The sequence below is a fragment of the Delphinapterus leucas genome, chromosome 9 (assembly GCF_059928025.1).
Source record: "Delphinapterus leucas isolate spDelLeu-1000000601 "Yukka" chromosome 9, BTC_Dleu_Yukka2, whole genome shotgun sequence".
Lineage (NCBI taxonomy): Eukaryota > Metazoa > Chordata > Mammalia > Artiodactyla > Monodontidae > Delphinapterus > Delphinapterus leucas.
In genome coordinates, this window is record NC_143137.1 from 65249188 (window position 1) to 65321276 (window position 72089).

General features: G+C 35.2%; 1 protein-coding gene across 1 annotated transcript; it reads right to left on the reverse strand.

Moving 5' to 3' along the window:
• Nucleotides 1–16001: 16001 nt before the first annotated feature.
• On the reverse strand, nucleotides 16002–51241 carry VWDE (von Willebrand factor D and EGF domains). The gene is given in 23 exon segments (XM_089917090.1): nucleotides 16002–16556; nucleotides 19140–19222; nucleotides 19865–19960; nucleotides 20065–20131; nucleotides 20133–20161; nucleotides 23308–23403; nucleotides 24666–24761; nucleotides 25340–25435; nucleotides 26454–26549; nucleotides 26619–26714; nucleotides 28097–28358; nucleotides 28360–28667; nucleotides 30967–31011; nucleotides 31227–31359; nucleotides 35389–35525; nucleotides 37798–38060; nucleotides 38062–38556; nucleotides 38558–38801; nucleotides 39533–39604; nucleotides 39755–39923; nucleotides 41209–41272; nucleotides 41548–41773; nucleotides 50715–51241. Coding segments are annotated over 23 exon segments (3522 nt in total). The 5' UTR covers nucleotides 50782–51241; the 3' UTR covers nucleotides 16002–16274.
• Between the last annotated feature and the right edge of the window lie 20848 nt (nucleotides 51242–72089).

Genomic DNA, 72089 nt, shown 5'->3' on the forward strand with positions numbered 1-72089 from the left:
CTATAGGTTCAGTAGAACTAAAATGATCTGTTGGATTCCTTCATGAATCCACCTGACATTTTCTGATCACCTCCTGTACACCAGCATGATGATTGGTGCTAGGAGCTTATAATAGAGTATGACATCAGAGACAGTTAAAATATGCACAAGGCTCTAGGAGTGCAGATACTCAAGCTGCCTGAAGGAGCCAGGAGAATACTATTAAGGAAATAAAGCTTGAGCCCAAACTAAAACTGTTAATAAAAGTTGGTCAGTGGTTTTTCAGTAATTCAACTGCAAGTAGTTCAGCCTGGGAGGATGGGGGAAAGGGAGATAAACCTGGAGAGGAAAGAGGACACCCTGGCTGTTTGGACAAGATCTGGAGGATGGCATACTGTGTCAGGGTGCCTGGGCTATTGGAGAGTCTTCATTATTCTCTTTTTCTTGTTGACATACCCTGTACAGTCCTTCCTGCTATGTCAGGAGTCTGGGCATTAGCCTTCCATCAGTTTCTAGGGCTTACTTGAAGATGTTTCCTTTCTCCTACATTTGGATATTGAGACATAGGTGAAATGGCTTCTGCAAATTCTTGACTTTGATAACAATGACGTTCCTATAATAACTGGCCTGAGAAATTCTTTCCTAACACTCTGTTTTTCAAGCTACTTGTTAATAAAACCTAACTTCTCTTCTACCCATGCCATGATTTTGCCAACATTTTTTTCCCTCAAATGAAAATAGGTGAGAAATACATCATGTGTGATAGACAAATTGTTCCTTTTGGTTTTATTTTCTTTTGAGTGTTTTAATAAATATATGCATTAACTCCATTGTTTTGATTTACCTTAGAATTATTATGTAATGAGCATTTTAATCAAAGTTGCTTTTAAAAATGATGTTGAAAGATTAGGTTTTATCTCTTCCCTTCCATGCATAATTATAAATGTGTACTCTTCATTTCCTCAGCTCACTGTGATATTTAATTTATATTTATATACAGTTTTCTATATTTACAAATTAAATGTAATTCCAAAGAAACTTATCCATCTGTAATAATAATCAGTGGTAACAGAAAGTGAAAATAAAGCTATTGATATATTTCAAAACTGAGTGATAGATTATGACTTTTACACGAAGATGCTGCTTTGAAATGTAAAACTTAGCTGATTGGCAAAACGTGAGAAAACTTTAAAAACAAATTAAAAAAAATTTAAAAAGTCAGTAAAAGCTCTTTTCAAATTAGAAAGCAAAATGCAGATTAAAACAAAAAAAGTCTTAAGTTTCTGAAAAATTTACTAGGACTTTGAAATCTAACTCATCAGATGGAACTTAAAAATACAGAACTTTGTATTAGAAGTAGAATTTTTTTTTCCTGTAAATGGAAGGAACATCTGGGCAGACTCAGACGAAAACAGAATGCCACAATCAGCTTATAATACAAGCCAATTCAAATGGAAAGAGACGATTCTCAAAAAAGAAAACCCATTTTGAGAATAAAGGAACATACTCAAAACCTACAATTTATTCTTAATGATGCTTCATTTTTCATTTGCTTTATAGCAGCCTTCCACCCAAGGGGCAAAGATTGACAGACTACTCCTTAGTCCCTTAATTTTAGCTGTCCCCTTAACTATGACTCTGGGGCTGGAATGCAGAAACAGGACAATAAATCAAAGGAACAAAGAACCTTTAAAACTATAAGGCAGAGGGGAGAAGGAAAGTATGCTGAAAAATTCCCATCACATGCATCCTTAATAATTGATAAAAACTATCTAGTTTGCTGAGTCCACTTATACATTTTTCGAGACAGGTACATTTGTTCATTGTTTTCCCTGTCTAACTTTCAGCAACACAGAGTGCTGTTTCACATTTCCTCTTTGATGTTTTACTCTATCAAGTTATATAAAATTAGAATAAATTGGGTTTGGTTTTAGAAATATTCATACTTGCCATGTCTTCAGCACTTTCAAGACATACAATGTACATCTTTGTTGGCTTGAAGGAAACCTTCATTTAAATGTTATCTTTTAAAAAGAAAAACACTGATGCTTTCCTCGAATTTAGGGTTTCTCTTTAGATAAATCTAACACTTCTGGGACAAGCTTAATTTGCCAACTCCAAAGCATGAACACCAGTGCTTTTTAGCCTCTTGAATTGTGAGAGACCAGATCTCATTAGATTTTTTTTCTGATTTACATGTTTTATACTTTAGTAGTTGAACTATGTTTTATATGCGCTGAAATATGATAGTTAATTTCCTTTACACAGGCAATAAAATATCCTTGACCTAATAACTAGATGCATGCATATCAAGGCAAACAGTTGTCATCCTAGTGTTCATTACTATTTTATTTCTGTCATTATAGCATGGTTAAAAGCATAGTTAGGTCAGGTGGAAAGCTCAAGAGTGAGCTCTGGATGGTTTTTGGTCTTGGGAAGCTCAAGAATGGTTAGCAGTGCCTTGGAGTGGCCAAACTGACCTAGTTATTTATCATCTCAAGAACCTTGGCAAGACTATGTCATATTACAGGTTAGGATTAGTAAAATGATCATTGGACGGAACTGAGGAGTTGGTTAAGATTTCCTGCTACTAACTCAAAATAGGGGTGTTGAGGATGAGGAAAGATGCTCTGGAAATGATGTACACATGCTTCATTGAACTTTGCAGGAAACTAAAAATGAGCCTGGACTATGGCAGTGCCCATTCTCAGGCTTATTAAATTTAGGTGGTCAGGGAATATTTGTAAAATATAGATGGGGGTGAAGAAAGTTTGTCTAATGCAGTAGTTTTTGTGTACAGTATGTAGTTAGTTTCCTTAATTTTAAAAATTCTGTTCTTCCTTCTTAAATTTAGAAGTTAACTCACAATCTTTCTACCTTATGTATGTCATTAATATTGTAGTAATTGTATGTAAATAAGTAATAAGATATATAGAAAAGTAGCAAAGCATTTTTATGATTATCATCCATCTTTTATGTCAGAAGAAAAAAAATGTTAGCTCATAAATTCACTTTTCGGCAGTCTTTATTTTTTCCTTTTCTGAAAGCTTTAGATCACATTATGCCAAATCTCTAAACTTCTTTTTTCTTTCTTGTAATCAGATTCTCCATCTTCTTTCAACAATTCCCATTCTGTTAGCAGATGTGCTACATCTAAAGAGGATTGGTCTGCCTCTCTTATTTACAGTGGAAAAGGATTTGCTTATTTATCTTTAACATTCTTGAAGCAATTTCACATAAAACACTCAGTGATGATGGGCATGGCAATATTCAGGTGAGGCAAAAATGATTTGTTTTTCCTGGTTCATTTGGGAATGGTCATGATTCTGAAGAATGCGATTCAGGCTTTCAGAAAAAAACACCCTTTGTGTTTTTGTGTCTTTCATATATCAAGAATAAATGCCACCTTCACAACGAAGTAAAATGTTAACTCTCTTAAAATGCAAGTGTTATGATAACACAGGGAGACAAGGGGGGACTAAATACCCTGACATCTCCCTCCTCTTGAACTTAGATCTGCTGCTGATGACTCCCCTTGTCCTGGCTCCATCAGAAACTATAGGGCAGGGAGCCTAGGTGGGACACTGTAAAGATCAAATGCAGGGCACAGAGTCAGGCAGAGATGGATTAAATAGCAGATTAGACAATACTTAAAAGATAATTAGTGATTTAGAGGTAGGTCTGAGGAAATTACTGAGTAGCATAGAGAAACAAGGATTTGGAAAATAGGAAAGATTAGTTAAGTGACATGAAGATTGGAATGGAAAAGTGTTTTCTATTCCTAATGGGTGTCCTAGAGGAAAGAATACAAATAATGGGGGGGTGGTGGAAATATTAAAGGAGAAGATAATAAAAGGGACCATTATTCAATAACAATAGAAAACACATACATAGTATCTACTATGTGCAGGTTATTGTTCACAGCACTTGACTTTCATTAAGTTAATCCTTGAAACAACCTTATGAGTGGGTATAGGATGAATCCATAGCTACAAGAAACACAATAATTATTGAACAGTATAAATTAAAAATAAACTGACAATCAGATACCTTGTAGTCAAACTACAGAACAAATAAAAAGAGAATTGCTCCCTGGAAAAGAACCAGAATAAAAGAGTAATAACAATTAGGTTGGTAACAAAAATTTTAAGAACAGTGAAATAATAGCTTAAATGTATAGAAAGAAAATAACTATAAAGCTAGAATTAAGTATCCAGCAAAACTGTTTTCATGTATGAGGGAATCATAATAATACTTTAAGATAAAAACAGAATATTTACCATCAATAGAAATTCACTATAGGAACTTCAGAATGAACATACTTTAGGAGGAAAAAATTGATTCCAAAAAGAAGGTTAAGCAGCAAGAAAGAATGGAAAGCGAATTGGTAAACATTTAACTAAATTTAATCAAATGTTGTCTTTATAAAGTAATAGTAATAACTTCTAAATTAGAGTATAAAAGAAGATAAAATTAAACAATAGCATGTAGCTTGGAAGGAGGTTGACAGGAATCAAACTGTTGAAAAAGTTATATGTTTTGAAATAAGAGTGAAGAGTGACATATTCTGTTCATCAGTTGAGAATCTCGAAGACAATAATCATAAAGATTAAAATATAATATATAATATTCTTAAGCCAGTTAAAGAGAAAAGTCGTACCAAGAACCAAACAAATATAGCATTTCAGTCAATCCAAGAGAAAGCATGAATGGAGAAAAAATAGCAAAAGTGGAACTAGCAAAACCCAAACTGCTAGAAATAAGTCAAAATATTTATAATTCACGATACACTTAATTCTTTACAGTTGAAAGGCAGAATGACTGGTTGTATTTAAAAAAAAAAAAAATCAGCCTTACATTGAATTCCAGAAGCACACATAAAACCTAAGGAGACAGAAACACTAAAGGTTACAGTAGAAAAAGATTAGTCAGGAAAATATATTTTTTTCAGGAAAAATTGTTAAAAAGATGGGGTAGTTTTCAAAATAATTTTTAAGTAGCCTTCAGTAACTGTTAACCAAAAAGCATTATTAGGGATAAAGAAGTCAGAACATATGGTGATTTACCAATAGCTGTATATCAACTACTGTTGTATGCATGTAAGTATTAACTTGTTTAAACCTCATTTAAATCCAACAGGTAGGCAGTATTTATGTTTCCATTTTTTTAGGTGAAGAAATGGAGGGATGGAGGTTAAATAATTTGCTTAAAATCAGACAGATAGTAAGGAATAAGATTAGGATTGAAATCCAGAAGGCAATTTGTCCCCAGAGTCTATCCACCTAATAAAAGGCTTAGTATACTAGAAACTTTTAATGGCCTCAGGTATATAAAGGGAAATTTGATAAAACTACAGGGAGAACTAGACAAATAAAAAAAATGATAAAAAGATTTCAATAGCTTTCTAAATTATTAGAAGATTAAGCAGGTGAAAAATTCACAAGATGAAGAATTGAACAACACAATTTAAAAGTTTGATTTAACAGAAATTAATACACTCTGTGCTCTTTATCAAAACTTTTTAAAGGCAAGGATAATACATTTGTTATCTGCTGCTGACTAACAAATTATTCTAAAACATAGTGGCTCAAAAAAACATGATTTTATATCACATTTCCTGCGGGTCAGGAATTCAGGTATGGTTTAACTGAGCGCTCTGGCTCATGGTGTCTTTTGAGGTTTCAGTCAGGATGATGGTCTCATCTCAAGGCTTGACTTGGGGATGATCCACTCCAAAATCACTCGTAGTTTTTATCCAGATTCAGTTCCTCCTGGGTTGTTGGACTAAGGGCCTCAGTTCTTCCTGGCTGTTGGCTGGCGGCCTCCCTCAGTTCTTTGCTGTATAAGCCTTCTCATGGGTAAACTGATAGGAAGGTAACTGGCCTTCCTCAAAGACTAAGAGAGGCAGAATGAGAAGGAGAGTGGGAGGAAAGAGAGAAGGGGGAGTAGGGAGAGAAGCTAGTTACTTTATAACCTAATTTTAGAAGAGACAGCCATTCCTTCTGTCATACTCTATTTGTTAGAAGTGAATCACTAAGTTCAGCCCACCCTCAAAAGAAGGGGATTTCATAAGGGTGTGAATATCAGGATGTGGTGGTTATTGGGGACCATCTTAGAGGTTGTCTAGCGCAGGTTATAAACACAAAATACAGGACAGTAGTTTGGAGTGGGGAGAAGCAGGATTATAAGAGGAGCATAGAAACTGGTGCAACTGTGTTGGCATTGGCATATTTCTGAATTGAATGATTGAATTGTATGTGTCCATTTTGGTACGCTTTATAACTTTAGAGATATAGTGCCATTTTCTTTTGTATGTATCAAATATCACATATTTTTTTCAAAAAGAAAGATAGTGGTCATTTTCTGAAACAAAACAAATCTGTACCTAGTCAAGACTGACCCTTGATAAGTTTAGATTCTACTGAAAATTAACCATTGCATTTTATCTGATTTATGAGTCTTTGGGGAAGTTTGCTTCATTCCTCCATACCTCAGATTATATATATATACATTGGATAGTGTATTTTAATTCTATCTTTAAAGTAAAATGTTCATTAATTCATTTTAAACTATAGTTAATTCACATAAGCCTCCAAAATTTTCACATAAAAGGCACTCTACAAACTTATAAATAGAAAAAGTATTTTGTGGTTTTTTGCTCCCATGAATTTAGGCAAATGTGAGCTTTTTGCTTGAATTATTCAGGTAGTAAACTCAAGTCTTTGCTGTAAATGTGACCTCTAAATGTTAGAACTAATGCAAACAGAAGAACTTGGTTCCATCATTTTTATATGTAGCATAGTTCTTTCCTGCCCACCCCCTTGCCTCGTATTATCAGAAATAGAGTTTGATCACATGAATCAAGCTAATAACATTAGCTTATGACTGATTACCTGTCCAGTTTGGCCTCAGATGAAAATTCTGAGCAATTAGTTTTAATCTTATGATAACTCTCATGGGACTGTAAACCATTCTCCTTAATTTAAATACAGCAGTTTCCAACTTAAATACATATGCAATAATCAGGAAAATCTTTTACTGTGAAAAGAGTATAAGTACCGCAACTAAAATTTTCTACAAATAACATATTATATTTTTAATTAATTTTTATTGCTCCTTTTCAGTTAAGATAAACTATGCAGTGGTTCTTTGATTTTCAATTCATATATATTACTCTGAATGTCTCTTACTTGGTATTTCAAGAGAGCTGCATTGTTTGAGGCTAATTGAAGATTCTGCAAAAGTATACATTACAAAAATAATTTAAGATCACTATAAAAATTTTAAGCAATACAAATATATATAAGAAGTAATAATTAAAATCTACATATATCACCCCTCAGCTCTTGATCATACTTCCCTAAGGTAACCAATTTTAAAAATTTGATATCTCTCTTTATAGAAATTTTCTATTATTAAAAACATATGTGCATGAAAACACATACAAATTTTAAAATGAGAGTGTAGTATAATTATTGTCTAAAAATTTGCCTTTTCATATTTTTCATTTAATATAACAGCCATCTTTAAAAGATATAAATTCTGCATGACTTACTCTTTTATATGGTCTATAGAAATTTCATAGCTGGATGTATAATAACTTAACTCTTTTCCTATTGATGCTCACTTAAAATATTTTATTATTTATTTTTAGTATTAGAAACTGCCCAATAAACATTTTTGGCAGTGGAATTATTATTCTACTAATTAAAATAAATTATTAAAAGAGTAATATATCAGAGGTTATTATTTAAAATTTTTATGTGTTCTCTTAATTGTATCTTTCAGGATTTCCACTGACAGGTCCCCTTTCACACCACTGCTCTTTTTCTAAAAAAAAATTATTTATTTGTTTATTTTTGGCTGTGTTGGGTCTTTGTTGCAGTGCGCGGGCTTTCTCTAGTTGCGGCGAGCGGGGGCTACTCTTTGTTGCCGTGCACGGGCTTCTTGTTGTGGTGGCTTCTCTTGTTGTGGAACATGGGCTCTAGGTGCACAGGCTTCAGTAGTTGTGGCATGCAGCCTCAGTAGTTGTGGCATGCAGGCTCAGTAGTTGTGGCTCGCAGGCTTTAGAGCGCAGGCTCAGTAGTTGTGGTGCACAGGCTTAGTTGCTCCGTGGCATGTGGGATCTTCCCGGACCAGGGCTTGAACCTATGTCCCCTGCATTGGCAGGTGGATTCTTAAACACTGTACCACCAGGGAAGTCCCTCATAGCACTGCTTTTAATAGTGGATGTGATAATTCTTTAAATTTGGGTCTCAATGAAAGGTTACAAATCTTGATTTTAATTTTCAGTTAATTCAATTATAATTACATGTTAGCTAAAGTGTTCATAATAGTATGCCAAGTTCAACTGAAATGAACAGCTTAAAAATAACAAAGTTCATCTTAAATATTTTATCTCTTTTAGCATAAAAACTATAATATGGTAGTGTGAATATGTTTTCTCTGACAGTTTTGTAAATTATGATAAAGAATTTGTGTTTTGAAAAATGAGTAGCATCTTAATTAATTGCAATGTGGCTTTTGCAAAGAGCTTGAGGCCTAATTAGTTAAAATCTCACATATGTATTTTCAGCAGGAGAATTCTATCAGAAGCTACAAACTGTTTATCCATCTTGGTTTCAACCATGCTTGTCAGTTTCGTTTTCCCTGAGGGATGGGGAATGAAACAACTCTCTTTCTAGCAAGTTGTCTCAATAGGTTAGTTAGTGCTTAGCAATACAGATTGGCAGAGCCTGTAATCAGCCTGCCTATATGGGTTAATAAAGGATTTTTGTGTTTTAGTGGAAACTCAGTAGGTATTCATTTGGAAGACTATCATGATGTTCAAAACAATTAGAAATAGGATTCTCTCTTAATTCTTCGGTTTAACAGTGACTGGAAGGTAAGGTCACCTAAGCAGAGCTGACAGGTAGTGCTTTGGGGATCTTTGTTCTCTCAGGAGAAAAACACATTAGTGTATTTCTTGGCAGCCTCCTCCTTTTTAATGTGAATCTAAGACTGGAAGCATTTTAGAATATATTATGCTTCAGGACTTTGTCATTACCTGTAAACTGCCTTCTGTCTGCTCTAACCCTTTGCCCTTCTTGATTCAACCATATGGCTCTAGAAGAATTCCACTTCTGCTCTCCAGAGCCCAGCACACAGCTGTATGCCAACCCTCAAAATGAGCAGTTCAGGTTTTATGTTCTGGTAAGGTCAGTTTCCATTTCCTACAGCTGTTTCTTCTTTTATGGGGAGAAAAAGAAAACTAAAATATTTTTCAAAATATTTTTGTCACTCATGTGAGACATGATGCATTTTCTCTGAGAAGGTGCCCACATTTTCCACCAAGCTCTGTTGCTGCCTTGTGATTTTTTCTTGGGTTGAACCATTCTACTCTTCTTTGTAGGCTGCTGTGTAGGAAATGAAGTGGTCACACTCTACACAGCATCTCTGATGCTTTATTTATTTCACTTTGTAACACCGCAGGCAGGGTATGTTGATGGCATTACACTGAAAATGTCTTGAATCTTTGCTGTGGGGAGATAGGTTTCAGGTCAACTCCAAAGAAAGAATTGACTATTGTCACAAGAAAGGATTTGAAAGGAAAAAAAAAAAAAGTCCTGTTTATTTCCTGGTCCTCAGAAATTGCAAATCATCAGTGAGAATGCACCAGCAGAGGACACTGATGTGGCCATGAAGAGGTCAGAGTAGGGGGATGAGGCATCCTGCAGCTGCCTGCTCAATAAAGTAACATAGGAGGCATCATCAAGATCTTGCCTAGAAATGAATGACAGGTCTTGGTGGCTAAAAACACAACTTGGAGCCATGGAAAAGCAAATCCTAAGAATTTCCTTTGATTCAGAATCAGAGCCCTCAACCAAGAGAGGAGCATCCCAGCTCAGGCAACACTGAACCAAAGCAGTAAAGGAAATGCAAATGAAGATCCTGAGATCTTAGAATGAGAATCTAAATTAGACCATAGCAGTATCTCTTGGCCACACTAGCAAGGACAATTCCTTGGTGAGCAGGGTTTAAGTTTGATATCAGAATCTATGTATGTTTGGTCTATTTATATTTCTGTCTATCTGAGGGAATTGGGAAATAAAGTGGAATTATTCTCACTATAATGATTGTGTTCAGTAATCCTTAATACTTTTCTCAAGTTCCTAGTGTCTCAAGTCAATGACTTTCCAGGTATTGTCATATGTAAGACATATAACTGGGGGGACCCTACTTACATCAGATAAAATTATGGTTCCAAGAAGGAGAATATCCATTATCCTTCACTTACGATTATTTGTCAGTAACAGGAAAAAAAAAAAAGAGGTATAATTTTGAAATATCTGAAAGTACTGGCTATTTTAATTGCTAGAATTTTCCAAGTTTAATGTTTGTATGAAAAACAAAAGGTTTTCTGCTTACCTTAATACTTCTCACAGCAATTTAAATCTCATAGAGATTAAGTCACCAAATCTTCAAATGCAACTCATCCCTTACTAGCACAATGGGAATTGTTAACTGCAGTCAGCCAAGTGGCTGTAATTATTGATTAATCACTAGGTGTAAGGAAGACTTCTAGGCTCACAAGAAAGACTGTTGTGTTAGTGAAGCAGTTTATTTTTGAAAAATGTCGTTTGCATTAAATATTTAATGTGCTCTCTTACTAAATGGTCGTTTTGCACTTCTTGCGTGTTACCTGGGAACTGAGGATCTAGCACCATCTGCAGGCAAAACTCTGCTAATTTCATCTGGCAGTAGAAACAATTTTTAAAAACTTTACAGCTGAGTTTGAAATTGTTTTCACAATGATGGACAAGACTGTCCTTACAAAAAAAATATAAATTTAAATGTCATCTAGTTTGTCTGCCCTTTCTTTTATTCTCACGGAACATCCATAGTTGCTATTTAAGGAGTAAATAGGAGGTGTTATCAGCTTAACCCTGGCAAACCACTTAGAATCAGCTTGGCACACATGGAGCTCACAAATTTTAGTCATTATATGCCTGCCACTTTTAGCCTTTTTAGGCTGGTTCTGAATAACTGTTTGCCAGAGTTGATTTAAAATTTGCACTCACTTATTTTATCTTGCTTTTAATGTACATGTTGTTTAATCAGTGCTTTTTAAAAGTAAATTCTTTCTTTAATCAGGGAACAAGAAACACCAATATACAGTAATCATTGAGGAAGTAAAATAAAAAAAATAATAAAATAGGGGAAGTCTACCTGTCATCTTTTCCTCAGCTGGTTCCACATATTCATTTTTAGCAACAAAAAACATATAATAAAACCCATGCACTGGGCATTTATTAGATGACAGTCATTGTGAAAAATTATTTATAATTATCTCATTTTAAATTTAAAATTACCCAGTAATCCTCTGAAGTAAATATTATTTATTCCTATCTTACAAATGAAGGAATTAAATATAGAGGAAGGTAAATCTCTCTATGCAAGTCCCTATAACTGGGAAGAGGTGGAGTGAAGATTTGGGGTTGAATTAAAACCTAGGTCTTCCCAACACTAGAGGGCCAAAGAAAGAATAAGAATATTTGATAACTCAAACATTTCATTTAAATGTTAACATGAATAAACACAGAATAGCCAGGCATATTAAGGTTTAAGACCTGAATTCTTTTATGGAAAATGACTTATAAGGTAAACATTGAAAGTTACACATTTTAAAGTACTTTTGCTTAAAATCTTGAACACTCATTATCTTCAAAATATTTTCCAAATAGATTTTGGTTAAAAAAATGTTCAAGTTAATAGATGTGAAAATATAACCGAGAAGTAAGAAAAAATTAAATTTCTTCATAAATTTATCAAATTACTTGTTTTTCAAAACTCACATTATATTTCTAAAACACTACTTCCATTTTCACGAGTCATTAGCTTTCATAAGGAGTGCTTTTATATAAAATCTGTAAACTGTAAACCATAACATTTCTTCATTATTAGCATATTCAGGTCCATTAAATCTATTATAAATGCATAGTCTACTGATTAATATTTTAATTGTAGCTTGGGATTCTTGGTGTGGATCTAGGAAATATTTATGAAGATTTTAAAGTATTGGTTTAGACATTTCAGAATAAATCCTTGAGCTGTTATAACATTTTAACCATAAAAAGTGTACACTGAAGATCAACTTAGTAAAGCTACTAATAAAATTGCAATATTGTATACTCAGCAAAGGAGGCAGGAACAGTTTAAAAATTATAGCTATTTCATTTAACTGTTTTTGTAGGAATTTCAATTCTAATTATTAACTTAAAAAAATGCACTTTTATCTAGAGTACTTTTTTCTTTCTAGTATTCATATTTTCACAGCAGCTTAAAAATTTAAGCACACACTAATTGTCAAAGGTTTATTTTGCATTTATATTTCTGTATTTTTGGTAATAAAATAAAACATAGTAAAACATGTTATATTCTCTTAAATGATTCTTTAAAACTACCTTTCAGCAAATATGAAATGATAAAATCTCTTTGTGACATTGAATGCTATTACTTAAAAAGATTCTTATCAAATTTAGCAATAATTTTATTCTAATAATGTCTTACTTTATCTTATAATTTTAGACATGGCTTAGAAATGCTTAGTCTTTCCACTTAAAAGAACAAAATGAGTTTTGTAAACTTACATGATTTAAAATAGGCATGTTCAAATTAAAATGTTTTTTGGAATAGATAATGAAAAGTTTGAGGTCAAATATAAGATAGTAGAGAAAAGGAAGTTTTATAACTCTAGTTAACGTGTAATTATTTTCATCTCTGAGACAGATCTTTCAATTATTTGTATATTCCCTGTTGACATTCCCACTTCCTCAACAATCATGTCATTTAAATGTTCTTTTATTAAGCATCCAATTCTCTTTTGATATTTATAGAAGGATTTGATTTTGTGATAGTTTCTCTCTTGCTTCTGCACCAAAACAGATCAAGGTACTGAAAGAACAGATAAATAAAAGACATTTTCACGTAAACACAATGACTAAGTAAGTCTTTTAAAACACCCAATTACATTATTTCTTCCCCTCTGTCCAGAAATGGTACAGGTCAGAGCATCAGAAAGAGTAGAGGTGAAAAATAAACAGATGAAACTAAATATGATGTTTTATCAGTGAAAAGTATTAGCTTTATCTCTGGAATACGGTCCAAAGCAATAAGATGCAGAACTTTTATTATGTCTTGTGTTAGCTCACTTTCGTCCCTTTGGCACCACTGTCACTTCCTTCTAAGGCTAGGGTCTACATTTTCCAGAATCCCCTTCTTTGTGTGGTTCTGGGTTAGAGTTCACCAATGAAAAAAACTTTCTAGAGAGTTAGAAGATGGAAATGAATAGGAAGCCATTATTTTTTTAGAGGTGTTTGCAGCTGGATGCTTGGAAACAGGCTGACATCTTCATTCTCAGTCTCTGACCTTCAGCAGCTGCTTTCTGACCTCTACCCTGTCCTCCCCCATCTCTACCCCAGCTCTTCCAACAGTCCTGAGAGTCCCTAATTCCGCATTAACACTTTATATCTGGATACATCAAATGGCTTCTGTTATGCTGACTGATCCATGATAATAAAAACACCATCACAGTAAGGACTGGGAAAATGTTCAGTTTATTAAATATTGTGAATGTCAGGAATATCAGAAACATCGTTTCAATATGTAAATATCAAATTACATTTCAAAGTAAATTTTTGATTATCTGGATTTCTTCTTTGCTTTTCTCTAACAACTAAGACCAGTCTGTATTTATTAGTTTCTTCAGCCTTTAAAACAGCTTTAAAAATGATGTTCAAATAAACTTCAAGTAGTTAACTTCAATTTTTTCTGAATAAAAATTTCCATTCTTATACTTGATATTACTCAATGGTGTTTTATCTGTAGTAGGAAGAGGGAAATCAAGTTTCAAAGAATATTAAAAAACCAGTTAACTCTGACTCATTATTTGCTACTTCCTTCCCCGTGACATGATACATAAAGCTCTTTCAGGTTCTGTGTTTGCCACTAGAGACTAAGTACTGCTTTCATAAAACAGAGATCTAATCAAGATCATATTTCAATGTCAAAACAGTTGTGACTGAATGGAGCTTGGATACTACATGACTCCATCTTGGCAGAGTTACATTCAAGAAACATCCATGCTCAATTAAACCAAATAAAATTTTTTATATCCTTCAGGAAACGACTTTTGATATTCATAACACATTGCAACATTTCTCTCAAGTCTCTTTGCCCATCATTGTCCTTCTCCACCTCTCTCTATTCCTCTATTCAATGCAACTACCAACGAACTTACATAGTATTTTCTACATACCAGGCACTGTTCTAGATACTTCACATATATTAACATATTTAATCCTTACAACAACCCCATGATAGGTGTTACTATTAGCTCCATATTACAGATGAAAAAAATTAAGGGTCAGGGTGGCGTACCTTGCCCAAGGTCACAGAGCAAACAAGTGGCAGGGATATGGTAAGTACATTTAGCAGCTAGGCAGCAAGTTATGAAACCTCTCAAAGCTGTTCATCAACCCACCCTCTTTAGCACCATCCTTCCCCATTTCCTCTTTATTTGTGTCTTTTGTTTCTAGCCAGTAATTCTTGGTCTCTTGTATTGAAATTCTAGCAATCCATAAGAACTTGGGAGAGCAGGTTATAGTAAAGCAGGACTTGTGGTCCTTGGGCTAGTCTTTTTGCTTTGTTTTCCTTCTCCTTCCCCATGACCTTCTGTTCTTCTTTCCTTAATATGGTTCCAGATGCAGTCTCAGAAGCAACATTAATGGGGATGAGGATGATCTGCTATTAATCACATGAGGAAGGATTCAGGCAGTAAAGAAAGGCATAAAAATAGAATATAGAGAAGTAACCTAGTTTAGTCTGTCAAAGTGGAGTTAAAAGCTTTTGAGGTCATAGGGTTTTCTGTGCCATAAAAATCTCAAATAAAATAAAAAAAATTATATTTAGGCTGCCTTCAAACCCAGGTAACTCAAACTTTTATATTTATTTTTCTCAACAATAGCTGATCAAATAGTTAGTCAATAACTTTTGTTTCCTAGTTTTCAAACCATAGTACTATTATAATCTTGTTTTTTTCAAAATGGGGGACATATCCTTACAGGATGAACACCAGTGCTAGAAGAAAAACATATATATACATCCACTTTGCCTCTAAGCCAGACTGATTCAGTATCTTGCTTCGGGAAGAAAATTCCTTATCATTTTTCAAAATATAATACTCCAGCATAGTTTGATATTCATGACCCTTGGGTTTTTTGAAGTGCTAAATAGCATATAATTGTGTTTTTTTTTTAAAGATTTTTTTTTGATGTGGACCATTTTTAAAGTCTTTATTGAATTTGTTACAATATTGTTTCTGTTTTATGTTTTGGTTTTGTGGCCACAAGACATGTGGGATCTTAGCTCCCTGACCAGGGATGGAACCTGCATCCCCTTCACTGGAAGGCGAAGTCTTAACCACTGGACCATGAGGGAAGTCCCTATAATTGCTTTTTAAATTAAATCTAATACAGATTAACTTTAAGAAATTTTTGGAGAGTTCTGCTGCAACTGTTTTTTTGTGTGTGTGTGTGTGATCGTTAGAGTCACCCTGGTATATGTAGGAATTAGGACAGAAAAAATATCTTGGTTATTGATATTTAGAAATTTAAGATTGGAGACCTAAAAAATTCAGTTTCATTTTATAAGTACCGATATGATCACAGAAACTTTTAAAACAGATGTTTACATAGCACTGGCCTTGAAAGTTAAGTGTGGGGCAACTTCAGAAACTGCAAGAAAGCCTTTCTTCTTCCTTTGCTTTCTTGATTTTCCAAATACAAATAAATCCTAATTGTAATGATATGAAGAATTTTTTATTGCTTTCCCTGAAATGGATTTTAATAGGGAGTAAATGAAGAGAGAACTACTATCAGGGAAAAGAATGAGGATATTCAAGGCTTCAGTGGCATATGATCCACTGAAAATGTTTAGAAACACGCACCCACCAAAATCAATGAAGTCGTGATTCATTGATATAAAAGTGGGGAATTTTTTTAAAGGGTGAAGGTGGTCTTTTTACCTAGTATTTGACCAAATATAAATTATTAATGTCTTAAATTCATATTGTGAGATATTTGCTTTCTTTCAGCTCTCGTGCCATGATATATTGCATTATGTTTAATGGTTGTTATCTACACACTGAAATTCCTTAAGTGCACATCAAAATTTTGAATAATAAGATAACTCTATAATGACACAAGAATGATGTTACTTTTAGTTTTGGGGGCAAATAGAAAAATCTTGTATGTTTTCTATTTTGGAAGTAAAAGAAAATAAAACATTAACAGATAGGTAAAAATCACTAAGTAGAATATCTGAGTAGATGGCGTATGTCGATATCTAACATATACTTTGTTTAAAATGTAAAATACCTGTATTTTCTTTTCACATTTGACTCCAGTATATCCAGTGCAGCAAGAACATATGTTGGGGAGTACGCATCTGCCTCCATAAAGACACTTTTGACAGCAGCTTGCTACAATACACAAGTTTTTACAGTTACCACCTTTTGACATAAATGCTTGTGACATATTCTATTCCAGTGGTCTGAAGCCATTCAGCAACTTGACTATAAAAATAGTCATAAGAATCTGTGAATGACCAATTGCACTCCTGTATTTCTGCAGCCAGCGTGCAAACACACACATACATACACATATCAAAAGACAAAACACCCCCAAACTCAACACAGCAGTTTCAGTATTTTATAAAGATATTATTAAAGCAAACAAAATTTTCATTGGCTACATTTTAAAGTATTTAAAATACACCTTTTTGTTTTCTATAGAGAGAAGATTCAAATCAGTAATATATGATAGCATTCATAATTTGCTTTTTAATGAAAATTTTTTTAGCAAAAATTTAAAAGGGACAATTCAGTACTGACCAATGTATGGAAAAACAGACAATTTTATATACTATCAATGGAAGTTTAATGTGAAACAACTCTATTGGAAGCTTCCTAAAGATCTTCACACTACCTGTACTAGAAATTTCTTCTTTAAAATCTCTCCCTATGCAATTTTTAAATACCTGTATCTGTTTATCTTTTGTCTTTTCTTTCTTTCTTTCTTTCTTTCTTTCTATCTACCCACCTACAGAGAAAAATGCTTATAATAGTAACAATTTGTAAATAACAGAAATGTTCAATATGAGAGGAAAGGTCAAGTGAATTATAGTATTTATATTATGGAATTTAACATATCATTTAAAATTACATCTTTAAGGACATGGAAATGCTTTTAAGTAATATTGACTAAAAATAGGAATATAAAATTATATACAATACAGTTATTTTTCATGGGAGAGGTATCTGTTTCAAGAGCTCATATTGGAAGCTTGCATAATTCAAGAATAATATTCCCTTTAATATAAATGCAACATTGAAAGGTATGTTTTCACCAGAGCTATTGTGTATGGCTGAGCAGGTTATGTAATGTACAAGGTTCCACAGCTAAGGAAGCACTGTTCATATCACAGACATCATAGATTCAAATGTTTACTACAACAATTTTCCAGAAGATGGCAGTAAGACATCTTTTATAAATAACATCATCAATATTTAGACTGTTTCCAGACAGATGGAAGTAAAGCATTTTGAGGAAGGGGACTTCAAAAAATTCACATAAAGGTGCAAGGTGCAAACACAAGGTGCAAAAACAGGGTGCACATCTTCAGGCTGTGCTCAGAGTACCTTAATCCACAATTACTGGAGCACATTTCCACATTAATGTGCTTTTAGCATCTTATCATTCTCTCTCATGTTCCATACAAACTCTCTTCAGAATGAGTAGCTCAAACTGAGGTTGCTAGTTCTTTTTTCTAGCATTTTATCCCATCTAACTTTCAATGAGAATTATTTATTTTTGAGCACATAATTCTTATGTAAGTACTAGTACTTAATGAAGTCTTTGAAAATATTTTCCTAGGATGAGAAATGTGTAAATTATAATAGCAATTACTAATAAAATAAAGTCTAAGAGTCATAAAAATTATATGCAGAATCTCTGATACATGAAAAGCAGAGCAGGTATTTCTAGTAAAAAGGCACAGTCATTTTACAATTGTGCTATTTCAGTTTACAATACACTTGGATCACCAGTTTTGATATTATGTAATTATTGAGCATTTGAAAATATTTTGAGGAGATTTTCCATTTTTCCCATTGAATTATTAATCTTTGTTAATATTTTAACATGTTATTTCAAGTTTTCATAAATTTCATAATTGCATTAAATTTGATTTTCCTTTATACCCTGTGATCCCATCTATGTAAAAATTTATGACTAAAACTTAGCGGAAATAACTAAAATGCTAAAATCAAGGCAGAAACTGATTCTGGGTGGTGGAATTTGGAGTGATTAATTTATAAAAACTTTTTCATATTTTCTATAATTTCCATGATAGATATATACCTACCTTATAATATGGAAAAACATTTAAACTTATATTAAAACCTTCTTTATCCAATTCCCCCTTGGATGAAAATAGTCAAAAGATACAAACTTCTAGTTATAAGCTAAATAAGTACTAGGGATGTAACATACAACACAATAAATATAATTAACACTGCTATACATTATATATGAAAGTTTTAAGAAAGTAAAAGTTCTCATCACAAGGAAAAAACATTTTTTTCTGTTTCTTTAATGTTGTAGCTGTATTAGGTGATGGATATTCACTAAACTTATTGTGGTAATTATTTCATGATTTATGTAAGTCAAATCGTTATGCTGTATACCTTAAACTTATACAGTGCAGAATGTCAATTATATTGCAATAAAACTGGAGGAAAAAGAAAGATCTTTTAAAATAAAAAAAAAACCTTCTTCAGTCCACCTAAGAGAACTTCACTGGCAACCCACAGATCGTAATTTGGAGTTATCTGTGTCACACAAAATATTAATATAATATACCATACTTTCTTTTTTTAAATGAGTATAGAAATGGATGATATCCTTTTATTTCTAGAACTCTCTTTTTAATGGATCAGCATGCTGGGACTTAGTTTACCCTATATATTTCTCCTAAAGCTATACTTTGTTTGATAATTATAATAGATTCAAATTCAGAACATAGACTAGAAAGCAAATTCTGTAGCCTTATGTATTTGACACTGCTCCTTCCCATGTCGTAGGACAATGGCATATGCTAGGAGCAATACACTCACCACCATTTTTACATTTCTGAAAGCAGATAGCTGCAAGTAGAGAAATAAACAAGTTAATAATTTAATTTACTAGTCAAATCCTATCATAAACCATAAAAATTTTCATTAAAAAAAGAGAAACAGTTAAAAATCAATGATTAAAGGATCTTTTCCCTTAAAGCTTTTCCCCAATTGTTAGACATTTATGTTGCTTCTCATTTTACACTTTCGCCAATACGTTATAATAGCTGCTAATTTTAAATAATAATTTATAAAAAGAAAAAAAACATTTGAATGAGGAGAGCTGCCATCATCTCAAAAGCAGTGGTACCCCATCTCAGGAGGTTCTGAATTGGCCTGAGATGGGACCAAGGGATCAGTAATTTTTTAAAAACCTTCCCCTGACTCCTACTTAAGACTGAGAGACCAGGACTTAAAGACTTGTCATTTATCCTGGCAACTGTACTGAACAGACCGGAAAATACAGGATATCCTCTACCTCCACTAACCTGAAAGGATGAGTTCAGAGAACTTGGCATTTCACCCTTTCTCTTTCGAAAAGATATATTCTAAAGTAGGAACAAATAAAAAAAATAAAAACAAGGAAACAGAAAACAAGGAAAATGCTCTTTGTCTGAAATTCTGCTTTATGTTCCCATGTAGACTTCAGCATTTTAAGAGTATTTCTCTTACGTGTGTTGCACTGTTTCCCTGTCCAGCCAGAAAGACAAGAGCAAACACTTGGTCCCACGCACTATCCTCCATTAATGCATATGGGATCACAGATACCTTAAGGTAAAGGGATGAAATATCAGTTCTTTGATATCAATAGTTTTGCTGTTTAATATGTTTGCTTTACATGTAGTTGGCAAACACATTTAGTAGTGTCTTACTTTTTTGGCATCTCCTACCAGTGTATCCTTGAGGACAGGCACACACGTTTTTTCTCATGCAGTGACCCACCATTCTTACAGGGAGGGTGACAGATAGCTAAAGGAACACATGACAGCAATCTGTGAATATCACGCATTCAATTATTATATATTACATATTGCATCATGTGCTTATATCTGTGGGGACATAAGGCAGAGAAATGTGTTATTAAAAGATCACCACTGCAAGTCATTAAAACCGTCCTTTCTAAGTCATAAAATACAATGCTTATAGCTGTAAGTTGCTAGTGGGTTAGCACAATTTGAAATGTATTGGTGAATTATGAAATGTGTTGTTCATAACCAGTGGAGCCTTCAGTATTAGAGTGCATATAGAGTGAAATGACCTGGGAAAAACCAAGAAAATAAGTCAAAACCAAGCTCAAAATAAGAATATCTGTTCCTGTGGAAATTAGAAAAACTCAACATTGGTCACATGATGTTTAGAAAAAACTTTGAAGTTAACTTTTGGATACCTACTCAGGTCACGAAGGCAGAGCTTTATATGTGACTTATTCCTGTGAATGCCTGGCGAAAAATCTTTTTAACAATAAATCTTTGGTTTTGTCAGGAATATTTATTGGATAATCCTGAATACACTGTACTAGTATCTTCTATGTATATGATTCTGTTCCATGGAGTTCAGAAGTTAATGTTTATAATCTTTTATGAGAGGATTTTTATTGCTTCATATTTCTTACTGATATGACAATTAAATGCGGTTATTTAAAAAGCAATAATACATAGGCAAACCTGCCTATACATTTTTAATTTAATTTTCCTTAAATGATGGTTAAGTGGATTTTAGTTTGTGTTTTAAAAGTGAATGTCAAACTAACTGGTTTTGGTAATAGGGCCTTGGTAGACAGACTCCCCATTTGAATTGAATTAGATCCATCTTTAATAGCTGCTTTTTAAATTTCCAAACACTAAGAAAACTTCAACTGATTTCAAATAGATTTATAAGTGAAAATAATGAAGTACTTACGTATAAAAACAATATTAACTGAATGTTTCAGCAAATGGATAATTTCCACTATTTTAGACTGAGCCTTTTCTGGTTAATGATTGAGTTTACTTTCTCTGGCATTTTTATTGGTACTTTTTATTATGGAGAAATGCTCTTACATTTTCTGCTTCTTAATCTTTATACAATTTAAGATTATTTCTATTTATTAAGAAAGGTGTATTCTTTCCATTACAAAAGCACTATGGGAAATACCTGTGGTTAGAAATTTAAAACTTGAAAAGAATAAAAGACCCTTTTGTAATGGATAGCCTTGTTATAATCAATACTCATCTACTCTACAAAACTTGAGTGTAGAGATAAATACTACATGTATACAGAAAAGTATATATAATTAAAGTAATATAGAGAAATGACATAAACTTGGGCTCGGTCATGCCCACCCCAATCACATTTTAAGAAAAGGAGGTTTAGGAGAAAACCCACTTTCATGTATATATTCATGAGATTCTCCAGGCCTCAGATGGATCTTCCACCAAACTCCAAAATGAGCCAAGTAATCTGGCCTCACTTTCTGTATGGAATGGGTTCATGGCATTTAAGGGATGAAGGAAACTGGAAGATATATTTAGTCATCTCTCCAGCCACACATTTTAAGTCTTGCTTATTAATAGAGTAGTTTAACCTTTCATGATGTTTCCAGCTCAGTGTCTATCTTCCTCTTTTGAAATCCTATAGAATACACAGAATATACTCCTCATATTACTTTTAACCATATTCTGCCTAATTTTATTCACTGGCTTTCCATGTGTATACCATCTTCCCTTCCCTTCAGTCCCTCACAAGGGGATGTGATCTAATAAAAATAAAGATCATGCATGTTTTCATTTCTTCTGCACTTTCTGTAACATGTCTTATGACAATAATACCATTACTTAATGGTAGCTAGCCATGTGCTGACTGTACTTGCAGGTGGTCCACTGTATGTGTCATTTGCACTTGACAGCAACTGTCTAGTTCAAACTTGAAAGTAAAGAAGTCAGGCCTGGAGACTATAAGTAAATTTCTGATATCCATGCCACTAGGAAATTGTAGAGACTGCTAATTCCAAAAACTATAACATGACATATGTTCATTAGATAATTTTTAGTTCAATTTAGTAATTTAGAGTCCCTGCTTTACCCAGTTATATCATTGGCATATACATTTTACAGAACTTTTCTTACTATATCTTACGTCTACTGCAAATAGCATGATAGACATGCTTTTTATTTACCTCCTTATATTCTCCACTCAAAACCCTACCTAAAACTCTTAAACATGCATTTAGTAAGTCTCCTAGTTTCCAAGATTTGCCTTAATTTAGTCTTAACTTTCCATTTTCATAACCTAGTTTCTTAACAGAAATCTGAACTAGAAAAACTCATTTGTGTGCTCAAATTTCTAGTATTAGAATGATGGTTTCTTCTCTACATTAATTTCAATCTCAGAATCCTAGCTAACCTCCAAGTTAAAAAAATAGGAGTGCAAATCAAACTGTAACAAGACAAAGAAAATATATATTTTAGGAGTTAAATTATGACATATTCTGACATGTTTTATACTAAAAATCTCTATATTTGCATACATTCAAAAATATGAAGATGCAGAAGATACATTTAAAATTTCTTTTACTGACATTATTTCATGCCTATGTGCTCAACTTCAGGTCATGCCCATTATTCTGAAAAAACTTGTAGCATTAACTATGAAGGAAAGTGTTAAAATAACAGGCCATGAGGGGGGAAAATGGTACATCTTTATGTCCCCATATCACCTTGCACAGTGCTGTGCATAGGTGGCTCTTCATAAGTGTTTAGTGAAACTAAAGCATGAGAGATCATGAGATAACAGTGGACATTAGATTGACAGTAAATCAAAAATTTTTGCTGAGAAGGCAACAAAAATTACATCATTTCACATGAAAGACTGCAAGAGAACTTTGCTTTTTGTTTCACATCTTGGTCCTACAAATGTGCCAAGGTCGTGAGCCTAACATATGTTGAATAAATAAACATTTTACATAATAACTCATATATTTCTGTGAACTGGTCATTTGGTGCCCAAAACTGCAACAGCACAAGAATTAGAGTAAATAAATAGCATCTTCCCTTTGAAACTTATCTTGTGCTTAATCAGAGCTCTGTTTGTGTCTAACTTTCCCTTTGCCTTTTTATTTATAAAGAAAGAGTAATTACCATTCTGACACTGTGCACCAAAGAATCCATTTGGACAGAGGCAAGTGTTTGGCTTATTACAGGAACCACCATTGAGGCAAACCGGGTCACACAAAGCTAATGAACAGCAGGAGGAAGAAAGACCATAAACGTTTTGTTATTTAAAAAAAATGAAAGCTGTACTGAAGTACAAAATGGTGCATAATGAAATATTTTATTTTCACTGCCAGTAAAACCCATAGTTACTTAGACTTTGCCAAACATAAGAGAAGAGAAATAACTGGATAATAGCTTTGAAAGTTTGTTCATTAAGTTTACAGATATTACCAAGCTAAGAATGTGGAGGCTTTGATTAGAATTCAGAATGCCCTCGGTAAGCTGGAAAAATGATTGGAAGTTAGGAGAAGGCAATTCAACAGCACAAACAGGATAGTCTGTAATCTGCTCAACTTCATGCAGCCTTGTGTAGCTCTTCAAGTCACCTTTCCAATTCAAATAGGAACACTGCATTTAAGTCCTAGCACACTTCGAAAACATGCTTTGTTTTTCCTTCTTTACATTTGTTTCACTTTGAAAGTCACCGCCAATTCCATTTTTCAATGCAGATTTTGCCAATTCTCCAAAGTCTACACAATTTTCTTCTTAACTGCACTTGCCAGAATTAATTTCTCTTTTCTCTGCTTCCAAGGAGCTGTGCATTTATTACATCACTTATAACACAACTTGTATCATAGTCTTTTTTATAATTGTATCCCATGTCTCCTTCACTGATATGCTACTTGAAATTGGGACAAACATGAAATTGATCTTTGTTCCCCCTTGCATCATGCTTCATACACAGTTGTCAAGCTATGAACATTTAATTAAATATATGTTGAGAAAAGTCATTAGATCTTAATGGATTAAATTAAACATAGATAATTGCAAACACCACTGCCAAAGAATTAAGCCTGATACTGTGAGAAATAAATAGAATAATGTTATGGTGTCCACTTAACTCAGAATTACTTGAATGTTTAATGAAATAGAATGTGTATGTTGTGATAAAAAACTTGAAAGAGACCTGAATATGCAACACAGATATGACTCTCTCTGCTATAAGGCAAGCGGATGAGGGAAAAATAAAGGCCAAAAAGCAAAGTATTGATTGGGTTGGATAGCAGTAAAGCTGGAATACACTCTATGGGCTAATACAAGAAGAAAAAGAATGAAGATGAGACATCGGGTTTTAAAAATCTGTCTGAAATAAAAACTTTGTCAGACTAGTTTTATGTTTTTGTCAGACTAGTTTTATGTTTTTGGGTGCAAGTCCTTAGGACACTGATGAATTTAAAATTTCTTTTAAACGACATGTTTATTGAAAATATTTCTGATTTTACCTGTGCTACAGGTGGGTCCATACCAGCCAGGCTTGCACTGGCAAACATCTGGTGTAAGGCATTTGCCTTCATTTTCACAGTGCCTGTTACAAACTACTAAGATCACAGGATAAAAATAAAAGAAAGGTAAATTAGGCTTGGAATTGGTCATATTATTGGTTATGACCTAGTTGCTCATAACTGCCAATCACATCATCTAATGAATAAGATCAGAGAGAGATAAAAACAATTTATATTTTGGCTTTAAATGGTTTCCAATTTTCACGTTCAGTTATTTTTGTTGTTGTTAATAGACACGGGGAAAGTAGAAACCCACTCAGATGAATGGTAAACAAGATTTGGGTATTTGGGAAAATTATTAGTTACTGATGAAAGTAATCATAGACATAAATTAAATGAGATAAATTTATATACAAGCGAACAAATTAGAATTCTTGTTATCTCAAAGAAGTGGTTATGGATAGGGTCAAGAAAACAGTTGTTTCTAAGAACAAGCTTCTTTATCTTAGTACTAGCACCCAGTGCTCCCACTGGTAGGCAGAATGGTAATCGTCATAGTAGATCAGGAAGAAGGTATATTTTTTGCTTAGCGTTTGGGTTTATCTCAGTTAGCATTAAAGCAATCAGCTATTCAAAGGAGCAGTTGTATTAGAGTGCAAGAGAGCTTTGCTTACTTGTTTCACACCTTGGTCCTACAAAACCATAAGGACAAGTGCAGAGATTTCCAGCCAAGCAGGTCCCACCATGTTGACAAGGTGGTCTGCAGTGTTCTGCAGACACAGATTATGTTAAGTCAGCTCTTAATTAAGAAAAAGTCAGTTTATATTTATGAAGCACAGCCACCATAAAACCTACTGGTAAGAGCAATTTATAGTACACTCAGTTCTATTTTAGCATGAAATTTAGTTCTGTGGGATTGACTGTGAGTTCACACTCTAAAAACACCTATAAATCATCAGCATGTTTTGGTTTATAAAACTTTTGGTTAACTGGATGGAAATATACAATCTTAGGTTTCTTCTGAAAATTGAGACTTGGACTTAGGCATTCCTGCCCTACAGATAGTTATATTCCTATAATTATTTTCATATGCAATTAATATTGAATGTTTCTGTTAGTTCACTCCGTTTACTGTAATTTGTTAATTTGTGTCTTGCCTTGTCACGAAGACATTTAACATCGCTCTCAGTTTATAATAATTATACATCTACAATCTACTAAAATATATTCTTTTAAAATATTATTTAAAAAATAACAAATTTGTTTCCTTAAAATATTATCCATTTTAGGAATGCCATTTCCTAAACTCTCCACTTAAGATTTCAACCAAGGCAATAAAATTATATGGCTATAGACATGTGTTTAAAAATCATTTTTTAGGTTTCTTCCTACTACCTGATATCTTCTAATTATTTGGTATTTAAGAGTTTCTTGGAACCATGCTTGACAAGTTATTCAATAAGCATGTGTCCTTTGTTTGAAGCTAAAATATTTGTTAGGGATATGGTACCATATAACTAAAAATATAACAAAAAATTATTTCTTAAGATACTTTTACCCAGGATGAGTGAGCTACTGCTCTTTGGCCCTCTGATTTTGTAAATTTAAGTTTTTTAAATCTTCAATAAATTATTTTTAATAAATATTAACAAACCTGGATTCCCTCACCAGCCTTAATAAGTATATATTAATATGTACACAGTAAATGTGAATTATCTTTAAAAAGTTTTTAAAGAAAAGATTGAATTATTTTGGCTTTATTATTTGATTTTTAATTTGAATTATCACCTTCATCACAGGTAGCTCCACCATGTCCTGGGGGGCATTCACAAATGTTAGGCTTAATACATTTTCCATGGTTTCTGCAATCAGGATGACATATAGCTGTATAGAATAAAGCTCATGGTTTAGAAATATCAATTATCCATGCAAACTAATGAGTGCTGTACCTACCGGTTTGGCAGTTAGAACCAGCGTAACCAGGTTTACATTCACATATGTTTGGGGCAACACACTCCCTGTTTTTTCCACATGGATGCCTACAAATGGCTGCAGAAATCAAGGGAAAAGGCTGAATTACAGATACAGTATGTACACATTGCCCGTAAGCTTAATTGTATAATAAAAGTAAAATTCTCTGAAATTGAAAATTTTGGACATTGCTATTAAACAGTAACGACTGCATACATCCATAAAATTATTTTTTCCCCTTATATTTGTTTTACTACTAGAATGACTGAGGTAAATGATTAATAGGGTAAGAAAAACATACCATATGAGGAAATTACTCCCATAGCAAAACCTGATGTTGGAGATGGCTGCTAACCATAAATGGAATTACAGTCTTTCAGAGAGCAATGAAGTTTCAGATACCAATTAGGTAAATGTTGGTGAATGGCAGGGATAATCAGAACGTAAAACAGCAAGATGCCAGGACCACATCATAAGCTTATAGGTTCGTATTTCTTAAGCTTCTCTAACAACCTGACATATTCTAACTATTAGTCATTTAACACTTCCTGAGGTAACTGAAATGCATGAGGTTTTTTTCTGTTTTATTTGCTAATAATAAGGAGTTTTATACTATAAACATGTAAGAATTGAAGGTTATTATCATTATTCCTACAGAAGAAAGAAAAAATGAAGTTCCTCTAGGTAACTGAGAACAAAGGAATACTCCAACAGCTTTGTTGCTTAAGTTGGTCTCAAACAAATCAAAACACAAACAAAACAATAACAACAGAACAATATCAACAACAAAAAGTAGCTTCTAAGCCAGAAATTTGATTTGTATCAAAGAAAACAATGCTGATGATTATGAAAAGAAGTAAACACTCCTTTCAAAATTAAAGTGATGCCTAACTTGTTTTATTCTTAAGTGCTGGAGGAATTACAGAGAAACCTAGTTTATACAAATAAGCAAATATGCCAGAATTAGTAATTTAAAGTGCTAAATACCCTCTGTGAGATGAAAAGAACCCAAACCACAGTGTTATTCACACCATTATTTTATATCTAGCTGCTTATTGCCAGGAAAGTCAGTTAGCCCTGTAAGGCTCTGCTTTCTCTTCTGTATAATGGGAAAAATAATGCCCAGTATGTGGGGTCCTTGTGGATTATATGACATAATTGATACAAAATTTTTTCCAAAGGCCCTAAAACACAGTAGATACTTAATACATATATTTCTAATGTATTATATAGTTGTAATGCTATTTAATATTAACTATGAAAAAAATTAAGAAACATCAATATTATTTTTTTGAAATGTGAAGAGAATATGCACAAATAATAAATAAAATGAATAGAAGTTAGTGAACTAAATAGAGTAAACAAAAATTAATCAATAGAAGAGCAAATCTTCTTAAGTACTTAAACGTGAACTGGATAGTTTTCTTTTCTTTGTTAGTTTTGAAGAGTTTTCATACTACCTCTGCATTTGATACCATCTCCGTAATATCCAAAGGGGCAGCATCCACATTGGAAGTGCCCATCTTTGATTGGCACGCAGGAAACACCAAGAAAGCAAGGGGATTCAGCACAACTTAATATTTTGGTCAATCCAGGCTTTTCTGGCAAAATATCGATGGCTCTAGTAAGTGATGATGCACACCCATCCTTATACTGTGTGTAACCTTGGGGAGACCTGTTAGTTTGAGAGTTATATCCTCCTGCCTCTGTTTGGATGGATCCTGCCCTGGATAACATCCTTTATTTCGCCATGGGAACTATTCAGGTTAATGCTTAAAGAACTACGGTTGTTTGTAGGAACTTCCAACTCCTCCAGACTGAGGTTTGTACTGGGGGTATGATCCACATGTTCAAAATCTGATATCTGATGGGAAATAGCCTTCTTTGAATGATTCATTAGAGTTGTGACTGATTTTAATGAGAAGTGTGAGATGTCAGTTGTATCCAAGAACTTTTTCATAGTTGCAGAACTGTGGATAGAGCTTGCATCAATTAGTGAATGTTCTGTTGATAGTTGTTGCAAATTTATGTCTAAACAACAAAAAAAGAAAAAGAAATGTTAGTCAATAACATCTGTTAATGCTCTGCTCTACCCACAGTATTTAACATTAGGTAATTCATTCCTTCATTTAATGTCTGTTACTTGTATAAACACTATACTAAGATTTGTGCAGCAATAAGATATCACATGGTTCCTGCCTTCTAGGAACTTATATAATCTATTTGGATATACAAGATAACACAGAATATTAAGCAGTATATTGACTACGTAAAATTTTAATATTTCTGCATAAAAAGACAACATAGATAAGGCAAGCCATAGAGATAAAAAAGATAATTTCAAGTACACATTATGTAAAGGATCAGTGGCCAGAATATGTAAAGTACCCTTACAAATCAACAAAAAGTCAAAGAAAAGTTACAAACAGATAATTAACAGAAAAGCAAATTTCAATGATTATTTGAAAAAAACAATTAAATAGATAACCCTTGGCAAGTTCTATCCAGAAAAAAAACAATGGAAAGATATAACTAAACTACTTTGAAGATGAGAAAACAGAAAAAGCTATATATATGAAAAGAATTTTAACATATAAGAATACTACATATAATTTTAAACTAAGAATTTGAAACCTCAATGAGACAAATGATTTTTTTGCACAATATAAATGATTAAGTTGACTGAAGAAGAGATAGAGTAGATGATAGAAAAATTACTTTGAAAGAAATAGAAAAATAATCTAAAATAACCTCCTAAAATGATGCCAGGACAGCTTATCTAATGGAAAAACATTAACCAAATTTCAAGGAGAGAATATTTTACAAAACTATTGCAACACACACAAAGAGATGAAACATAAACATTTTGTCAGAGTGGCATAATCTTATAGCCAATATTATTTATGAAAATACATAAAAATTTAAAATGAAATACTAGTATTTCATTTAAATCAGATCAAGTGCAGCAGTGTAATATATTATCACATCAGGATGAAATAGACTTGTATCTCAACTAACATAATTATATCAAGATATTAGTGAAGAAAATAATATAAAATAATGTTAAAAAGTAATTTGATACATCAATTTTTTTTGTTCAAAACATTCTGAGAAAGTTAATCCATGGAAACATTAACAGAAATTGTAGCAAGTAATAATTGATCTGAAAAAGCATTTGATAAAATGTAAAACCCACTCATGACTTAAAACTAGAGAGAATTCTGAGAAAGCAATCAGTGAAAGGAAAATTCTAGCAGAAACCTACAGTGATATCATATTCACTGGTGAAACATGAGAAGAATTCCCATTGAAACCATTAAGAAACAAAGCTATTCCAATCCCTACACACTTTGAACTGGAGGTCTCAGCCACTACAATCACAGCCTAAGTTTGAGAGCTGGGACAGGTCCATTAGATTGCTCAGGTTCAAGTCTTGCCTCTGTAATTTACAAACTCTGTAAATCTGAACAGATTGCTTAACCCATAGGTGCCTCTGTTTACTCATCTGTAAAATGGAAATAAGAAGAGTTACTATATATAGCTATTATGAGGATCGAATGAAATAATATATTAAAAATATTTTCCTAATGCTGGCACATCATAAATACAGACTAAATCTTAGTTACTATAAGAAAGTAAATGAGAGACAAACTCAGTATTTGCAAAAAATATGTTTTACGTATAAAATCAAGAAGAGACTCAACTATAAAAAATAGTGTAAATAAGAGTATTTAGTAAGGCAACCAGATGCATGAATAACATTACAATCAAGATAGCTTTCCTATTATATTGCAATAATCAGCAACACCTTGCAGAATGAACAAATGCAATGATATCTTGCAAGATAAACAGCTGATATTACAGTATGCAAAGGCATAAAGAAAGGTAATGAGAAATGTGGAAGATTGTTATGAAGACAGTAATAGAGTATTATTGAATAAAACAAAGAGTTATAAAGAAAACACTATGAAGAAGGAAAGGCCTTATGAAATAATGAGCTGCTCATACGTTTAGAGTTTGAGTAGATGATGAATGACCAGGGATTTATAGAATGTAAGTTTGAAATGGTCACTTCCAACCATAAGCTTCTCTGAAATCACCTTAAATAATGATATAATTTGCTCATTACACAACGTGAATCACTTTTCTAGAATATAAGCCAGAGGATTCAAAAGATTAGCAAGAAAAAGAATAATTTGTAAACTGCATTATATAATCTTAGGTGAACTTTTTGAAAGTAAAAATTCCTGACGAGTAAATACGGTAATCTTCTGGAAAACAAATGAGAGGTATTACTTGTCATTAGAGTTTAACTAAGACCATTACTTACTAGAGGCATTTCCATTTGTTGGCCTAACATTCCTCTCCTTCTGATCGTCATATATTTTTTTTTTGCGGTACGCGGGCCTCTCACTGTTGTGGCCTTTCCCGTTGCGGAGCACAGGCTCCAGATGCGCAGGCTCAGCGGCCATGGCTCACGGGCCTAGCCGCTCCGCAGCATGTGGGATCTTCCTGGACCGGGGCACGAACCCTGTCCCCTGCATCGGCAGATGGACTCTCAACCACTGCGCCACCAGGGAAGCCCCTGATTGGCATTTTTACCATCTTCTTCCTTAGTTACACTGTTGTCAGACCTTGTGAGAACCACAGTATGTGTAGTAAATTCATTTAAAAACTGTGTTTCAACTGTAAATGTATACATGAAAAACAGATCAGAATTAAACTGTTATAAAACTAAAGCACTGGGCTTCCCTGGTGGCGCAGTGGTTAAGAATCCGCCTGCCAGTGCAGGGGACACAGGTTCGAGCCCTGGTCTGGGAAGATCCCTCATGCCACGAAGCAACGAAGTCCATGCGCCACAACTACTGAGCCTGCGCCCTAGAGCCCGTGAGCCACCACTACTGAGTCTGCGTGCCACAACTACTGAAGCCCGCGCGCCTAGAGCCCATACTCTGCAACAAGAGAAGCCACCGCAACGAGAAGCCCACGTACCGCAATGAAGAGTAGTCCCCACTCGCGGCAACTAGAGAAAGCCCATGCACAGCAACGAAGACCCAACACAGACAAAAATAAATAAGTCAATTTATTTAATAAAAAGTTATGGAGCTGTTGATGGCCACATTTTTCACTATGTGGAGAAAGCTAATATCTAGTGAAAGGGAAAAATGAAGCCCACAAACAGAGAAAAGCAGAACCGTGACAGACAGATACACACACATACGCACACACACACACATATGCAGACAAACTGAGTCTTCGTGGTGTTCAAGTCCCAAGTTTAAGCATTTTTTCCTGAGAATTCAGCAGTCATACTCTATCCTGATTCTGTGAAAAATGCATTATCCTCATAATAAATATCATTTTTGCTCAAGCTAGTTCAATTGAATCTATGTAACTTAAACTAAATAAATTCTAACCAGTTCACCCTATTTAATAACTCAATGGCATATCATATTTAAACTTTGAGTACTATTTTTCAGTATTGAAATGCATTGTTGTCTAAAGAAGAAAAGCAAGGATAATGTTCTGGGTACTGATAACTACACAGAAAACTAAAAAGATGTATCTTATTACCAAAATTTAGATTCAGATTTTAAAAAAATTTATGACTGTGTAATTCTTTCAGTGGCTCGGAAATAGTAAGTGTGCTGATGCTTCAATATTGTAGGTCAGCAGGAAAAAGAATGGAAGGCAAGAACACACTAGTTTGTGGCTAGTAGAAACTATGTTGCTGAAAGAGTGAGCCCCAGAACAAATCTCCATATTTAAGGGAGTGTATACAGTCTGGTCTAGCAGATATATCAGTGGTTCCCTTCTAGCAGAGGGGAATGACAACAATGTCTCAGGGTAGTCATGATGTCGACACTTAGATGGATACAGGGTCTCTTGGTTTTGTGTGTAGAAACAAGACTCCAGGCAATGACTGGGAATTTAGGGGTTATTTCCACCCCTCTGTGTGGAGAGCCTACCCCAAATGAGGAATAAACAGGGTTCTATTTCTTTTCCATTCATCAATATTTTGGGAATATCTATAGGTACTGAGGATATTCTGATGAAAAGAGATCACAGAGGAAAAGACAAACAATAAAACATTTTCTTATTGCTATAACCAAGATTCAAATAAGGTGTAATGAGAGAGAAAGAAGCCACTAAGTCTAACCAGCACAGTCACGAAGGCTTTGAAAAAGAAGACAGCACTTCTCTTGAAGGTAAAAAAGGAGACTGCCATTTGGACACTGGAAGCAGAAACAGAGTGAGTGCGAGTTAGCAAGGTTGGAGTGAACACCATGTGAAAAGACAGCGATGCATGAAATAGCATGGGATTTTCCTAGAGCACATGCAGGAAGTTCAAGCCTCCAAAAACAGACAAGAGCTGGATCATGAAGGGCCATTTGTTTCTAGGATAACAACTTGGATTTAATCCTATAAGTAAGTTGTTTAAAAATTGGATTCTGTAAAGTCCTAGCAGCTTTGGGGGAGAGTGAAGGAAATGGTTGGGTGGTTGGCTCTGGCTAAAAACTTGTCTAAAATTATTACTGCAAAAGTAGAAAAGAACATACGTAATGTGCTAGTATTCATATAAAAAAAGAAGGAATTTACCTTCTCCTTTGTGCAAAAGACACACAGTAAGGAAAAACTAGAAAATAATGAGAGTGGATACCTTCAGGGGATGGATGGGAACAGGATGGAAAGAAGGGGTAATGGGAAGAGGGAGGTAGGGATGAGAAGATAGTGACATTTCTCTGTGTTGTATACCTGTTGTATGGCATCAAGTGTTAGAACCATGATAATATTTCACATACCTTCCAAATAAGTATAAAACTAAAATCAACCAGAGTGTGAAGGAAATTCAAAATGGAATATAAATATTAAAAAATAAGCCTAATTGTATTACAAATAAAATACATAAACATTCTAAATGGGGTGAGAAAGAAAATAGTTAATCTATGTAAGATTGTTTTGGCTAGTGAATATATTTTCTTCCTTTCTATAGTTCTGTATAGTGTTAATGAATTCCAGAGTGTACTCTTTATTGATAAGCTATTTGGAGGAGGGAAGTAGTATGAGAAAAAATATCACAGGAAAATATAAATCTGAAAGTAAGAATAAAATGTACTTTCCAAGAAAATATAAACCTATAAAATTCTCTCTTGTCAAATCGCTTAATTATAGTGTGATGTCATATGGTTTATTCTGCCAAGAACAATGTAATGACAACTCTCTTGAGCGACTTTGAAGTGAATGAAATAATACATATATATTACATTTTCTATTATGTGTCTTATTTCATTGGGGTTAGAATATTTCATGGCTCATTTAGAAAGGCTCTGCTCATAAAATCAGGAAATAAACATAATTCTTGTGTATAACTATTTGATAAAGACACAAACAAAAGTTATTTCCTCCTTAAATTCTCAATCTCAGAATCAATTTAGAGAAAAGGTAAAAACAATGCCAAAATATGATTTTCTGTTTTAAGTTTTTATCTTATCCATGTAATAAGTACTGTCTAAATTCAAAGTGCTTTCCTTAAAATAAAATTCCACTTAAATAAAGAAAAGGAAGACCATATAAATAATCATCAAAAATAAGGTGTACAAAATGTTCATTGCAGCTGTATTTACAATAGCCAGGACATGGAAGCAACCTAAGTGTCTATCAACAGATGAATGGATAAAGAAGATGTGGCACATATATACAATGGAACATTACTCAGCCATAAAAAGAAACGAAATTGAGTTATTTGTAGTGAGGTGGATGGACCTAGAGTCTGTCATACAGAATGAAGTAAGTCAGAAAGAGAAAAATACCGTATGCTAACACATATATATGGAATCTAAAAATTTTTTTAAATGTTCATGAAGAACCTAGGAGCAGGACGGGAATAAAGACGCAGACCTACTAGAGAATGGACTTGAGGACACGGGGAGGGGGAAGGGTAAGCTGTGACAAAGTGGGAGAGTGGCATGGACTTATATACACTATCAAATGTAAAACTGATAGCTAATGGGAAGCAGCCGCATAGCACAGGGAGATCAGCTCTGTGCTTTGTGACCACCTAGAGGCGTGGGGTAGGGAGGGTGGGAGGGAGACGCAAGAGGGAAGAGATATGGGGATATATGTATATGTAGAGCTGATTCACTTTGTTATAAAGCAGAAACTAACACACCATTGTAAAGCAATTATACTCCAATAAAGATGTTAAAAAAAAAAGTGTAATTTGATACACCAATGTTCAAACTGAGTGATCATGTCTGTCTTTGGTGGTCTCAAGAAAGAAAAACAGTTTTTTGTGTTTTTTTTGGTAATTCTCCCATATGAAATCCATAGTAAAGGAAATATAAAGGATGAGCACAATTTGTCCGAACTTTTTGGTTTGTAAAAGGGAATTGTTCCTATCTCTAAATCCTATAATTCATGCAGAGTCTTAGATAAAAATGACCTCCATTCTTTGTGTTTTTACATTTCAGTAAATACAGAAGCTTATATATCAAGTTTGATATTATTTTAATTTCTGATTATGGCTTAAATAGTGAGTCAATACCTCAATAAAAATTATATAAAACAGTTTAATAGAGTTGGCAAATAGGGAAGATTTAAGGTTAAGCAACTTAATAATTTTCCTGTTCAGCTCTCTGAGGATATGACATCCTTTGGGATTATGTTGCTAATTGATACTCCAAATTAATCTAAGAAAATTAATCTGAATAACTCATAAACTTAATTGTTTTCAACATTATAATTAACATACCTTCAGTTTAGTAACTTCACATTTAATTGAAGGTGATTCTTTGAAGCCTTGACCAAAAACTCTCACCATCATACAGTTATATTTTTGAATATTACACAAACCAGCATTCTCAAGTTCTATAATTTCAGGAACCTTGTCTTTGGAAAAAACGATTTTAAAATAGGACATATTTGCTTTAATTCCAGAAAAAAAACTAATTATTTTTCAAGGCCAAAATTAAATGCGTATATAAACTAATATTTTAAAGTCTACCCCCAATAATATTTAGTACATTAATTAAACTATTACATGTTAAGAGTGATCTGGTATTAAAAGAAGTGTTACCTACTATTCAACTCAATAGAAATAGCATTACAGATACTACCAGTGCCTAACTATACAGGTTTAATTAATTTTTTAATAATATTTGATACCAAATAAGTGCGAGTACTAACAAATTACTCCTACCATGGCCTATGTTTTGGTTTTACCATTTTGCTTTATGTCATAGAGATAGGTTATAGAAAAAGTGCTTTTGTAATAATATAGTGTACTTAGCAATGTGATGTATTAAAATTCTTTTTTTTAATTTGTTTTAGAAAAGAATTATCAAAATTTGTGCATGCTGTTGTCCCAGTATTGTTGATATTTTTGTGTATTATTGCTGTCCTACATGCTACCATAATCTTAGGTGTACTTCTCAGTCATAGGAGAAAAAATTTCTTTTATCAGTCAGAGTTAACTGACCTTCATATGGTTATTTCTGTGGTTCTGGTCTTGGTAAGATCATTCATTATCTCTATGAGCAAGATCTGGTGGTCAAAATAGATAAATGCAGTATAAAAACAATTGAGTCCTTTGTCTAAGTAGTGGCAAAATCCAAGTGAATATAACTTTAATAGCAATAGGATATAAAAATCCTGTTACATGTATTCAGAACCCTAAAATATTTACAAAAAATTTTAAAAACACGTATTATTCTTTCATATATTCAACAAATGTTTACTGAGCAACTTCTGTTTTTCTGGTGTTATTCCAAATATTGGAGATATATAATGAACAAAATAGTCCCTGCCTTCATGTAACTTACATTCTAATATGGGAGGACAAAAAAATAAACCAATGAAAAAATAAATATAAAGTGTATCACATAAGCGTTTTTTATGTAATGGGGAAAAAGTATATTAACTATATTAAGGGAGATAAAGGCCATGGGGTTGTGTGAGAAAAACTATTTAGAATGACGATGGAAGGATTCTATGATAATATGATATTTGAATAGAGAAGAGAAGGAAGTCAGTCATGAGGATATGTGGTAGAACGTGCCAGTGAGAGGGAGCAGCAAGTGCAAATGTCCCGAGGTAGAAGCAGGCTTGGCCTTTTTTGAGGAACAGCAAAGCAACCACTAGAGAACTCTGGAAAGTAATGACCTATGGAGACAGTGGTAGATGAATTCAGTGAGAGAGGAGTCTCAGACTACACAGAATCTTCTAGGCCATAGCCATAGTAGGGCCTGCCAATTTTATGCTGAAGGAGATGAAGAGCTAACAGAGGGATTTAAGCAGGGGAGTAATACGATCTGACTTACATTTCAAAGGAATCACTTTAGCTGCTGCATGAAGAATAAACTTTGAGAGAATCTATAATAATCCAGGGAGAGAGAATAGTGGCTTGGACTAAGTTGATAGCAGGGAAAGATATGAAATTCTTTGAAGCTAGAGTTGGATTTGCTGCTAATGGATCAAACATGAGGCTTGATATAAAAAGAAAAGTCAAAGTGACTACACGTTTTTAATGTGAACAATTAGAGGAATGAAGTTTGCATTTACTGAGATGGAAAAGGGCAGATTGGTGGTGGTAGGAGCAAAATCAGGAGTTACTGGTTTAATAGTTAAGAGAATCAAATTGACTTTTTGAAATGTCTTTCTCTAATATATTGGGACAAAATAATTTGTACCATTTAGATAGGTTAGAGAAAAAAGTTAAGCATATTAGTAAAATTAGCAAAATATAAACAGTGCTTTAAAAATATTAAGTTTGAGTTCTAGAAGAATGATTATCCTCTGCAAGTAGAGGGATCAGCTATGTGCAAAGGCCCTGAGATCAAGAGAACTGGCATTGTAAGGAACAGCACAGAAACCAAAGTGGGTGGAGTGGAATGAGTGAGGGTGATAGTAGTAGGGGATGAGTCTCAAGAGATATTGTGTGCCTGATCACGTTGTGTCTTATAGGCCATTATAAGTACTTCAGCTTTTATTCTAAGATGAGACTGTTTTGGAATATTATTAACATATTGATTAATATAATTTGAGTTCTTTTCCATATATAATCTGAATAAAGCCTGTTAGGATACTGAAGGTAAAAAAGAACAAAGAAGGTTTCATAATTAAATAACATACACAAGATCAAAGTTGGAGTGTATTTACTTACTGTGTGAATCACTGCAATCATAGGAACTAAAGCCTGGGGAGCATGCACACCCCCATTCCATACACTGCCCATGGCCACTGCATAAATTGGGGAATTTTAATGACAAAAAAATGTCTTTAATTGACTTACTGTATTCTTCTCTGTTATATTTCCCCTCTTCCAAAATCCTCTTTTCACATTCATTTTCTAAAAGGGCCACACCTGCTTCTGCCCAGCTAAGATCATCTTTTAGGAGAACATCCTTAAAACACATCTCTATCACACCCAAGAAAGGCAAGACAGTGCATTCCTATGCTGGAGTTGGCAAGAGTGTGCTGACATAGTGCTGATGTGCTGTATTCGGTGTGGCCAGATGGTGTGGGCCACATGGGGACAAACTCCTGGTGGACATCCTCAGTACGGTCCTCGGGGAAAAATTAAGTAATCTCTTCTAGGTCATTTTGGCTGAGACTTTGAAAAGCAAACAAAGGAAGAAACTCACTGAAGTTTTGCTGTTTCCATCTGTTTTGTCGATCCCACCTTGTTTCTTGGCTGTGATTACCCTGGTCCTGTGTATGTCTCCCCTTGTCCAAAGTTTTTGATGCATCTTGTTTTTCATTCCCAGGATGTTTTTGTAAATTTAAGTCCAGATTGGTTCGATTCACATGCTTTTTTTCTTGAGGAAAGAAATCCAAATTATTTTTTTCTGGAGATGTATGCTTGTTTATTCCTCTGACAGGAGTTTCTGAATTAATATATTCAGAGGTGACATCTAGCTCTTATCAAGGAAGCGAATTTGACATGTTTGGGGTCTTTGCAAGCTGAAACAATCTCTGATTGAGAAACACTTTCCAGATGATTAGAAGATGGATACAATGAAGTAGTGTCCATTGAGCAGCTACAATAGGATTGTTTTCTAGGTGATGGCAGAGAAACTGGCATTGTGTCAAACATGCTTTTTCCTGGTAAAATCCTTCCAGATGGAAAACAGAAAAGAATAGTAATTTGGACAAGAACAATTTTTTCTCAGTAACGTGTTGCAAAAAAAGCAGAGCGTTAAGTCACCCACCACTCATGTTAAGTCAAATATTAATACAATAACAAACGAAAATGTTACTTTCTTACCTCCATTCATTAATAAAAGCAACACAGTTATTAAAAGTTTGATCAATTTTGGGGCTTCCCTGGTGGCGCAGTGGTTGAGAATCCGCCTGCCGATGCAGGGGACACGGGTTCGTGCCCCAGTCCGGGAGGATCCCACATGCCGTGGAGCAGCTGGGCCTGTGAGCCATGGCCGCTGAGCCTGCGCGGCCGGAGCCTGTGCTCCACAACGGGAGGGGCCACGACAGTGGGGTGCCTGTGTACCGCAAAAAAAAAACCCAAAAAACTAAGAAATTGACTTTAGGACTCTACTCTTAAATAAACTGAAGACTCTGTTCAGTTTTTATCAGTTTTCCATGAATGTTCTTTTCTGTTTCAGTTATCCAATCCAGGATATCTTCATAATGTATTACTCATGTTTCCTTAGTCCTCTCCAATATTTGACAATTTCTTACTCTTTCATGGTTTTCCATGATTTTGACACTTTTGAATAGTACTATTCACATATTTTGTAGAATGTTTCTCAATTTGGGTTTATATGAATTTGATCATGATTAGACTGGGATTATGACTTTGAGGAAGAATACAACAAAGGAGAAGTGTCCTTCTTATTGAGTGTTATTAGTAGATAAATGGTATCAGTATACATTATCACTGCTGATATTAACTGTTGATACTTTCACATTAACAAATATTTTTGAGGATTTGAACATCTTGGCAAAGAACCCTGAACAAATCTGGCCAATTTAAACCAGAAATTTAGCCTCATTTTAGCAATAATAGCAAACCAAATCTCTTACTGAGATTTGCATTAACTCCATACATCCCATCCAGAGGATGGCACAAACACACCAACACACAGAGTTCCATCACTAGCAGTTCATGTGTATTACACATGTTTTCTTACCTTCTGCACAATATCCCATATATCCCTGAGTGGGTTGTAGTAAGTACACAAAAAATATTCCACAGTTTATTACGGACACTGGGATTTGAAAAAGACAGCAGTCTTTTGTGGTGCTAAACAAAAACTGCCATGTGTATAGCTATAATCACTTCTTCTATTCAACGTTTTCCTGGAAACCCTAACCAATATAGTAAGGTGAGAATAATTTTTAATTTATAAGGATTGAAAGGAAGAAATAAACTTTTATTATTCTCTGATGATAAGATTGGCTCTGTTGAAAATGCAAAAGAATATATAGAGAATTATAGGGAATTTAGCAAGTTTGCTAGGTACAAAAATCAATGTAAAATCAACTATAATTCTATACAGTAGTACCAGTTAGGAAGCAAATTTAAAAAAAATATAGTATTTACAATAGTGCCAATAAAAATACAAATAGGAATAAATTAAAAGGTATAAGACACCTTTAAGGTGAAAATTATGAAACTTCATGAACAATGTTAAAGAAAATCTGAATAAGTAGAGGAGCATACTGTATTAATGGATTGGAAGACTCAGTATCCTAAAGTTGACAACTCTTTCCAAATCCTTCTATCAACTGAGAACAATTTCAATCACTGATATGTGGTATTTTATTTTTTATTTATTTTTTAAATGGAAGTATAGTTGATTCACAATGTTGTGTTAGTTTCAGGCATACAGCAAAGTGATTCAGTTATACATCTATAAATATATTCTTTTCCAGATTCTTTTCCCTTATAGGTTATTATAAAATATTGAGTATAGATCCCTGTGCTGTACAGTAGGTCCTTGTTAGTTATCTATTTTATATATAGTACTGTGTATATGTCAATCCCAAACTCCTAATTTATCTCCCTCCTTTCCCCATTGGTAACCATAAGTTTGTTTTCTATGTCTGTGGGTCTATTTCTGTTTTGTAAATAAGTTCTTTTGTAACATTAAAAAAAAATATTTGTAGATGTGTCTTACCCCTTTCGCCCCTGGAGTGAGATTTTTGACAGTGTTTTCACCCCATTTTGTCAAATTATAAGCATATTTTTCTTAAGACATGGCATAAACTTTGTTTAATGTAAAACTTGTTTCTGAACGTGTTTTGAAGGGAGTTGTTTTTTAGGGTTTTTTTTTTTGCGGTACGCGGGCCTTTCACTGTTGTGGCCTCTCCCGTTTCGGAGCACAGGTTCCGGACGCGCAGGTATCTTCCTGGACCGGGGCACAAACCTGTGTCCCCTGCATCGGCAGGCGGACTCTCAACCACTGCGCCACCAGGGAAGCCCTTCTGCATAATTTTTAAAATGTGGGTATCGATAAGGAAAATGAGCCTTCTATTAAGACATAATCCTTCTATTAAGCAGACAAGAACTGAAGCACTTAAAATATGCAGTATTTTACTGTTTGAAAGTTACTGAGGTTAAGTACCTGAGCCCTGGAGAGTGACAGCCTGTGATCAAAACTTGGCTGTCTGACCTGCTATCCAGGTGACTCTAGGTGTGTTATGCCTAAAAATATGTTTTCTGTATTATATGGTGGAAATCACGATGATAGACTGTCTTCTATAAGATATTGTAAGTTAAAACACTTGGTGGACTGTTGAACATTACATTAACTATTACTATTATTGTCAGAATAGAGAACCTTGGAATACTCCCTTTGATTAACTTAATCTTGATGCAAAATTAAAATAATATTGCAGCGTGAGAAATAAATTGGTTGTAACAAGATTCAATCCTTATATGAAAAAATACTTAAGAAAAAGCACGTGTAGTTCACATTAGTGAGTTGATACCTCAACACATTTGGTTGGCATCTTAGCAGGTCTGTCAAAGAGGAGAAATCGATACCATCAGGGAGAAAGGGAGTGGTGACATATCAGGTCTTGAATGGCTAATTGCTGGAGGCGCAGGGAGTCAAAATGGACACTTCTATAAGGGCTCTGAAGAAACTGGTGTCCCCCAGGAGAGCACTTCTGAGCTAGAATGGAAAGACAGATGATATTATGTATTTTCTTCATTGACATAGTTCAGCCCTCGATTAAAACTGACTACTGAAACAAAAACAGAGCAAATAAACCTACAAGTGCACGTAAAGGCCATCTGAAATGTCATGATCTCTTAGTAAAACAAAGATGACAATATGCACTTTCCATAAATAAAATAAGCCAATCAACAAACTCTTTAGAATGTATTTTTGAGGTATTTGAGCTTCAAGGACTTTATTTTCGTTTAATTTGGACAGGCAAAATTGCTGATTGCTGTTGAGTCAGGATTTGTTTATTCCTACCATCAGAAGGCATAGGCCTTAAAGGACTCCTCTTGAGAGTGATCCTGCAGATTTGAATGCAATTACTGACCCTCCATGACCTGCTTTCTGCCACAGTAGCCATGTGCCCCCCCAAATCCCATCTCTGCCAGGTCCTGGAATGCAACAAACTAAACCAAACTTTTAATGCTAATATAATTTTTGTAAAATGCCCTCCTAGTGAAGTTTCCTGCATTTTTTTACTGCAGGAAAAAATATAAAGTTTTCACATTTTTTCTTATTTTTAAATATAAAAGTAGTGAAGTTCATTTTCATTTCTAAGCATAGGAAAATGAATGGGGTAGAGGGGAACAGTTTTGAAGGAAGAACAAGAAAAATAACATGGAGAAAGAGCTAGTTCTGTAGACTTTTTAGGAAAGCCATTTTCTGAGCAGTAGTTGGCCTGGAAGATACCTTTTTTCTGTCAAATCCGCAGAGAGAGAACATAAAGTATCTCTTCCCAGCAAGAAGAGAGAAGAGAAGAGGAGGCAATAAAAACAGTTATCCTGGAAATATAGCTCCTGTTTGAGGCTGCTGTCTCCCTAATATTAAGAAACACATGGAACTGTCCTTATTTGGAGTGTCTTATTGACACAATAGGCAGAAAATCTCCCAATATTAGATATTGTATTTGTTCAAGGAAAACACTATAGTAAAGATAATATCTTTGAAATAGAAATGGGAAAGAAAAATTTAATCATTACTAAAGTACCTCACTATGGAAAAAAATCTATCTAACTGAACAAAACTCTCAAATGTTTATTACATAATTTTAAGTTACACAGTTTATGAACAAAAATCAGTTTCCAAACAAATTAATAAGGAGCACAATAAACTAGAGATAATAATTTGCATGTCAGTCTCACAAATGTAGCTTATAAAATTGTCTTTATTATATAGGTTTTTGCTTTTTATTTTGTTTGTAGTTACAGCAATTAAACTGTAAAAAAGGTATTGTTTTGCAAGATAAAAGATCTCCCTAAAGAATTTTTTTTAGTAAAAGATTTTAGGAATGACCACAAAAGGTTCTTCCTCCTTTTATCTCTAGTTTCACCAGTTATAAATGTCCCAAAAGGCTCTATTGACTTAGACAATCTCAATTTGTCAACACTAGATGAATATTTTATAAAATGTATGTGGGTAGAAGTCAGAGGATGTGCTATCATTTCATTTAATTTTGAAATAATTCTAACCCCCTGTCAATATCAGAAGATTGCACATGGTTAGAAACTATGGAAAATATTTTAAAAGAGATTACTAGTGAGGTTTGTATAAATTATTGAGATATTTTCTCTGATCTTATCCTAAAACAGAATTTTGTCTTGGGAAAAAAGTCAGTAACTCCATCTTTATTCTGTGCAGTATTTCTCCTTGCTAAGCACTTCTGAAGTTCTCACATTTCCTCTGATTTTGCTGCTTTGAATAACTGTTTTCTAATCCAAAGCTAAAGATGTCATAAATGTAGAAGCAATCACAGTGTGACATCAACAATACTAAGAACTGTATAATATTTAAACAGAAATTAAAAATTTTTATTTAATATTAATTTTAGAGGAAAATTCTTAATTTGTATAATTAATAATAGCTCATATTTTGTATCATTTATTTCACAATTTTTCCCTCCAACTCGACTTGTCACTCATTAAATGTTCAAGGTCTCTGTAGAAAAATTTAAATCTTACTAGCAATGAATAAGCCACACTCTTAAAAATCTCATTACAACCTTAACTCTAGAAGGGAGGATATAGTTAACTATGGCTGGTTTGGGCTCCCATTTGGGAATCTGGGGGCCTAGCTCCTGAAGTACTAAAAGAATAACTCTACAAGCCCATTTCACACATCAGTCAATTTCATGACATGAATGATGTGCAAAGCTTTCTAGCAGATGTCCAATAAAAATTTTTTCCCTCAAAACAAAAGTACATATAAAATACACATTAACATTTACATTTCTATTTATTCTGTCTTCTTCTCAATAGGATTTAAAGAAGCTAGGTAGTATATAATAGAATCTGCAATATTTGCATTTCAGATACTTTGGGAAAACGTGTCAAGTTATAAATAATAGATACATAATGATACAATATGCAAATAGTTTTCTAGTTTTGTTTGTAGGTATAAGTAACCTGTATTAGATTAATACATTGGTTAATACACCGGCTAAGACTAGTATGCTTTAAGATTCATAATTGGGTGACAGACAAATATGTTAAGAAACTAAATAAATTATTGTATTTTTAAGAGATGAATACGCTTAATGCCTAAAGACAGGCACTTCATAATATCTGAGTTTATAATTATAAAACCTTTGGTATATTGCTCTATGGGAATTTCAAATATCTGTGAATTTTAAAAAATTGTATAACTTCCCCAAAGATGTGGAAAAGAGAAAAACCACCTTTTAGCTCCAAATTCAGTGAGAAATAAAAAGTTAATCATTAAGCTTCTGATATTCAAAATTGTATTATGGATTCTGCAACAACACAAAAGGCTGAAAAGCAAGGTCAAATAGAGAGTGATGGACTTGCTAAGTCTCTTTACTTTGTCATCCTTTATATATTAAAGGATGAATGCTCTTGAAAAGAATACAAATAGACTGAAAGTAAAAGGATGGACAATAACATTATGCAAACAGTAACCACAAGAAAACTGGACTGGCTGTACTAATATCAGACAAAAATATCTTAAAACAAAAAAAATGTTACTAGAGACAAAGAGAGACATTTTATAACAATAAAAGTTTCAATCCATGAGGAAGATATACACCTAATAACACAGCACAAAAATACATGAAGCAAAATCTGAGAGAAACAAAGGGAAAAAAAATACATACTTCAAGAGTAATAGTTGGGGACTTCAATACTCCACTTTCAACATGAATAGAAAAATGGGCAGAAAATCATCAAGCAAACAGAGCCAGAACAACACACTGTAAACCAACTTGACTTAACGAACATCTATAGAACACTCTACCCAACAACAGCAGAATATAAATTCTTCTGGAGTGCACATGGAACATTTTCCAGGATGGACAATACATTAGACCATAAGACAAACCTCAATAAATTTGAAAAGATAAAAATTATACAAAGTATGTTCTCTGACTGCAATAGAATGAATATATAAATCAGTAGCAGAAAGAAATTTAAGAAACTTACAAATACATGGAAATTAAACAACCTAGAAAAGCAAGAGGTCAAAGAAATGAAAATAGAAATGAGAAAATACATTGAAAAGGATTAAAAGAAAGATACAACACACCAAAATTTATGGGATGCTGCTAAAGTAGTGTTTAGAGGAAAATTATAGATATATATGCCTATATTAAAAAAGAAAAAGATCCCAATATAATGAACTAATCTTTCGCCTGAAGGCTGGAAAAAGAAGAACATACTAAATCTAAAGGAAGAAGGTAAGAAATTTTAAAAACTAAAGAAGACATTAATGAAATTGAGAACAGAAAAACAGTAGAGAAAAATCAGTGAAACCAAAAGCTGGTTCTTTGAAAAAAATCAACAAAGGTGACATACTTCTAGGTTTGCTGAGAAAAAAAGAGGGAAGACTCATTTACTAGAATCAAAATGAAACAGGGCACACTACTACAGATCTTATTAAGGAATACTATTACAGTTGCATGCCAGTACATTAGATAACTTATATAAAATTGAGAAATTCCTAAAAAGACAAAGTACAAAACTGATTCAAGAAAAAGTAAGCAATCCAAATAGATTTATATCATGTGAAAAGACTGAATCAGTAAAAAAAAAAAAAGAAAGATCCAAAACGAAAAGGCCAGGTCTAGATGGCATCAATGTTCAATTCTACCTAACATTTAAAGAATAATACCAATTCTTCACAAACATTTCCAAAAAATAGAAAAAGATGGAATACTTCCAGACTCATTCTATGAGCCCAGTATTACCCTGATACCAAAGCCAGAAAATGATATCGCAGGAAAAAAAAGCCTATGAACCAATGTATCTTTTGAATATAGACACAAAAGTCCTCAGCAAAATACTAGCAAATCAAATCCAGAAATACAGATAAAGAATTATAAACCATGACCAAGTAGGATTTATCCTAGGCATGCAAGGTTGATTCAACATCCAAAAATGAATTAAGGTAATATACCATATTAACAGAATAAAAAACAAAATCCATATGTGCTTCTCAATAGACACAGAAAAATCACTTGAAAAAAATCTAACACATTATGATAAAAAACTAGGAACAGAAGAAGGGCATTTGCTCACCCCAATAAAGGAAATCTACAAAAAACCCCGTAGCCACAACATACCTGATGGAGAAAGACTAGATGCTTTCTCATAAGATCAGGAACAAGACAAGGACATCCACTCTCACCACTTCTATTCAACACTGTACTTGAGGTTGTAACCAGGACAACTAGGCAAGATAAATAAATAAAGATATCCAGATTGGAAAGAAAGAAGTAAAGCTATCTTTATTCACAGATGACCTAATTTTTTATGTAAAAATCCTAAGGAATCCACTAAAAACACAAAATATTAACACTAGTGAACAAGTTCAGCAAGGCTTTAGGATATAAAATCAAGATGCAAAATGTGATTTTATTCTTTTTTTAAAATTCACATACCATAAAATTTACCATTTCTAAATGTAGAATTCAGTATGGGGTGTTTTTTTTTTTTTTTTTGCATATTCACAAAGTTGTATACCACAATCAATTTTAGAACATTTTCATCACCCCAGAAAGACACCTGTATCATTAGCAGTCACTCCTGCCCATTCCCCTCTACCTCCAGCCACTGGCAACCACTAATTTTTTTTGTCTCTATGGATTTACCTACTCTAGACATTTTATATAAAAGCAATTATATAATATGTGGCATTTTGTCTCTGGCTTTACCATGTTTTCAAGTTTCATCCATGTTACAGTACTTCATTCCTACTTATGGCCAAATAGTATTCCACTGGATATAACACATTTTGTTTACCCATTCATCATTTGATGGGCATTTGGTTATTATGCTTATTATGAATAATGCTGAAGTGGACCTTAATGAACAAATTTTTGTGTGAACATATGCTATTTCATTCACTAGGGGCAGTAGAGATAGCCCAATAGTTAAAGGATGTTAGAATCTGAAGCCACCTTGCATGTGTTCAAAGTCTGGCTCTGCTACTTAATAGTATGTGACTTTGGGTAAATGGCCTAGCATATATGTGACTCAGTTTTCTTACTTGTAAAATAGGGTAATAATAATACTTATCCTGTGGGTATTGTGAGAATTAAATGATTTAATGTGGGTAATGTATTTTAAAGTGCTTAGAATAATGCCTACACATAGTAGATGCTTTCTACATTTGCTGTGTTAAAATAAGCCGGCAAGGTTATTACCTTTTCTATTTCACAAAGGAAGAAACTGGGAGTTGCCCAAAGTTTTATGGGCCTTAGGGTGGTTAATTATATTCTTAAACGTGCAGTAAATAGACTAGGAAGGAAATTAAGAAAACAATTCCATTTATAATAGTTTCAAAAGAACAAATACTTAGGGATAAATTTAAAAAAAGCACAAAACTTATATTCTGAATATAACAAACATTGTTGAAAGAAATTAAAGACCTAAGTATTTAAATGGAAATTCATCCATGTTTGTGGATCTGAAAATGTAATGTTGTTAAGTTGGCAATACTCCCCAGATTTACATGCAGATTCATCACAGCTCCTAACAGAATACTAGCTGACTCTTTTGTAAAGAATGACAAACTAATTGTAAAATTCATATGGAATTTCAGGGGACCAGAATAGCTAAACTAATCTTGAAAAAGAAGAACAAAACAGGAGGACTCACATTTTCTCATTTCAAAATTTACTATAGAGCTATAGTAATCAAGAAAGTTTAGTGGTGGCATGAGGAGAGACATAGATTGGTGAATAAAATTGACACTCCAGAAATAAACCCATGTACTTATGGTTTTTAACTGATTTTTGAGATGGGTGCCCAGATCAGTCAATGGGGAAATGACAGTCTTTTCAACAAAACTGGATATCCACGTGCAAAATAATGAAATTGGACCCTTTGGTTATACCATATACAAAGTTAATTCAAAATGGATCGGAGACCAAAATACAAGAACTAAAACTAAAAGACTTAGGAAAACTATTGGGGTAAATCTTCATGACTGTAGATTTGGCAATGGATTTCAAGATATGACAACAAAGCACAAGCAACAAAAGATAGGCAAACTGGACTTCATCAAAATTAGCAACTTCCATGCTTCAAAGGACATTACCAAGGAAGTGAAAAGACAACCCACAGAATGGGAGAAAATAACTGCAAATCCACATGTCTGCTAAGATAATTGTATTTAGACTATACAAATAACACATACAACTCAATAACAAAAAGGCCAATGACCCAATTAAAAAATTGGCAAAGTATTTGCATAGGTATTTCTCCAAAGAAGATATGTAAATGTTCAATAAACACATGAAAAATTGCTGACATCATTGACCGCCAGAGAAATGCAAATCAAACCACAATGAGATGTCACTTCACACCCACTAGAATGGCTAGAATAAAAATTTCAGATAAAAAAACTTTTTTTCAGATAATAACAAGTGCTGACGAGGCTGTGGATAAATTAAAACCCTTGTACACTGCTGCAGGAGTGTAAAACAGTGCAGCCACTTTGGAAAACAGTCTGGCTATTCCTGAAATGGTTAAACACAGAGTTACCCTATGATCCAATAACTCCACTCCTAGGTATATTTCTAAAAGAAATGAAAATGTGTCCATACAAAAACTTATACCCAGATGTTTACAGCAGCATTATTTACAATAGCCATAAGGTAAAAACAATCCAAATGTTCACCAACTGATCGATTTATATACAAAACGTGGTATGTACTTATAATGGAATATTATTCCATCACAAAAAGAGAGGAAGTACTGATACGTGTTAGAACATGAGGAACCTTGAAAACATTATGCTAAATGAAAGAAGTCAGTCACAAAAGACAATTTGTCATGTGATTCCATTTAGATAAAATATCCTGAAGAGGTAAATCTATAGAGCAGAAAGTAGATTAGTGATTGCTTATAGTTGGGAGGGTGGAGAGGGTGAAGGAGGGTATAAGGGGAGGAGAGCTAGAGTATGGTGTTTCTTTTCAAGGTGATAAAAATGTTCTAAAATTGACTATAGTAATGGTTGCACATATTTTTGAATATACATAAACCCATAGATCACTGTGTCCTGTAAGAAACCACTGTACACTGTAAATGAATGATTTGTATGATATATGAACTATATCTTAATAAAGCTATTTGAAAAAATCTAGTATGCTCCATTTGTCTCCACTTTTATCTCTACTACATTAACATAAAGAAGTTTAGCATAAACTTTTTTATCAACTTTACCACAATAGGAGCTTAGAACATGGCAATGGTTAATAGTCACCTTTAGTAGAGAGATTACAAGGCTATTATATAGGGCAAGAAGTCGTTATGTGATCTGTAGTAAACACTGAAGTAAATTCCTTTATAAATATTGGTCATTTTTCTGGAAACATATCGTCTAACTGTTGTTAAGTACATATTATATATTATTACATGTATGTTTTGAAAAGTTCTTCATGAAGATCTAGTTAATGTGTAAGCAACCAAAGATGGCACAGATCAATGCTAGCTTGTTGAGGTCTATCATTTTAGGAAATAATTGTGTTCTAATATTCTTTGTACAGTTTTAAGGGTGAATGCTGCTCTCCCTTCCTCTTTTACAGAGCAAACTTACCTTAGCAAACTAGATTAAGATCAACAAGATGATAAAATAAAATTATATCCTGAACACTTATAAATGTTGCACACAATCTCTTTTTTAAAGCTGTGGGTAGTTTTACACAGATCAGATTTATTTCTGAAAAACATAAGGAAACTTATAAGAGCAAGTCACCTTTCATTTAATGTTCCTATGCGTGTGAACACAAAACCATCAGGAAGGGCTAAGGAATATTGTTTTAACTTCACAGCGTTTTCAACCATGTGTTCTTCGTCGTGGATTGAAGTGGGAGGGGAGCTACTCGCTCCTCAGAGATCTCTTTTACAGTAGCAAAACTGATTCTAAGAGATATACACAAAACTTAAGATATCATACACAAAACTTACTGAATTATTGTAGGGGTAAAATGCTAATCAATTTATTATTTCCGGGGGTCGGGAGGGAGTGGTGCAGAAATCGTGCAGTTTGGAACTGAACTCCTTTTGGATATTTCAGATCCATTTGTCGCTAGGATGCCTGGGAGATACAGCAAAAGTTTCTTATGGTAATAAAGGGACCTTAAGGAGCGGATATCAGCAGGAAACAAAGGAACAAAAAAGTGACTGAGGGTCTTAAGAGCAGAAAAATAGGAGGCAACAGTCGCCTGTGCACAAAGGAAAACTGAAGAGTGCCAAGGCTGTAAAGTGACCATTTCAAAGAAGGCGGTAGGACAGGGAGGAGGTTGGTATGGGACAAGTATTAGATGCGGCCATAAAGATGCACAGGCACGCTCCACGTGTCATCCGGGAAGTTAGCCTCCCTCCTCCAAAGGCCCAGGTGGCGCCCCTGCGCTGCCTTAACGCCAGCGCCCTACCTGGCCGACCTTTCCCGGCGGCCAGGAGCATCAATGCCAGCGTCAGCACCCGGACTCCGTCAAGCATCGCTACTGCCGCAGGTAGGACGAAGGCGTCGCTGATCCCTGGCCAAGGGTGCGGGCAGGAGGGTGCCACAGCAGCCTCTCTGCCCTCCTATCACAGAACTCAGTCCGTTCCTGCTCGCCTTTCAGGGTTGCCGCGCGTCCTTGCTGTGGGGCGCGCTGGTCTTTTCCAGGGATAACCGAGCGAGCCTGGTGGCTCCTCCCTCCCAAACCCCGCCCACCCGCCGGAAAGCCACGCCCAACTGTCCCCGAGACCGCTGTGCACCCTGCGTGTCCTGGCTGTGGCTTCACCACCCTGGTTGTCAACAGCAGTCGCACATTCTCGGGGAAGCCTCCCAGGATGTAAGGGCATCCCGCGTCTCGCTGTTCTAACAAATGCTTTAGGAAAACTTGGTATTCCTAGAAACTGTTCTGATGGACCTCCAATAAAAGAAGGCTTGCAAGGTTCTATTGGCAGGGAGAGGGCCCCTGATCATACCTGCAGATGGACTCTTCACCTGGTAATCGGGGTTGCTGGTTTGCCTCCACAGGTGCCTCTCAGAAGTTGCACCTGCCACTTTCGGCCTCAGTGTGAACGATGGAAGGAGGAAGTAGAGATTACTGCTGCGACAGTAGTAGCTCTTTTCCTCTATCTATATGGCAGGTTTTTCAGAAGTGAACTGGAGGGCGTTTAGACATTTTCCAAATACGTGGGCACAGTCATCATGTATTTGCTGATGATTCCCAGAGCTCTCTCAGTTGTCCAGTGGTGACCCAGTGACTCAGGAGTTTTCAACACATGGTTACATGACTCCCAGGGTTGCCCTGGGGATGGTTTCCAATCCACAGTTGTCTTCAGATGTGTGGTTGCCTCTGCAGAGGGAAGGGGCCTTTTCTTCTTCTTCTTCTTAACCGATTCTTCATCTTTTTACATCTTTAAACGAAACCTCACTCTTCTAGTTTTTCTCTGGTATTCTTAGTTCTTGAGTCCTTTTATCCATCACCTGAGACTTCACCCTTAGAGCCTGTACCTGAGGGGAAAGAAGACACTGGTCAACAGATGGTAGTCCTGGAGTCCTGGTGAGCATCAGGGTTCAGGCCACAGTTCCATTTATAGATTTGGATGATTAAAGCATGGACTATGTATGGTGATAAAGGCAGCAGGTGCCCAAATGTATAAAAAAAGTTCTTTTAAAAATTGTTTATAGTTTGTTTGAAATAAGTTACCATTTAAAAGTTTAAAAACTGTTTCCAAACGTATGAGTATTAGTCCATCTTGGAAAAAATTTCTTTGTGCTGTGCAAAACTTGTGTTTAGCCCCCTTTTAGATGCAGAAAAGGTGTCCAATCTTCCAGGAAAAAACTGAAACATAAGTTTTTGGTGGGTGTGGAAGATGAGTTTCATCTTAAAGCCTAATCGTGGAAGAACAATTTAATGTGAGCAGGTTGAAAACCCAGAGATTTTTTAGCCTCCATCTTTTGTTTCAGCTTATCAAAGCCCTAATAAAACTGGGACAGAAAAATAAACATCGATTTTTCTCAGTCTATTTGTGAAATCACCAGAAATAAAGTAATGGTTATAATCAGGATTAAATAACATCAGGCTTTTTTGTAAATTTATTGTCCAGCAATATCTGTAGAAATGCAATCAACTTTTATACTTTCCTGGAGGACAACATCACTTGCCTAACTTCCAGCAAACACTGAGCATACAATGTAAAGTATAATATGTCTCATTTTCCCCTTCAGTTTTGGTTGATGAATACCAGTTTATGAGTTTACAATAGACTTGTAACAGAGAACAGATTTTCCTCCATGTAAGTGAGTTAAGATGGAAAAAAAACCTGAAAACAACTTAATTGTTTTTCAGATCTCAGTAGTAAATTCATCTAAACTGGCTTGAGTCTGCAAGAATATACTGAATAAAAATTAGTTACAGGACTGTGGGAAAACCAAAAAGTAATAAAAATAATGTTTTAACATACATTATGTAGTGAGATTCATCAAAATTTGGTATAATGTTCAAATTTTTAAAACTTTTTAATTTTTGAAAAGCAGGATAAAGAATGGAGGCATGGTACTCTAATTATAAATACCAGTGGTACGTGTAAAATGTAGTAAATACCACTGAGAGAGAAATAATACGGAATGTCTGTGTGGAAGATAAAATGGAGCCAAGTACAGTATAACTTGAGTGAAAGGAAACACTAATCAGGAGAAAATTTCAAAGGATAATTTCCTTGAAAAAGGAAATAACTCAGCTCTTCTCAGGTTCATTTGCAAAATTATGCTGAACTTATATGAGTAAATCCCCCAAATTCAGGGGATAGAAAGACACAGTGATTAAGTGCACAAATCCTGAGGTTAGGGCACCTGGGTTCTAATCCTAGATTTGCTACCTATTTACTGACTGTGTCACCTTGGATGGCATTCTGAACTTCTTTTTTTTGTGCCATGGGAATGATGGTAATAATACCTACCCCGTAGAGTTTAAGAAACAATAGTGTATGGGATTTCCCTGGTGGTCCAGTGGTAAAGAATCCACCTTACAATGCAGGGGACACGGTTCGATCCCTGGTCAGGGAACTAATATCCCACATGCTGCGGGGCAACTAAGCCTGCTCGCCACAACTACTGAGCTTGAGTGCCTCAACTACAGAGCCTGCGTGCCGCAAATTACAGAGCCCATGTGCCCTGGAGCCCAGGTGCCACAACTAGAGAGAAGCCCACCTGCCGCAACGAAAGATCCCGCACGCCTCAACAAAGATCCCGCGTGCCACAGCAGGACCCGATGCAGCAAAAAATAGATAAAATAAATAAATAAATAATAAGTAAAATAAAAAAAAAAGAAATGGATTCATAAGACTGGCTGTTTTAAAAAAAGGAAACAATAGTGTATGTATGTGTGGGGTGGGGGTGGTGTGGAGGAGGAGGGGTCTGGAGAGAGAGCATTTAGGTAGTGTCTGGCATAGGGTAGCTACCATGAGTATACATAATAGTTTACAGATAATAAAACCAAGGTGCAATACCACATAACTATACTTGTCCTTTTGTTATAGAACGGTTCATCATTTCTCAGTGTTATCCTCTTACAGTGCTCAGGATAATTTGGAGTAACCTTACTGAGAAACTCACGTTTATATAATATATGAATTCCTTGGCCCATGTATATTTTACTAAATGAGAGAGTCTGGGTCTCACCTGGATATATCTTTTTTTTTTTTTTTTTTAGGCAGGGGGAGAGGAGGTTTGATAGAAATGGCATTGGGGAAGAGAACAGTGTCATCAAATCAATTCTTGAGCTTCACAAATTAATGTTTTGGCTTTGGCACTGAGTTTACATTCAGGAGGCCATTGCTCCCAGACAGAGACACTAAATGGGACAGACATTTTGCCCCCAACAGTAGTAAATTCCTTTTTCTTAATGAGGAGTCAGCTAGACACTTGATATATTAAAGAAAATTCACTGAAAGCATCCATTAACTGTGAATTTTATAATGTTTATTGTGGCATGTCTCTATGAAATAATGTAAGCTGAGAGAGGGGAGCTGCATGCTTGGCATGAATGCTTGTTTGAAGAATCAATCTTTTGGGGCTTACCTGGTGGTGCAGTGGATGGGAATCTGCCTGCCAATGAAGGGGACACGGGTTTGATCCCTAGTCCGGAAGGATCCCACATGCCACAGAGCAACTAAGCCTGTGCACCACAACTACTGAGCCTGCGCTCTAGAGCCCACGAACCACAACTACTGAGCCCATGTGCTGCAACTACTGAAGCCCACATGCCTAGACCCTGTGCTCCGCAACAAGAGAAGCCACTGCAAGGAGACGCCCACACAATGCAACAAAGAGTAGCCCCTGCTTGCCACAACTAGAGAAAGCCCGTGCAGAGCAAAGAAGACCCAACACAGCCAAAAATAAATAAAATTAAATCTTAAAAAAAAAAAAGAATCTTTCTACATCCATGTTTATAGAAGCATTATTCACAGCAGCTAAAACATGGATGAAACACAACTGTCCACTATGGATGAATGGTAAGCAAAGTGTGGTATGTAGATACAATGCAATATTATTCAGCTTTAAAAAGGAAATTCTGATACAAGCTACAAACATGGATGAAGCTTGAAGATATGTGAAAGAAACCAATCAGAAAAGGACAGATACTGTATGATTCCACTTATATGAGGTACCTATAGTAGTCAAGTTCACAGAGACAGAAAGTAGAATGGTGGATGCCAGGGACTGGGGGAAGAGGACAATGGGGAGTTATTGTTGAATGAGAACAGAGTTTCAGTTTGGGAAGATGAAAAAGTTCTGGAGGTGGATGGTGGTGATGGTTGCAGACCAATGTGAATATACTTATTGTGACTGAACTGTACACTTAAAATGGTTAAAATGGTAAATTTATGTTATGTATACTTTGTCAAAATAGAAAAAAATAAAAAGAATGAGCCAAAGCAATCTTGAGAAAAAAGAACAAAGCTGGAGTTATCATGCCTCTTTGACCTTAGACTATACTACAAAGGTACAGTCATCAAAACACCATGGTACTGGCACAAAAACAGACACAAAGATCAATGAAACAGAATAGAGGGTACATGTAAAAGAATGAAATTAGTACATTTTCTCACACCATATACAAAAATAAATTCAAAGTGGATTAGAGACCTAAATGTAAGACCTGTAACCATAAAACTCCTAGAAGAGAACATAGGCAGAACACTCTTTAACATAAATCATAGTAATATTTTTTTGGATCTGTCTCCTAAGGCAAAATAAACAAAGGCAAAATAAACAAATGGGACCTACTTAAACTTAAAAGCTTTTGCACAGCAAAGGAAACCATTGGCAAAACGAAAAGGCAACCTACTGAATGGGAGAAAATATTTGCAAATGATATGATGGATAAGGGGTTAATATCCAAAATATATAAACAGCTCGTATAACTCAATATCAAAAGACCAAATAATCCGATTAAAATTTTTCCAGAGACAATATACAGGTGGCCAAAAGACACATGAAAAGATGCTCAACATCACTAATCATCAGAGAAATGCAAATCAAACCCATAATGAGATATCACCTCACGCATGTCAGAATGTCTATCATCAAAAAGTCTGCAAATAACAAGTGTTGCTAAGGATATGAAGAAAAGGGAATCCTGTTGGTGGGAATGTAAATTGGTGCAGTCACTATGGAAAACAGTATGGAGGTTCCTCAAAAAACTAAAAATAGAGCAACAATATGAGCCAGCAATTCCACTCCTGGGTATACATCTGAAGAAAACAAAAACACTACTTTGAAAAGGTACATTCACCGCAATGTTCACAGCAGCATTATTTACAATTGCCAAGATATGGAAGCGACCTAAGTGTCCATCAACAGATAAATGGATAAAGAAGATGTGGTGCATGTATATATATATAATTATATATATAATTGAATATTACTCAGCCAAAAAATAGAATGAAATTCTGCCATTTGCAACAACATGGGTGACCCAGAGGGTAATATGCTTAGTGAAATGTCATAAGTGAAATAAGTCTCATGAAATAAGTCATGAGAAAGACAAATACTGTATGTTATCACTTTTAAATGTATGTGGAATTTAAAAAATAAAACATACTGTGTGTTATCACTGTTAAATATATGTGGAATCAAAAAAAATAAATGAATATAGCAGAACAGAAACAGACTCAGATAAAGAGAACAAACTAGTGGTTACCAGTGGGGAGAAGGAAGGGGAGAGGGACAAAACAGGAACAGGGGATTAAGAGGTACAAACTACTATGTATAAAATAAATAAGCAACAAATATATATTGTTCAGCACAGGGAAATATAGCCATTATTTTATAATAACTTTAAATGGAGTATAATCTATACAAATACTGAATCACTTGGTGCATAGCTGAAACTAATATTGTACATCAACTATTCTTACATTTGAAAAGTAAAATAAAATCAGATAAAATAAAAAGAATGTATCTTTCACTCATCGGCTAGAAAGAAAGCCCTTTATTTCAACATATCTCAATGTCATTGGCCCTAAGGAGGTTTCTTGAAAATGTTCAGCAGAGTAGAAATGGTTCAACCCCTGACTGAGCTTACTTTTGACATAAATTCATATAGTGGTGACAACCTGATTACATATCAATCAACCATGCAAAATCACATAGATTGCAACACGGTGACCATGTTTTACTGCCTAAGCAGTTTTTCTATCTTGTAGATCAGTATATTTTACAGAAGACTGAGAAATTACTACTTTTCAAAGATTTCGTTTTTGTTATTTTTGTACAATAAAAACAACTTTTTAAATTATTTTTCTTCCAGTTTTATTGAAATATAGTTGACATACAGCACTGAATAAGTTTAAGGTATATGGCATAGTGATGTGATTTACATACATCATGATATGATTATCATAATAAGTTTAGTGAACGTGCCTCATCTCACATAGATACAAAATAAAAGAAAAAAAATTTTTTTCCTTGTTTTGAGAACTCTTAGGATTTACTCTCTTAGTAACTTCCATACATAACATATAGCAGTGTTAATTATATTTATCATGTTGTACATTACATCCCTAGTACTTAGTACTTACGTATTCTATAACTGAAAATTTGGGGGTTTTTTGTTTTATTTTATTTTATTAGTTTTGGCCATGCGGCATGTGGGATCTTCATTCCCCGACCAGAGATCGAACCCGTGCCCCCTGTATTGGGAGCATGGAGTCTTAACCACTGGACCGCCAGGAAAGTTCCTGGAAGTTTGTATTTTTGACTACCTTCATCCAATTCCTAATCCCCCCACCCCCACCTCCAGTAACCACAAATCTAATCTCTTTTTCTAAGAGTCTGTGTGTTTGTTTGAAGTATAATTGACCTACAATACTATGCTAGTTTCTGGTGCATGAAGATAAAAGCAACTTTTAAAAATCATAATTTTCATACAAAAATGAACTTGTTTCAACTTACTATCTTTCACAATGTGGTTTAAAAATAAGATTGGAATACTAAAATTCCTTTGAATGGAGTTGGAAAACGTGTATATTTTCCCTTTCAACAGCCATCCATATACGTAAGCAATAATGTTTGCATCTGAAGTATATATTATACAATACCTTTATAATTGAAATGTCTGGCTAGTGTCATGATTATACTTAAATGTTATTTAGGTTCTTCTGGAAGCCTTAAATAAAACGTTGTAGCTGGTGGTAAAGCTATGTGACATTTCTGTTTTTGTTTATATGATTTATGTTGTCATCCTTTTCTAAATCTCAAAGCATTTTGATCCTCAAAATTCTAACTTGTAATATATAATTAGTTAAATTCTTTAACTCTAGAAGTAATGCTTGGTAATATTGGAGCAGTAATTCCATTATTTATGAAATGGTTAGATTTACAAAACAATCTAATAGATGTCAGATATTTCATTTTTGTCCAACTGTCCCAAATACCCACTCTAGTCCAATTTGAAATAAGCCATATTTTTACAAGATGTAAAGTCACTTTAAAAAATAGCTTTATTGAGATGTAATTTACATAACAAAGAACTGACCTGTGTATAATTCAGTGAATACTAACATATTTACAGGTCTGTACAAACATTACAACAATCTAATTTTAGAACATTTCTGTCACTCTAAAGATAAACCTCATGCCAATTTATAGTCTTTCTCCATCTTCAATCTCAAGCAACAACTAATCTCCTTTCTGTCTCTACATATTTGTTTTTTTTGGATATTCCACATAAATGGATCATATATGTTCTTTTGTGACTGGTTTCTTTCACTTTTTGAGATTATCTGTATTGTAGCTTTATTAGTACCTTATTCCTTTTTTTACCCTTATTTATTTATTTTTTAAAGTATTATAAAATGCATTTGTTATTTAAATCACATGTAATTATAATGAAGATTATTTTAAAAGATTTATAAAAGCACTCATAATCTTACCAACTGGACACAATGGTGTTTGTTTTTCTTTCCAATCTTAATTCCTCCTTATGTATATTTTACTTTGCTGTTGGGTTCTATACTTTTCATCCAAACTCATTGTATAAATGCTTCTCCATATTAGCTGCTGTCTTTGCCTGCATTGTTGTTGTTGTTGTTTTTAATTTTTATTGGAGTATAGTTAATTTACAACGTTGTGTTAGTTTTAGGTGTACAGCAAAGTGAATCAGTTATACATACACATATATCCAATCTTTTTTAGGTTCTTTTCCCATACAGGCCATTACAGAGTACTGAGTGGAGTTCCCTGTGCAATTGTTTTAGAGGCTGCATCCCATTCCGGCTGAGGGAGATTTGTTATGGGCCAATGAACTGAACATGATTAGCAAGGGTGACTCAGGTCTGTTGTGGTCCTGTCACCCATTGGTGAATAGGTAAGGCTCTGGGGGAAGCTGAACCTGGCCCCTCCCGGCTTTGGGGGACTGTATCTGCCCTTGCTGCCCTACTGGGGATGAAGCCCTCAGGGTGCTTTATAAATGTTTGTAGCTGCCAGCAGGAAATACTCTTTCTTTAAGTGGGGAGGCAAGCCAAGTATTTTCCTCTTCTCTTCAACCTTGCAAGGAGCTGTTGGTTTCTTAAATCAGTTAAGCTAGGGCACAAAGGTTTAGATTTCTCATCTCTTACAAAGGTTTCCATTTCTTCCAGAAAGGGGATTTAATTTTACTGCTGTAGCAATTTTTCACCACAAGAATCTGCTTACTTCTTTTCCTGATACTGAAATGCCAGGTTTGGCACATTCTGGGCAGGTATAGGGCATCCCCCTCGAGCTACATTGCCTTCTGCTCTCCACCCATTTAAATCCCATTTCACATCATTCCATGCCCTCCTTGAAACTATCCTTGGCCTTTCACCCACATCCAGGTTTCTGACATCCTAAAACATTTCCTATTTGTTTATAAGTCACATTCTCCTAGAGGGCAGCATGATGTCATAAACAGAACCTTGACTGCAAAGCAAGATACTTCAAATCTTGTCCCATTGCTAACCCTCTGTGTGACCTCGGCTAAGTCTTTGCACCCCTTGGGCTTTAGCTGCTCCAATCCTTATTCCTTTTTATTGGCAATATTCTGTTGTATGGATATACTATATTTTGTTTATACATTCTTCAGTTGATGGACATTTTGGGTTGTTTCCACTTTTTGGTCATTGTGAATAATGCTGCTATTAACATTTGAGTGTAAGTCTTTGGGTGTACACGTATGCTCGTTATTTTGGATAGAGTTCTAGGAATGGAGTTGCTGGGTCATATTATAAGCCTGTGTTTCATTTTTAAAGAAATTTCCATATTGTTTTCTAAACAAACTTGCTTTAGGAGGGAAAGTAAATTTGTATATCATGTGTGTTCTTGGCTTGTGTTTATTTTTCTCTGAAATAAAAATCTCTCAGAAATATTTTGATCAAAAATTAGGTCTCTTGTTTTTTCCATGACTGAATTTTGAAATTTTATTGGCAAAATTGTTATAATACTTTAAGCCATGATTTTTAAAAAATGAATTGCCTCAAAAATGTCAATGCATTTCATTTGATATTAGGTGAAGTAAAGTAAAACCTCTTGAAGATTTGTTTGTATAAAATTGGGATGACAAATTTTGAAGTCAATCTGTAGAAGATTCTCAAACTTTTATGAATACTGCACATGAAAATTACTGTCAACATTTTTGAAATTTTCAGCAGCTTTTCTTCATGAATGATTCATCTATTAGCAGCCCTTTCAGACCTCAAATAATGCTTAGAACATTAAAAGAAAAACCAAAGGCTTTAGTGTACTTACTTAAACTCTTGGATTTCCTGATACTTTAGGTATCAGCAAATTAAATTTTGTGCACACATGTGAATTTCGTGATATGAAAAAAAGAATAAACATTACTGGATTAGACCAACTTTGATTTAAAATTGGAATCTGATTTTAAAAGCTGTATGTCTTTGGGCAAGTTATTTAATAGTTCAGATAATTAATTTCTTGATTTATAAAGTGAGGCTCAATAACTCAATGACTATCTAAATAGAGAGAGGTCCAAGAATCTCTAACTGATGGCCACATTCATCCCTGTGACTTCCTAATGTTTTGAATCTGTCGACTCTTTTACTTTGATATTCCTGTCTATACGAATAATGAGCAATAACTAGGAACGACTAATGAACACTGTCCTTGTTTTAATTGCACTGTGTATTAGCTATGTTTTCTTTGCCTAGATTAAAGGAGTTGGGGGCTGGAGGGTCTTCCGTCAAAAGAGATCTAATTTACAGTAGCAAAAGGAATTGGAACAGAATCAGTGTCTGATTATCCTTTTTGCTAATTAGAATTTCCTTGCCGCTAGAATGCCTGGCAGGCTCTAGAAGTTACATACAGATTAGTGAGGGAATTTTAAGGAGCAGGACATCAGCAGCAAAAATACAAGACCTCCCTCTCCTCGGGGAGAAGACAACTGCCAGTACGCAAAGGAAAACTAAAACCACTGGAAGAAAAGTGACCACTGCAAAGGCAGGGTGGCCTTCGGTCAGGGTCACTCACAAGCTCCAGCTGTACATTAAGATGCTCAGCTGCACTCCGCTTACCTTCTGACAGATAGAGCCTCCCACCTCCACACCCAGCGGCATCCCCCTACCTCTCTGACCTTCCTCGTGGCTAGGAGCACCAGCCGGTGCCCTGGCTCCAAAGACCTCAGGGAGCCCAAGCCGCGGGGACGGGAAGGATGGGGCCGTCACGGGCTTCCCTGTCTGTTCCTGCTACAAGTTAAGTTTGGCCACGGGTCTTCGCTCATGTCTCAGCCAGCCCTCTTCTTGAACAGTGATGTCAGCCTGTGCGCTGCCCCTCCTGTCTGCGACCCCGACCGGCGGGTCCGAAAGCTGCGCCGTCGCGCCCGCTCCCTCTCGCGGCGTTTCCAGTTCCCGCATCCCGCCGGCCGCTTGCACCTAGCGCCAGCGCTCACCGGTAGAGTGGCTCCGCGCCCTTCTCTTAGTGTAATTGTTTTGGGGGAAGACTTGGTAGTTTTAGAAACTTCAGAGATGTACTTTCAGTAGAGGAAGCCAGGTATGGTTCAGTTGGCAGGAGCACCGTCCCTGATTATCCCTGCAGACAGATTCTTCAACCTCTATTGGTTCCTGTTGGATTGTCCACGAAGAGGGTGCTTCTCAGAAGATGCTCCTGACGCCTTACGTCTCAGTGAGGAAAGGTAGGAGGGAGTAGACGGTTAGTGTAGCAGCAACATTCCTCTTTCCCTGCAGCTTTCACAACATTTCGGAAATGAAAAGAGCAGCCTGAGACACTTTTCAAACACGTGGCACCAGTAACCACTGTATGATGACGTTTCCAGAGTTCCCTCAACAGAATCTCTCTCCTGACTCCATGCCCGTAAAACCAAATGCCGATTGAATAGCTAGCCCGTGGTCTCCACATCCCAGGATGTCAACTCTGCGTATCTGCACCATCCACACCCTTACTTTTCAAAATTCTTCTCCATGATTTTCTGTCTCAGGAATAATTCCCTCATTTCCTCTCAGCTGAAAGCCTGCAGGTCATCCTCACTTCCCTCCACTGCACCTCCCACAGCTAGGCAGTCCCCCAGACCTGTCTGCTCCTTTAACTTCCCTCAATTCCATTCATTTTCTTCCTTCCCTCCTGACACTACATGGGCAGATAGCCATCACTTCTCACCTAGTTTATGGACAATAACTTTTTTTTGTTTTCATTTTTGCCCACATGTCTATGTAAATCTATCAATTCATCCCCATCCTTTGCATGAGGCCCCATGTTCAAAAGATAAGCTACAAGAGTCTTCGGAGTGGCCCCCCTCCATCCTCACTTAGCCTCTTCTTCCACAAGAATGCACACCTCCACTCTCACACAACAGCCCACAATTCTCTGATGTGACCAGGCTCTTATTCATTTCTTTCATATGATAGATCCCTGGCCTGAAGGCTTTCTGTTCCTTATCTTTTACCTGACTATCACCTACTCAGGCTTGGCTTTCAGCTGAGATATCACTTTTTCCAGTGTTTTCTTGACAAACCGAGGATTCCTATAGCTCCATGTACTTAACATTCTCACAGCTCTTTTTTTTTTTTTGTAACTATTTTTTTTAATTGGTGTATAGTTAATTTATAATGTGTTAGTTTCAGGTGTACAATAAAGTGATTCATATATATATATATACACACACATATATATGTATGTTTTCTTTTTCAGATTCTTTTACATTCTAGGTTATTAGAAGATATTGAATATAGTTCCCTGTGCCGTACAGTAGGTCCTTTATCTACTTTACATGTAGTAGTGTGTACATGTTAATCCCAAACTCCTAATTTATCTCCCCACTCCCCGCTATCCCCTTTGGTAACCGTAAGTTTGTTTTCTATGTTTGTGAGTCTATTTCTGTTTTGTAAATAAGTTCATTTGTATCACTTTTTTAGATTCCACATATAAGTGATATCATATGGTATTAGTCTTTCTCTGTCTGACTTAATATGGTAATCTCTAGGTCCATCCATGTTGCTGCAAATGACATTATTTCATTCTTTTTTATGTCTGAGTAATATTCCATTGTGTATATATATATATACACCACATCTTCTTTATCCTTTCAACTGTTGATGGACATTTACCCATCATATGGAAGTTCCCCACTTCCCTAACTGCCTACCTCACCAAATTGTGAGGTCCTTGAAGGTAAAGTTTGTCTGGATCAACATGGTTGCAGAAGATGGCTCAGTAACAGACACTGTTGACACTCAAAAAGTACTTGCTTGATTAAACTGAATCCAGTAAAAGTATGAGTTATGCTGACGAGGAAAGCTAGGTCAAGGGTCTGAATGGATATAGTTATTCACTAGGTTCATGAGGGAGTTAGGCTCATTATTGGTCTCAGAAGACAGAGTAGCTTCTGCACCCCCAGCTGATAGACGTGGCTTTGATACATGAAGGTGCCAAAATAACCTACTTTTAAAAACTGCTTTGTCCTTTCATTTTCCCCCTCAAATATTTAAAAAACAAAAGATACAACCTAAGTTGATATACAGTTGTAGCCATTTGGCTCTAATTGTCTATCTGGTCAATGAAATGCTCACTAATTAATCATATTCTCAAAAATATTCTAGCATTTTTTTTGAAGACAGTATAATCTATTCCAGTTACACTTGCTTAGCATGACATAACTCAGTGTTATTATATCTAGACTGCAGAATATCAGATGATAGGGGGGTCTTGTATTTGAATTAGGAAATTGAGATTGATGCACATCGTTTTCTGTAATTACACTGTATTGCACTGTGACATCAAAATGTACCACATGTTTCCACATGGCCATACCCTTATTCTCACTGTTTCTTTTGCCTAAACTGTCTTTCCCCTTATTTCTTACTGCAAAGAGCATCTTAATGATTCAGCTGAAATATATCCAGTGATACAGAAGTTATAAATTCCATGCCAAGAAAAGTAAGTCATCTCCAGGGTGTCACATGCATAGCTCTCTATGCCCCCTCATTGTTGCAACCATTAATCTTCATTTATACTCACGTAGTGATTGGCAAGCTGTATTTTAATAAACTTTATATGTCTCTTCCCAACATTAAAAATGATTTATTTCTTGTAAATAAGCAGCACTGGCAGGCTGTGTTTGGAAAAAAATGTTGCTGAACAGGCAGCACTAGAGCTGTAAAGCAAATATGGCATTTTTCTAAGGGTTAGTCTCAGTTGCATTATAATACATGAAAGTAGACGGACTTAAATGACTACATACTCTTTGATTCCATTTATATGAATTATTGCAAGGCAATGCTATCTGCCCAGAGAACAAATAAGTAGCTTCCAGGGGTTGGCAATGTTATATTTGTTGATTTCAAATGGATAAATAAGTTCATTTTGGGGTGAGACATCTGCTCTATATTTTCCTTATAGAGGTAGGTACACACTGATTATGTTTATGAAAACTCTCAGAACTGTGCACAAAGAGGGTACGTTTAGTGTGTGGAAATAATGTTATTTTGAAAGGAGTATGAAGAAAGAATTGGAAACAGCCATATTGTTGTTTTTATACCCATAAACCCAAACCTTATTTGTGGTTAAGCTTTCCAGCTGTTCGAGGAGTGAGGAGGTTGAGGAGAACTTGCTGTTAATACTCCTTCTCTTGACTAAGGCGCTGTAACAGGAAGATCACTTTGTACTCATATCACAGATCACTGTGTAACTCTGGTTTATTCATGTTTATGTATGTGTGTTATATGTGACATTAAAAAGTTCACAAAAATTTAAAAAATCTAAGCCACAAATAACCTTGTTCCTAAATATCAGCCTTTGAAAAATACATGCCAAATTTAGTAAAATATGGAACAAATAAATGGCAAATTCTGAGATAATATGCATAGCTCTATACATTTTGAGTAGCTCACAGAATTCAGTAGAAATAAAGAGCAGCAGCTGAAGTGTCAATGTATTATTTCTCACCTGAAATGACAAAGTGAGGGATGTGGTATGCCCTAATTTTTAATAAGTCCACAAAATGATGTGGGGCATAATGAGGAAACATATCATCAATATAACAAAATGGTTATTAATGTGTATGTGTGTGTGTGTGTGTGTGTGTATTTGACACAAGGGTTTTTTGGAAGACAGAAGAGTGCTTGCTTCTTGTGTTATAACCCTGGTACTGTCAAGGTACTGGGGGCCCTGCAGAGTGGCAAGGCTTTGTCAGGATGGGGGCCCTGCCCTTCTGCTTATCCTCTGCAACGGACATTGCCTTGCTTGTCATGCATCCTCAAGTCCTCTCAGCTTGCTGCTGCTTCACAGCCATATTTAGAGCACTGAAAACTTTCTTCAAGGCTGATCCTGGTCTTTCTGCCTAGATCTGCCCTATAGCCACTCCTTTAAAGACTCTGTCCCTACCTCTCTCTTCTCCCTTTTCCAAATCTAGAGTAGTCTGGTTGGGGCATGGCCATGTGTCTTTGTGTTTGACGTGGTGACAGGGGAAGGGGAACATACTGTTCTTGTCATCTTTCTCCCAAAGGTATTTCATTCAGTCTGCAAATACTCTCTCTCCTCCAAGGTTTAAGCTTTTCAAAATAAAAAGCTAGAACATATGGAACAAATTTCTGTTATCTTCCTGTTTTACCATTCTCTCAGAGGTTATACAAAGAGGCTAATTGTAGGAAAGAAAGGAGGGAAAAAATGAAGGAAACAAAGATTAACACCTTAATATATTATATTTGCATAATTATTGGCAGGTTAAATTGCCTAAAAACCAAATAAATGTGCAGCATGTGAAAGAAGAAAACTCTACTGAATATATAAAAGAGAGTTTAATTAAATATTCATGTATGTTTTTCTGTGGATGTGAGGCATCATTAAGAAAAGTCAACTTTCCCTATGATAATCTATAAAATTATTATTAAACCAATAAAAATCTTAATAGTAGGTTTAACTGGGGCTATGGAAGAAACTCAACTAAATTATATTGGACTCATCTACAAAAGATTAAGTATATCCAAAAAATGAGAAAAATTCCTAAAGAGAATGAAGAATAAAAACACTAATAAGTTTTGCCAGGGGTTTGTTGTTGTTTTGGTATTTTCATGCATGTTTTCTGTTATTTTCAAAACCAATCATCAATTACTAAAGTAAATATTAGGTTATTTGTACAGATTTCTTAGTATACTTGAAGTAGACTTTAATGTTTCAAATATCTCCAACTGATCATGTCAAGCTTCAATTATGGCTGAAGTAGTCATGGACTAATTTATTCATTTAAAATACAGTACTTAAAAAAAAAAAAAATAAATAAATAAAATAAAATACAGTACTTACACAGTTGAATTCTGGGAGGTCCAAAGAAATGAAAATAATGTATTAGTAAGAGTTATATTTCAGCCATCTGTATTCTGGAACTACTCTCTTAGGAGCTATAAAACTTTAATAAGGGAAAATTCATCATCAGTTAAAGGGCAGCAGTTACACTAGAAAAATATCAATCAAAATTTCTTTAAAGAGAGGAAAACACATCAGATCTTCTGCTGTGCGTATGGACATGCGGGAGTTGGCTGCTCTACAGCTGAATCAAACCTGCACATCACCCTGGATCCCTGTGCCCTCATATCCCTCTCCTCCCCTGGGGACCTGAGGATGCAGGGAATGCCCTGACCCTCTCTGGCAGCTGCCCTGAGCTGCAAGTGGAATAGCAGGTGCAAAAGGGTCTTTTGGCAAAGGCTGGATTCTAAACTCTGATTCTGCCCACTTTTCCCTGTTTTGATCATTTTCTTTCCTTAGCTCATTGAGCTTTCAGTTAACAGAGCTGCCAAGCAACTTCAGGTTTTTTGTCATAGGAGAAAATCCTATGTGATAGAAAGAAGTGGTGCTTTCCAATTCTTTCTCCACATTTTGGCTATCTTAATGTAGGTGTCAATGTGTAATGCTGATGTTTTCATAAACTTTGGGAAGTTTGTACTCTCTTCGTCTCCTTTTCTTTTAACCAACCAATTTATTCCATCACAGTTCTGGAAGTCAGAAGTCAGAAATCAATTCTCTGGGTTAAAATCAAAGAGTTGGCAGGGACTCACACCCTCTGGAGGCTCCAGGGGAGGATTCCTTCCTTGTGTCTTCCAGCTTCTGAAGGCTGCCAGCATTCTTTGGCTTGTGGCCACATCATTCCTATCTCTGCCTTCCTCTTCACATTGCCTTCCCCTCTGTGTATTCTATTCCATTTTAAGTTATAAATTCCCTCGTCAATTGATGCTGTGTTTCATATTCATGATGTAGTTTAGACAGTTTTTGAAGTCTCAGCTGAGGCTTTTGAATATCATGTTCAATATATGCATTTTCACACTGTAAAGATGCTCTCTCAGTTTGAGACTTTTAATTTGAATTGTTTCACTCATTTGATTGGCTTCACATAACTTTTAAAATATCACTTTTTTTTCTCTTTTAAGTCTGTTTAAAGAAGTATTTAAGCTTCTTCAAATCCATTTCTGACTGATTATCTTGGTCTCATTCTTCTGAATCACTTTTTTTCCCTCTGTTTCCAAATTGCCATCATCATTGTAATCATCTTTAATGAGATGCGGAACACTTATATTCAGGAAAGTTTCAGTCAGAGATTTTAACTGCCTCTCTCTATCATTTACAATGAGTTCCCATTGTGTGTCGAAGTTGTCAAGCATTTTGTTGTTGTTCCTTTAGTTTCCACATTCTTTCTGCCGTTCAGCATCATCTTTAAGCTTTCTCGAGTTGAGCATTTGCATCAAAACCATTATTCCCCTGTGACATAGTTCTTTATGCTTCTGAGACGTCTTTAAGTTATTTTTGGACTCAGTCACTTTGAATTTTAGGGATTTTGATGACTCTTTAAGTGATTGTGACTGCCTTTAGAGATAGACGATCCTCATGCCATTAAATGAAATTTTTTGTAGCTCCCTTTTCTGTTCTCTGCCAAGACTTATTGTATCCCTCAGGGACCTGTTCACAGCTCTACTAAGTGCTACCAAACACAGAGTTTGTAACTTCAGAGGGCTGGGCTCCACTGCAGGTGATTCGAGGACTTTAGAGTCTTTTGCAATCAGTCTAATCTTCTCACTGATGCCCTGATATTCTTTAACTCAAACAGAAAATCTTTTCCTAGCCTTTTCCCTCCTTAAAGTAAATTGGCTTTTTATGTTAAACACAAAGCAGTTCATACTAGAATTTCATAGGGAAATCCAAACAGACTTGAGCCTTGTGCCCATAATTCAGACAACACCGTCAGAGCACTGCACAGCTGCTACAGGACTGGCTGGAAGTTCATTTATTTGGCCTCCAGGAGGCCCTCTCTGATTCCAAAGGGCATTACAGCTCTACTGTGGAAGTTAGCTTGCAGGTTACAAGTGCTTGCCTGGAACCCTGCAAGTGTTTTACCTCAATCCAAACAAGTGCCTGGCAACCAGGACAGACCATGAGTGGGGCTGGTGCAGGGATGGGGGACAGATTTTACAAATTAGTGCTCTCTAACCTTGTCCTGGTACTGTAACTATCTTGCAGGTCATAAGGGTGGGGCCCTAATCTGATTGGACTGTGGCCTTCTAACAAGAGGAGGAGAGATCGCTCTCCTTCCACCCTGTGAGGACAGTAGTCATCTGTAAGTCTCCTTCTGACCTCTTTTAACCTTAATTACTTCCTAAAGACCCTGTCTCCAGAGATAGTCACAATGGGGCTTAGGGCTTCAGCATATGAATTGGGGGCAGGGGCCCTGAGGGTGGGTGGGGGGCGGTCAAATCAATCCATAGCAGGAGGCTCCAAGATAGAGCTCATTCTCTAAACCCATCATGTCCTTACCTTTGGAGAGTTTGAATTCAAGACATGGAAAGTCAGCTGGGTAGGGGGTGAGTTGCTGCCAGGTTCCCATTGCTTTGAGAGCTACTGCATTATACTAAAGGAGGAACAATGTAAGGCAGTTCAGCACAGTGGTTAAGAGACCTGGAATCAGAATGACTTGTTCTGCAAACTAGTCCTGTCACTAACCAGCTAGGTAACTCTGGGCAATTTATTTAACTTGTCTTACCTGTTTTGACATCTGTAAAATGGGGATAATAATATTTGCCTCATGAAGTTTTTGTGTGGATGAAACAAACAATGCATGTGAAGCTTTAGCATAACTGGTGTGTAGAATGTGCTCAACAGTGGGGAAACTTTTGTTATTTTTAGTATTATTATTTCTCGTACGGCCTATCGATGAAATCTCATTAACTGAGCAAATCTACCCAGTGCAGCCAGAAAAAGACTAAATTACATCTAACCTGCAAAATTGTCAGGGAGTTTAGAGATTACCTATGGCCTTCATATACCCATCCTCTCTTCTGTTTTTCTGGTTAACTCTTCGTCTTCCCTATGAGTTAGCTAATACATCACCTCTAGCAAACTTACCTCAGCCTCCAGTCTCACACTTCCTGCTCTGCATTTATACATTATTAAAGCTGAACTCTGCTCTTGCCCTGTAGTACATTTTCTTTTACCTCATAGTCTTGAAATTATATCTGTTTCTAGGTTTACATCACCTACTAGACTATAAGCTCCTTGAGGATCAAAGCCTTGTTTATATATCTCTGAATGTCCAGTGCTTAATTAAGTGTTTAATATTGATGATAAATGTTGTTTGAACTGAATTAAACTGAATTAAAATGTATGAAACTCAAGCTACATCTGACATTCACTACTGTGTTACCGGTGGATATTGGGCTGTCTTGATGCAAGCTGTAATACTCTATTCTTATCAATAGGTGGCAGCAATCCCCTAAAATAAGGAAGAAAATGGTCTGTGCACAGATAGAATTGATCAGAGAAGTTAAAACGACTTATTCTAACGTGTATTTTGGCCTTTACATGAATAACTGTGTAAATTCTCATTTTACAGAAATACTAAGGTGAATAGAATACAATCTATTAAACTAGGAACTCCTTGAAGTGAGTATTTTTTCTGTCTTAATTACTCAGTATCTCCTGAGTCACCTACAAAGCCTTGTCTAACTCTTTCCAGCTTATTCTTTGTAGAGGCTGTCGTGCTGTTTGGTGGTCGCTGAGCAAAACTGTGAAGTTGTTTCCATTTGGTTTTGGCAACATCTTTTTTCCTTGACACAAGTTTTTATCACTTATTCCATATCAGTCTTCCTGAAATACTCACTAATTTCTAATAAAATATTAGTAACATCTTCTCTCTATATGGCCATGGACAGAAGTTAGGAGTATTCTTTTTTTTTTAAAAAAAAAACTTATTTATTTGACTTATTTTTGGCTGTGTTGGGTCTTCATTGCTGTGCACGGGCTTTCCCTAGTTGTGGCGAGCGGGGGCTACTCTTCGTTGCAGTATGCAGGCTTCTCATTATAGTGGCCTCTCTTGTTGTGGAGCACAGGCTGTAGGCACGCGGGCTCAGTAGTTGTTGTGCATGGGTTCTAGTTCGCAGGCTCAGTAGTTGTGGCCCACGGGCTTAGTGCTTCGCTGCATGTGGGATCTTCCCGGACCAGGAGTTGAAACCGTGTTCCCTGCATTGGCAGACGGATTCTTAACCACTGTGCCACGAGGGAAGTCCCAAGGAGTATTTTTAATATTAGGCTCACAAAAAGAAAAAAAAAGATAGGTAGACAGATGATAGACAGATATTTGATATAGATATAGCTGTTATGTATATGGGTATAGTTACAGGTATAGGTACAGGTGTAGGTATATTTTGGGTGCAGTTAAGAAAGAAGGAGCTTGCGGTATCAGCAGCCCATTTCCCTAATTTTACACTTCTTTCACTGAAGTCAATGCACTTGTGTGGTCCAGGCTTTCTTTTTGAACTTGACTGGTGAAAAAGCAGTTATTGATCCCTCCTTGACCATTGTTATAACTACTTCAGTGCAACCTGCTTTACTATATAGTTCAAGTGAAAGGTCCAAATTTGAGTTGGGTCTTTATGCGTAACCCAAATAAATGTCATGTTCAGTGCAACTGTGCCACTCAGTCCCTGAGGATCAGTTTTCTTTTCATGTTCCCAAGGTCTGTTCCACCATAAAAGCAGGAAGCTACTCTTCATCAAGGCATACTCCACAGAATTGTTACACCAAAAGTCAGGAGCTGTTTCCGTTTAATTCAGTAACAATATTACTGGCGGGCTTCCCTGGTGGCGCAGTGATTAAGAATCAGCCTGCCAATGCAGGGGACACGGGTTTGAGCCCTGGTCTGGGAAGATCCCACGTGCTTCGGAGCAACTAAGCCTGTGAGCCACAACTACTGAGCCTGCGCTCTAGAGCCTGCGAGCCACAACTACTGAAGCCCGTGTGCCTAGAGCCCATGCTCTGCAACAAGAGAAGCCACCGCAATGAGAAGCCCGCGCACTGCAACGAAGAGTAGCCCCTGCTCACCACAGCTAGAGAAAACCCACGCACAGCAAAGAAGACCCAACACAGCCAAAAATAAATTTTAAAAAAAACTTAAAAAAGCAACATTATTGGCAAAACTGCTTGTTAGTAATTTATGGAATTAAATTTTTGTATATCTAGGTCTCAAGTGGCCCTATTGTTACTACTGATTTATTTCAATTATAGATGCAGTCTATAATGAAACTTGATGCTTATCCTTTTTTCCTAATCCCCCAAAGAAGTTACAAACATAAAAATCTTCCCATAATAAATAATCCACACAAACTAGAGAGTGAAGCAGCCAGGTAGAAGAAAGAATAGTTTACTAAAGATGAAGATCAAGGCTAATGACGACGTTTAAGGAAACCAGTAATACATGGTGATGAACATTGTTTTCTTCTAAAGGAAGAGAGAGGGACAAAGCATTTTATGCTATTAAAATTTCATATCTGGTATTTGGTTCAAA